This window comes from Argiope bruennichi, chromosome 10, assembly GCF_947563725.1.
Source record: "Argiope bruennichi chromosome 10, qqArgBrue1.1, whole genome shotgun sequence".
Classification (NCBI taxonomy): domain Eukaryota; kingdom Metazoa; phylum Arthropoda; class Arachnida; order Araneae; family Araneidae; genus Argiope; species Argiope bruennichi.
The window spans coordinates 59,558,885-59,619,872 of NC_079160.1; the positions used below are offsets into that span (position 1 = coordinate 59,558,885).

Sequence of the window (60,988 nt, forward strand, 5' to 3'; positions counted from 1 at the left end):
CACTAAATTTGTCCCAGGCAGAGTTATGGCCTATATTTTAAGAAGCTCGACTTCAAAGTATTTTATTTGTAAATTAACAGAAAATTACCGAAAGTTTTTCTTTAAATGTGTTTTTAAAAACTCGAATTTTATATAATGCCTTAATATGTTATTTATTTCATTAGTAAATAAAAGAAAATAAAAACTAATCACATCTTTTATTTGACGCACTACATTAATTTTTTGAGGTCTTTTAAAAATTTTCTAAATTTGCAATTCCTTCAGAAACTTCAAATTTTTCTAGAATTTGTTCTTTATGAAAAATCCCCCAAACCATTCCAACTCTACTGTTATATTTCTTTTAATCGTTTTAAATCAATGTGCATAACCGAGTCCAGGGTTTCTTCCAGCTTGCTTTAAATCCCTTTTCCCCATTGTCATTCAACAACAGAGGTCCATTTTACTTGAACTTACAATTGCCTTTTTAACACAGCTCTAGCAAGCTCTCGGACATTGGCAAGAACCTTTCTCTTGCTGCCATTGTTGAAATGACCATTCCATTCAAGTCACCCTTTCTGAACACCCTCCCACTCAAATCTGTTGTGGATCAGCAATGCCTTTTGATAAAATCACGCAAAGCCCTGTTTCCTTCAACACTTCTTTTATATAAATCTATGGCCACTTCACGCGACAGAGTTTGTCTTGTGAATAGGGTTTTATCAAAACAGGCGAGCCTTTGAGAGGTGTATTTTTCCGGTAAGAGGGTTAAGCCTAATCTTTGCCTGAATTTAAAAGAAATTCAAAATGCAGTTGTATGTTAAACTTGTTTTTCAATAAAAATAACAACCATGTTATTATGTCAAATGGTGGTCCAGACATGTTAAATTATCACTGTTCAAAGCACTCTGGAAATAAACGCCACACACAAAAACAGCAATCTAGGCTATTTGGGCTTAAGGATATAAGTAAATGAAAATAGGAAAACGAAAAGTCTAATAAAATTAAAAGCAGATGCATCAAGGGTTTTTTTTAATCAAATAACTTACAACCAGAGAGGGAAGATTTTTTTTTTTTTTTTTTTTCATTTTTTTAAAATCTTACAATTTTTTCCTTTATTTTATCTTATATTTGCCCATTCAGTTACTATTGCAGCGTTTAATGTTACATTGCACATTGGAATATTAATATTTAGATTATTGTAGAAATTATTCGCCACACCTGCTGCAGTTTTTAGTATATTACAATTCATCTGTACTAGTATAATAAGTGTATGTGTGCGTACGCGCGCGCGTGCATTTGTGTTTTAGCTCTCTACAGGATATATCGTTTGAATGAAGCAATCAAAATTGGCATAGATATACTCCGAAAAGTGGAAATGTGCATCTAGTCAAACCTCTTTTTACAATCTTATTTCATTAAAAACCAAGCGAAATTGCGACGTTTTCAAAGATAACCTCCGAAAAATAATATTGCACGAAATTAATTTTTACATCATCTTAACCCTTCTTTGCATGATGATGGTAATTTCCATCATAACATTTAGTGAATAAAAAATTATATTCAAAACAGGTGTACTGTAAATCGGTTGTTCCTGGCAACTGTTTTTCATGACTATTGCGTAATAAGAAATGTAGTTGTCAAAAAAAAAAAAAAAAATCAAATGCCACAATTATTATAGTGGGTTTGAACTTGTCATTCCTATGTTTGTTGTGGTTGAAAGAAGCGAATTTTAATAACTATTCTGAGATTTTTTTACTAATAAAAGCATTAATGTATGGAGAAATTTAGATGAGAAGGACATAGAAGATTTTGTACTGAGGTTAATAAATAAATTTGCATGATGATGGATATTTCCATCATACTGGTTTTTTAATTATTTTATATTATATATTCATATTAAGATTTTTTAAACATTTTTTCTTTAATCTAGAGAATAAATTATATCACCCCGATTGATTTCACAAAAAAAAAAAAAAAAAAAAAAATCATGCAAAAAAAAAAGATTAGAATTTAAAAAATTATTTTTTTAATGATAGCAATTTAAATGTCGCACGGTTTTTCTCGGATTTTAATAACTTTTAAAATATAGTTTCTGTTTAATTTTTTTCATTGTTGAAATGAAATTCAAACAGTTTACATTGTTACCTCAAACATTGTAATTTTTTCCTATGTAAAAAAAACTATGGAAGAAGGATTCTGTTTACTGTCTTTGTATTTACTTGAGAAATAAGAAAACAAAGTTACATTACATCGAAAATTTGAATCGGAAAATTACACTTCTAATAGTATTCTGTTGTCGTGATACTTAATTGCATTAGGAGGTTCGGATACATAATGAATAGAACAACAGTAAGACTTTTATAATAACACAACTTTGATGCCTGCCACAATTTGATGTTTAAAAATTCTTCGTTGAAAAAATTATAATCATTAAATGATGGGCAAGAGATTTAATTGAAATTTAATATAAACAATATTCCCAACGAACCAGCTGATAGCCACTGGCGGTTAGTAATTAATACGTATCACAATTAAAATTTCTAACATTATTCGACGACGATCGATGTTCAAACTAAGATCTGTTTTCATATTTTCCACTATTATTTGGGGGGTTTTTTTCTGTATTTCTTTTCTGTATGTTCTGAAACAAAATAAAATTCTGTTTAAAATAAAGCTATTTTTCATTTTAATTCTTATTATTAAAAGTGCTGATAAATATTATATGCTTTAATAATTAAAGACAAAGACTCTGTGGCAGTTTTATTCCCCTTCAAACCAAAATGTATTATTTATTCATCTGCAAGAACTAAATAATCTTTTCTACTAGCTTCTAAATGACAAAGGCTGATTTGAGGTTTTAGGAACCATGATCGGTGATAATCTGCAAAACTCTTCTCGAATTAGTTTTGAAAACAGTTGCAGCAGTTAGTATTTTTATAAGACATTTACAAAATTATTTAACTTTCTGTGAATGGAGTGTCATAAAATTGGACTATTTAAACGTTTAACAATATTGTTTAAATAGTTGGGAGTTTTGTCGATACCATAAAATAACAACAATCCATAAAAAATAACATAAATCCATCGAATCCATAAAAATAACAACAAATAGGAAAATCAATGAGTAAAACTGTTCAGAGTATGCAACAATAGGAAAATTGACTTAATTACGAGTTGTAAAAGTGCATTTGAAATTGTTATAACTAGAAACAACGCTGGGTGAAAGAAAGTTGTCTCCATTGTAGAAATAAAAATAAAAGTCATGAGGAAATTAATTTCGATGAAATTCTTCAGAACACGACGATATGATTAAAATAAACAATCTGTAATACATTATAATTCAACATCTATTGAATAATGGCCATGATAATATTATGAATTATTATCGGGATGCACTAGAGACCATATTAAAAATGTTCATAAGTGTCTTCATATAATTAACATATATAAGTTGATGGTAATAATTAAAGGAATCCCAAGGAACAAATTTATTATTTATATCAAATATTTCTTTCCTCTTTAATTTTTCTCATTTTTTTCACATCCTTCGTTTCGTTGTCTATTACTTTTGTGTCTCATATGCAAATCTTTGAATTTGATATTTTGTGACAATTTTTTTATTTTTCTCTTTGTCTTCAGGATTCTGAATAAGAAAGCTTCATTCTAACAACTACGAATTTTCTAAAAGGGTTTCATTGTGGTAGAAACTTTTTGAATGTACTTTTATTTGTGAATCATTTGATAAGATTAAATATATCAATTTTGTATAATTTTACTGTGGAATTTAATTTTGCCCACCTTTCATCAGCTTATAATTCTATTTTCTATTTTATTGATGTTTTGAAATCATTTTAGCAGCAAAGCCTCCTTCTTAAAAAATTTCTCATCACAATGATTAGGATAATAATATTAATTTTTATATTAATATTTTTGATACATTTTTGTTTGTTATTCTGCAAGTTAAATTTTTAAAAAAATGGTGCTTTTAATAGCAAAACAAAATTTTCGTATATGCATAAAAATTTAGTTAAATAATTATATTTCCAGTAAGTATCATCTTAATGAAAGTGCTAAAGCATTTTAGCTTCATACTTTAGGCTAACAACTTTCATCATAAAGTAACACTTAAAATGTTTAATGTTCAGTGCCATTTATATGACTGAGAAAATTTGTTGTTAAAAAGGAATTTTGTTAATTGCCTTTATTACCTAGATAATTCCAATTAAATTGTCTTTATGAATATTAAATCAGATTTTTATTGCGAATATCAGCTAAGTAAATTATAATCCAAGATATTAAATCAAATATTTTCCTTCTATTATAATGAAACTAAAGAATTAAAACAGTCTCCAACAATTACATACTCCTCATTCAAATTCGTTAGTACATCGAGAAGTAGATATTTCTCCTCTAAAATAAGCTTAATGCAAAAATCGACAAGAATGCTTCCTACTGCATTAAATAAGTCATTTATTTAAAGTAAATGTCGATTTCACTTTAAACTTATATGTCTTATCAACTTTTAGGCTTAGTCTAATTATAAGTTTATATGAGACAACAAAATAGTTTCTCTTACAGCGAGCGTGATTTGCATACTAAAGTAAATAAAATGTATGGTAAACAGCATAAAAGGGAAGCAGTATAAGTAAAGAGTGACACCCTATAACCAGTTTCACATCATAGTTTTCCTAAAATGAGCAGTCAGTCTACAAATATTCTGATATGAAGGCCACAGCAGGCCAGTGGTAGAATCTCAACTTCAGTACCGATTGGATTGCAGAATCACAATTCATATGGGTTTGGTGTGCGTTGAATTTGCTATATAAGGTCAAATGTCTTCATGTAGGTGAGGCGATGATGTATAGAGAATGGTGCATCAACTCTAGTGTCATCTTAACCATTGAAATACAAATCATCATTCAGAGATACATCCCTCAAAGAGCATTTTGATTTCGAAATAGGAGGTTAACGAATGTAAATATGAATCTGTTAAGTATGCAACCAGATCTAAGCATATGGCTGTCACTCAGAATTCACTATCATTTTGAGTGTAAACCATCTGCCCATCTAACACAATATCATCTTTCCATACTTAGAAAAATAAACTTTCATAATTACTCAACATATTTTGCAAAAGTCCTGTTACTACTACTATGATGGGAAATCCAACATATATAACACTTCAATACAATACCACTGGGGCAGCTAATTATTAATGCTAAAATATTGCAGACAGATGAAAACCGATGAGATGAATTATGCTTATATATAAATGCAGTAGCAGATTTTCAATTGGGCAGATTAGACAGCTGTCTAGGGCTACTAGGCTGAGCAAAAAACATTATTAGCTAATTACCAAATAAATGTCTTTGTAAAAATGTCTTTGAATTATAAATTATTAGGATTACAATGTGTGTTTACATTGAATGATTAAAATCATTATAAAATAAATTAAAGTATCCCTGTATAGTTTTATAGAAGGATATTCATTTAACTGATTGGGCTAAAATCCTTTGGCCTGTCGCGAAAAACAATTTTTAATGTCTATATGTTCGAAGTTTATTATATCTTTATGAAATATCATAATAGTTAAATGCTTTTTTTGTTAGTAAAGGCACTATTAATTAACAATTGTAGTTAATTTCTCAAGAATCATATTACTTTAGTCATTTTTTTTTCAGACAAAATATTGAAAATGAATTGACTATTTATTATATTCCTGTGTACTCTGAAAAGAATTTAGATTTTTATCCATATGTAATGTAAGGATTCCTTTTAGTGCTTAGATATTTCAGAAATTGTTGTAAGTTTGTTATAACTCCTAAAAATTAACGTGAAAGTTTTAGCTGTTATAAGAATTTTATAATAATCATTATCCAACAAGAATATGAAAATGATGTATCCTGCTCACTGGCCAGTCGGAACAGAAATAGGAATGCAAAGGGTTAAAAGTGGAATTTCAATCGGTATGCACACCTTAAACCAATTAATTCCATTTGGTTTCCTCTCCTAAAAAACACGCATCAGAGTGCAGTCTATTCTTGACTCAGTTCAGAGGTGTTAGTAGTGCAGGCAGGCAAAACACATAGTTTAGGAATCAGCACAAGAGCGCCAAAACTGTTAAGAATTTTAAAAACCTATTGTTTCATTACTTTTTAGTTTCTTAGATAAAAATTCTTTAAAATAACATGTTTATTTCCATTTATTTTTGCACCATTAAAAAATAATAAAAATTTTGCACAGATGTATTACATTTAAAATAAAACAAAAAAAAAATCCATCCCTATTTTTTTAAAATCATAAAAATAAATATAGCAAAGAAATTTTCAGTTAATGATATTTTTTAAGTTTGTGAGGGCAAGGATTTCCTCCTTCATAATTTGTAAATGTGAAAAAATTCTGCTGTGTAGGTTCATTCACATCTTTATAATTGCATCGTTGTTTTTTTAAAAGCTAAAGAAGTAACTTTATCGCAAGTATCCAGTAGCCTGCATATGATTTCGACACCTCAGAGGAATGTGGAGCATCTCACTTCGATATTAGTCTTGAAAGTGAAAAGAACCAACATTATCAGTTAATACAACGTTCATTTAATTTGAAAAAAAAATTGGAATTCTGAATGCTTAGCCATATAGAATTGATAATGATGTAAACATGAAAAACTAAAATATAGAGTAACTTTTCAAATGTTTTCAAGATTTCATATCATGTCAAAGATCATATTTTATTAATTCATTATTATAACTTCACTTTCATCAATATCACAGTGAGATTTATAATTTAAACTAAATATTATGATATTAAAACTTTTGTGTGCATTTAATTGCTTGTTAAAATTAATTAGTGGGGAAGTGATAATCAGCATAGAGACATCTGCATTCAAAGAAAATAGAACCATTTAAATTACTACCTACCACAAGATGCCTGTGTTAGAATCTGACAAAATAATGTTTCAATTCAAAAAGGTTAATTTTTAGATGCAATACATCAGAAACTTCATGAATGACTTCAAAACAGATAACTTATACAATTTTTTGCTAAAAATAAAATTTGAATGCAAATTTATTTCTGACGTGGAAATAGAATTTTTAATGTTTTTCAACAAATCAAATCTTTGGAATCATGTTTCAGCATAGTATTAATAAAAAATAAATGTTGGATACAGTTGCTAACCTGAATCCTACTTACAGTTGAAATCAATGAATGCAAAGCCTGATATATCGGAAATGGTTGTACCAAAACAGGTTCAATTATCACATTAATCCTCATGTTATTTGCTTTTATGCATTATTAAGCGATTATTAACAACTATTTGTAACTCAATGCTTTTAATTTTATTATCAATATATAGTATATTTTTATTTTACTATAATGTAAAAGCTTTATGGATATAACAATAATATAAAATTTAAAATGTTTTATTCTTGAATTATAATTGCAAAATTTAGGGGTGCATTGAGTTTTAATAGAAAAAGCTTTTATTATGGTATATAATTTTGACTGTTACTTTTGTGGCACAAAATTTAAAACGAGTGAAAACCCTTGATCTATGAAATAAGTTAATATACAATAGATTAATCTCAAAACTCAGATTCTGACAAAATTAAGTACTGCCATAAGACCAAGGATACATAAGCGATTAGTAGATGTTATAACGCAAGCATGATGAGTAAATGTCAAAAAATAAAAATAAATATGGAAAATAAAAAGGCACATTCATACTAAAAATTTTATTGCATCAATTTCATACACCATTACTACAAAGCTGTATGACAAGAATAAAATGGCATTTGTAGAAGAGCAACCTTTAAAGCCACAGCAATAAATTTTCCACCAGAAATATAATCTCATAAAAATATATGAACAACAAACTAGAAATCCTGGAGCAAAAACCAAGAGTTGCATTGTTATTGCTTTAGAACATTTTAAAAACAGTATGCAATGCTAAAAATTAAATCAGCATGGAGAAGGGGAAAAAAAAGTTTGAAAAATATATACAGTTAAAACTTTCCATCTATCTCAAATGTGAAGGACTTTTGGCAAGAAAAAAAGAGAGAAAGAGAGAGAGAAAATTATATACAAATAAATATACAAAAAAACTCAGTTTGCAGTGGTACTGAAATTGTATTTCTATGAACCAGTGAAACCGAAGTCAATCTTCTAAAGAAGCTGTTAAAATGTACAAAAAATACAGTACAGTCAAAATATAGGAAATATCAGTTCTTTAGGAAGAGATTTCTTTAAAAATTTTTACTCTAAAGACATACTAAATACAGTTGAGGAATAAAATATTTCATAAATTGACATCTGAGTTCTTAAAAAACTGTTTTTCGAACTTTTGCTTTTTATGCAATCAAAAGAACAGAAAAACATAAAAGACATCTTCAACAAAGGATAAGTTCAATCAATTAAAAAAAAATTGTTTTTTTAGGTCTGGAAAATATATATATGCTGCTAAAACAATATGACATAAGCATAATGCAATGTAGAGCTTGATGAATTCAGTTTGGTTCATCAGGGAATTTAAATGCAAAAAGGTTTAGTAAGGAATATCACCACCATACAAAAAGTCTTCCTTTTCATGAATAAGGCATACATTTTTCAGCATTTTACAAGCACACATTCATCTCCTACCATACAAACAGCCATGTAACTCATTCATTTTCACCTAAGATTGAGACCTTGAAACTATAAAATAAATAGAACACACTGACGCACAACAAACCCTAGTAGAAAAAGACAACATTTAAATATGAACAGGATGATAAACATTTCTTCGACAGAAAGAATTCACAGGATCTACATTTTTCTTCTGCAATACATTAATATCACATTTTCTCAATAGGAGATTTCTTTTTCAAAAGTTTAAAAGAAAAAAATTTAAATTTTCTTCTCACAAATTTTATTTTCCTTCATTCCAAGTTCCGCACCTACATCTGTCAAGCTACTGTTGGAGGAATTAGCTGAAGAAGATAGTGGAGCCTGAGCTGGGCATTCAAAATGCACACAGTGGAATACCTATGTGTTTAAAAAATGTTTTTTTAAATAAAAATTAAGATTCTATTTACAAAGCAAAACATTATCTTTTAGTATTTTTTAAATACTAATAATTCTCTAATACGGAAATAATAAGGTCAACGGGGAAAAAACTGGGCATACTCTATACAAAATACTTAGTTTCTAAATAATGTAATAAATAATTTTGTCATTGAAATGCTCAAGAATTATTCAGGATCTGAAAAATACACATATTATCTGCGCTTCTTTTCGGTTGCCAGAGAAACCTTTACTTTTTTAAGTATTCTCTATTTCTTTAAATCTTTTGTACAACTATTTTATATTTTAACAGAAGGGGGCTCTTGAGATACATGCACTCTCAAATGCTCAATTTCTTTTTTCTTAACTTCTTTAAAGTCAAAATCACAGCTGCCAACCATTCAAACTGAACAACAGTATACAATTAGTAAATGATTTTTAAGTTATGATGATTGGATGATATATTACTATACAAATATTTGAATACATTTTTTTTTTTTCAACATTGAATAATTCTGCATTTCTAAAACTAATATTTTTATCTTAATTTTTGACAAGCCCCTCTAAATTTAGAGCATGTCTGAAAATTTTATAGATAGAAGTATGAAACTGTGTGTGCATAGATAAATGTAAGAGAGACATTTTACAAATTTATATTTTTATACCATGAGTCATGTATAAAAATTTTATCTTTTTATTATCAATTTGAATAGAGGACAAAGTGTTTTTATGCAACTCCCCATGTAATCTGATGAAATTTTGTAATTTGAAATATGTGATAAATAATTGTAACATAGATAGTGCAACTTTTCAGCAGTGGATTTTAAATACTGCATTCAATCAACTTCTACATTCCCAGTCATGTGTTGGTAAGGAGAATTTCTATTTGCATTTACTAAAACAATGCTATTAGTTACAAAAATACATTCTTTTTTAAAAAGGCAAAGAATTATTGTGAAATGTATTTTTAGGTAGAATATTACTATGAAATGTAATACTCTACCTAATAAAATCACAAAAGAAAAAGCAACTCTAGAACTTTTTTTAATTGTTAATTTGTTTAAAGTAAAAAAAAAAAGTTTTTTTTTTTTTTTTTTTTTTTTTTTTTTAATATGAACTTTTCTCCCATGTACTGGAAGTTTAGTAAGTACTTACAGAAATTTTTCAACAGTTCCAACAGACATTTTCTAAGCCTTCATGAAATGTAATACTTGATAGAATAATACCACCCAGAACATATAAAATTTATACATACTTATAACAAAGAAAAAAATTCAAAATTAAAACCACAAACTTACTTCGTTTGCTGTATTGTGAGTGCCTACTATTCGGATAAAGACTACTGGTCGTGGTGGAAATGTAATTAACTGCCAACCACTGAAACAATTAAAAAATTTTAAGTTTTAGATAAGAAATCTTTAATATAGATATTGAGATGTGATGAAATATTTCTAATAAAGAAGTACATATCAAAATATTGTCACTAAATAACTACGTGGTATTAATTCTATAGCAAATATTCTTTGTAATATCAAATTTATATAATTTTAGCAAGCAATATAATTTTAACACCAAATAAGCTAAAATGTCAATGTGACATTGCTTTTTATCATCAATCTGAAGAAGATACTATATATATGTATTAAGAGATTTTTCAAATAATTTTTATCTTAACATTTAAATCACAAAGTATGAAAATTTGTTCATCAAAACAAGGCATGAGCATCACAGCAAGGCATCAGTGATAATCAGCATTAATGTGTCATTAAATTATAAAACAATAAATGAAATATTAAATAGCATATGTTTTCATAATGTCAGAAATAAACAACAGTAAAAAAAATACACATTTGAATATATCATTTAAATTTATATTTAAGCTAAAATAAAATAGTGACTTTCAATGAAATGAAATACAGCAATTTCTATGAAAAATTCATTTTTCTATTGAACTAAAATGATTTTCTAGGGGCATCCAAGTTTCTTATATATTAATTTAATGACAAAAAAAATGGCATCGATTTAAGTAATAGGAAAAACAATAAATACAATTCAGTTTAGAAATACAGAAATTAACCAATTATTTAATTTAGTAATTTTTAGCTTTAATAAATTATATTTTGAAGAGAATAACCCATACCTTTTAACCCTTTAAAGTGCACAAACAAAAAAAATTTCTGAATTTTAAAAAATTATGTATTTAATTTACATGTTTAGGGTCTAAGGAAAGAGAAAATATCTTTAAAAAAATTTATAGTGAACTGCACCACAAGGATGAGGGGGTTCATTGTAGTACCACTGAGCAACTTTGACATGATAATGATACTTTATGATGATGATGATGATAATGATTAATACTTTTTAATTCGTTTTGTAACATAATTATTCATTGTTTATTTATGAAATTACTAAAACATACAATATTATCAATGTAAACTATTTACACAATCTTACAACACGAAAAAAAATTATAAAAGAAAATAAACAATTTTAATAACAAGTAATCCTCAAATAAAGCTAGCAAACGCAAGTTCTTTATGTAGCATTTAGACAACAATACAATCAACACTATATTCAAGTTATGAAGAAACATAATATTTAAATTAGCCATTTAAGAAAATTATGCTATATTGGAAAATATAGTTAACATCTCCAGAATATGGCTGCTTACTACTTCAAGAATAAAGCAACTGAAAAGTAAAAATTTCAACCATCAATTTCTTATAAACCTTATTCAAATGTAAATAAATTCCTCACCCACAAAACACATGGCAAAACCCCCATAAATTATAAGACACTTGACTAAGAGAATCAGGGGAAGAAAAACAGCTCTGTTTTGCTAATGTGTTTCAAGTAGTAGAGAAACTAATGCCTTAGGTCCATGATGGTACGTCTCTGAAACCACCTAAAAGGATGTCAAGAATCAGGGGAAGAAAAACAGCTCTGTTTTGCTAATGTGTTTCAAGTAGTAGAGAAACTAATGCCTTAGGTCCATGATGGTACGTCTCTGAAACCACCTAAAAGGATGTCAAGTAAGAAGAACTTTTCTTTCGCGATTCCATTTGAAAAAAAAATGTGTATGTTGTGGACAGCTTTCATACAACAAATTTATTAGAGCATTTTGATTTTTTTTTTATTTTTTTTTTTTTGCTTAAAATTTGAAAATATTGAGAAAAAGCATCAAAAATGATAAATTTTTTTGCATCTAAGAGGGATATTAACTTGTGTGCTGACATACACAGGTGATTATAAAAGTTAGAACATTATTTTATAGTCTTTGGTTTTGATGAGTAACCACCATGTGTTTAGAAATAATTTTTAGAAAGTGGTGGTTTCATTGTGATACTACAGCACATCAAAGGGTTAACGTGTAATTGAAATATAATCTAAAGAACATTTTGTTCACATAGATTTAAAAATTATGTAAAAAATATAAATTGTTTTGGACCAAAACATTAATAGAAAAAGTTGGTTCAAGTGCTTGGAAGGTTATAGTAGGGAACAAAATAATATATACTATCAAAATAAATATGAATTAACATAGAGAGAATAGGGAAAAAATAAAAGTTCTAAATATACTGAGAATGCAGAAGTGTGTCATAAAAAAAAATAAGAGAACCAAAATATTTTACAATTGCTAGGTATCAATGTATAATTTAATATTTTCGTAAAAAGGGGAAAAAAATCCAAAAAATAAGTAAAATGCATTTGCAAAATTTTATTAATAAGAGGTTTAAAAAGTTTTAAAATAAAAACAATAAGAAACTACAGGTTAAAATAACTCACCGACAAGCTTCTTTCTTTTTGTCCACTACAACATGCCAATTCTGCTGGTCAGTGGAAACTTCTATATAATAACTATAGCTCCTATCATCACAATCCCATAAGAGCATCCTGAAACAGTTTAATAATGTGCTTTATTAGTTTTAAAATCAATAAAAAAGTGGTCATAAAATAACATGAGATCTACAATAGGTAATCTACTGATCAAGATATAATAGGAAACACAATAGGATAAATTCTAACATAACTTTTAAGAGAAAAATGTATTGAATTCTGATGCATATTCCAAAGCATTAAATACATTGGAATATCAGAATACACTGAATTACAATTGTAATTAATGGATGATCTCATGTACTGTGAAGAAATCGTAAGCTAATTGTCACTTTTGATAACTATGAATTAATTGCTTTTTCAGGCAGATTTTGAAATTGTATATTCTACTGTCAATTATATCAAATTTTGTTACATTTTGTCAAACAGATAGCTAAATAGGGTATTCATAATATTTCATAATGCTTTATAGCCACCTTATAAATGAGAATCAAAATGTAACATTAAAATTCCCAAGAATTATAATAATATAATTAGCAGAGAGACACATGTTAGATGAAAACAGTTAAACAGAAATACTTTAGCAATGATACCTCATAGAATCTAATATAAAAGGCTGAGCCAACTGAACAACTATAGCACCACTACCCAGTTGATGGCAAGTGTAACCAGAGTCCCAGTCATAATTTTCTGTGTCACCATTGATAAGCGCATTCCGACTGCGACTCACTCCTTCAGTAACCATCGCACTTGCTGCCACAGTAGCTATATTATGTACAGGGTCTATAAAATACAATAAGATCAACAAAAAGAAATACAATATAACTCTCAATAAAGAAAATGCATAACAAAAAACAATCATAACAATAATTAACAAAAATTATGCCACAGATAGTAGGTAAATTATTCCAAATAATTTTTTATGCATATTATCAATTGCTTAATAGCAATCTAACTAAGCAAATGATAATTCATTATTCAGGGGTGTTTGTGGGACCCCAAAAAATCCCCTGAAACTTTTACGGACTTACTACCGACATTTTGGAGTTTCGAGAGGGGGGGGGGAAATGAAAAATTACAATTATGAAGTATTGAATGACCTAATTATAAAAGTTCAATGAATTACTTTTTTTGCAAAATTAAGACCTTTGAACCCAGGTCACGTGATCGCACATCTGGTCGAACAAAGTCTCTCCTTTTTTTTTCTGCCGCGCCTACTTGCCGAAAAGAATTCAGAAGAGAATGTCCGAGAACCGGGGGAATGAGTCATAACTCGCAATAAGGAAAGAACAAAAAAGAAGTTTTCCCCCCTTTTCACGCATTATCACTGCCTTTGGAGAAAGAAAGGAAAAGTTTTCACCACACACACTGACCTTGCGTTTTCTGCTTTCAAAGCAAACAAAATTACCCAGATCAAAATAAATAATTCATTATTATTCCTACTTCCTTTTGAACGACGATCCCCCCTGATTATTAAACTCTGAATATTAACTGCAGAACTTTAACAAACCGGTTTGTAATATATTACAATTTCCTTCCTCACTTTTTTAACTCAAAGTAATTATTCCAAATTATTATTCAAAGAGAAATCATAATAGTTTATAATTTTAATATGCAATTTTTTAAGAAAAATTATAGATTAAACTTGTGGTGATATCTACCATTAAAGAATAGAATATATGGGGGGAAAGGGCAGCATTAAAAAAAAGTTATATCCTGTGCAAGAATATAAGTTCAAGAATATAATAGCTATGATGTATTGAATTTTTGACAATTAAGCATCAATTGCACATTTTTAAAATTGATTCTTTAAATTAACAACACTTTTTGTTATATATTATTCCATAAATGTTTCCCTACATCAATTTTAAATTAAGTTTATTATTTATTTTTTTTATTTTGTCTGCATGTGTGCACACATTATACATTTGAAATGAAATAGAGAATCCTTGGGAAATGATAATAAGTCTTAAACTACAAAATATTCTTTAAGAAATTTGACTTTAACAATAAATTTAATGAATATAATCATAAGTAGGAATAATAAGCTTGTTATTTTTACAGACAAAACAGCAAAAAATATAACTTTTGATGAAATCAGAATAAAATATTAATAATTTAAATTTAGAGAAAGAATGTCGCAAAATGCAAATAAACTTCAACAGTTTATTGAAATAAAATCATCCAATGACATATGTTGTGCTTAATTTATTTAAGAGATTTAAAGTATCACTCAATTACTAATCTGAAATTCAATATGACATACAACTTAAAGAATGCTTTATTTTATATAAATTCAACAAAATACAATTCTCATTATTTATCAATAATTTATTGATGATTTATGGTATAAAACAAAGAAAACGATTACTAAATATAATTTTTTATACAAGTTAGGATAATAGTGACTACAGATTTACTATCAAAAATAAATATTTCAATTTAGAAATCATATTAAATTCATTAAATTAACAATGATTATAATTAATAATTTTAATCAGTTTGAGAAATTTAGCAGTCATTATTGCAAGAAAAAAAATAAACAAAATAAGAGTAGGATGAGTTCTTAAAAGCACTTACAAAGTAAATCTTTCTCAAGTCTAAAAGGTCTGTTCGTGTACATGCACTCAAATGATACAACGTGAAACACTCGATTCACAGTATTGTGTGTTCCAACAATTCTAATATACCTACAAAGAAAAAATACAACTTTAAACAGTTTTCTAATATATCATTGAATGGACTGGAACATGGAAATGGACTTCTAAAAGGAATGCCAATTTAAGATGCCAATAAGATTATTTTAATCAATAAATAAATCTATTAAAATGCACTAATTCATGTTTTTTTTTCAAACAAAAGGATAAAAAATAATATTTACATAATTAGAAAAAGTTGAATAAACCAGTGTAAAAAAATAATGCAAATATATATAAATTTTTCCAAAAAAATAATTCTAAACAAGAATCAAAATGCAAAAATGATCTAAAACTACTAAAAAAAAGTATCACAAAATATTTAAACAAACAAAATAAATTAACAACATATTTATTAAAACACTGGTAACAAAATGAAATTATTACTTAAGTGGTCAAAAATTACTGAAACTGTAAAACAAAACCCTGGTTCATGCATGTTTATCAACAATTCTCAATGACTTTAATATTCAAATGCCTTCCTTGTCTCTTATTAGTATTATACATCATATAAGAACCAGATGTTTCCTTAGATCTTTTAAACATTAAAAAAAAAATTATATGAATATATTTGAAAAAAAAAAAAAAAAAGAATTTTTCTTGCTTTGAAACTATTACTTAAATCCCGTTTCTTATTTGAAACAAAAGATCCATATAAAAATTGCTAGAATGATTTATAAACACTGATATTGCAAAGACTTTCTAAAAAATACTACAGGTTGAGATGCCTGGAAAGTTCAGATCCTTTAAAATTAGTTTTACAATTCAAGAATTTGATGTAAAAAAAATTATAAATAATAATACATAACATTATATGTATATGTTATTATTAAAAATATATACTCAAAGCTTTCTAGTACAAATGATTTTTTTTTATGATGATTGCATAAAAACATTTGAAACCATTTATAATTCTTACATTCTATATACATCGTTACTTATCCATGATTTAAAATTGCTTACCTTCAGCATTAGGTAAAAAGACTATTTTTACAAACAATCTAGAAAACATAAAAAACTAACTGCAATTAATGTGAAAGATTCCCTCTATCCACCTTAAAGCAAAAAAAAAAAAAAAAAAAAAAAAAAAAATAACTAGATGAATTGGAGTATACCAATTTATTTCCTATACTAAATGATACTTTTTTTTAAAGGCAACTTTATTTCATACAATAACAGTGAAGATTGGTTAAAATTTTAAGAGTTACTCTAAGTCACTTCAGATATCATATTCAATCCTAAAAACCAATCTTTAACAAGTGTGAAAAATATCAATGAATTCATATTTTGAGTTGCATTAGGTTGCTACAATCATTTGTTTCCAACATTTTTTTTAACATTAAATCTTGTTTCCACCTTTAAAATGTGCATAACAAAAAAATATCACTCACCTGACTACACGGGGTTTAAAATATAATTGCTGCCATGAACGACACAAGTATCGAGTATGATCAACTACTTTAACCCAGTCTTTTTGATCTACCGATACCTCCACATAATACGAATATGACCTAAAATAAGAGAAGAAATTTAATGGCTTAGTTACAATTTAAATCAAAATAATAAATTAATCTTTTAAGGATTTCATATGTTAAAAGTACATAAATAAAATTCAAATACCAGTTGTTGTTTTTTTCCCCTCCTTTTCAGAAATACAGACTACTAATTATAATTCATATTTTTCATGCAAATATTGCAACTATGAAGAAAATTTAGAATAAGCTTCGTAATTATTAATTTCCTTTAAAAATTGGAAAGTATATTCTATTTCAGATGCATAATATTGTGCAAGTAAATAACATGACAATGCCCAAGAATTTTTTTGGTGTGCCGATGGCCAAAACAAGAGAAAGAGAATCATATGATTTCTATTAATCTATGTTGCTTTCTATGAAAATTTTTTTGAGATTTTTGAGGATTTAAATATTAATTCAAAATCTGAATACTTGCTTTTAATGACTGAAAGAGGTTTAACTTAACCATTTAAAATGGCTGCCACCAAAATTCAGTGCTACAAATGCATATTTAAAGCCCCTACTCACAATATTAATTACACTTTTTTTAATAACTAATGAAAAGAGTTTTTTTGTTGGAGTTTTTTTTTTTGGGGGGGGGGAGTTACAAGATTTTAAAATTGTTTCAATATTGGTTTAAATTTTATTAAAAATAACACTGCAGATTATAGGAATATTTAATGTTCTATTTTTATCAAGTGCTAATATCATATATAATTTTACATTCTAGTTTAGAACATTCGCACCAAATAGTTTTCAAGAGCTGATTTGATAAGTGATAACTTTAACCCTTGTTATAAATATTAATTACAGCTATTACTATATTATATATACATATATAATTATATCAAATTTTGCTCACAAATAATGAATTACAAGAGAAGTTCTTAATAAAAATTTTGTGACAATTGAAAAAAGAAAATTAGTATTGTTAAAATATCTTTAAAAATAATTTTTTAATCCATTAAAACCAAAGAGAAATGTATATAAATGAAATTGGTACCACTAAAAATTGCTTTTTCTTTCTTTTTTTTTATTTCAAAGTGGTGTAAAAATAGCTTTGACATAATTTGTTTTAAATTTATTCATAAAATATAGTAAATCTGGTTAGTTTTTAATAAAATATTCAATTAAAATGTTGACTTTTTTTAAAGAGCATTTAATATCCACATTGCAACTATGAGTCAAATTTAGCAAATTTAGATCCAACATTCTGTCCAATAGAATAGTTAGAAAGATGTTTTACTCATACATGTCACATCATATAATTTATAGATACTAAGCAAGTATATAATCCTTTAATATACACTAAATGATAATTATACCTCATATCTCTATCCCATAAGAGCATTCTCATGTGATTGATTATACATTGTCTACCCAACATGACCAGAATCCCTTGCCCATTGTTGTCATCAATGGGATGCCTGGTAAAGCCTCGCTCCATATCATACGTATGGACATCTCCATCCAAAAGAGCACTTCGCAGTTCTCCATGTAACACTTGTGCACCATGTTTGGGAGAAGCAACATTCTCTTCTGGCACTGGAAGAAAAGAGACAAATATTCGAGGAAATCAATGCACAACTTTCTTTATTATATTTCTTATATTTTTCTTTTACTTTTATTTTCTTATATTTTTTCAAAAAAAAAAGATATATGTTTTATAATAATTTTTCAAAATAACTTTAACAATTTCTAGTATTATTACTAAAAAAATAAATGAAAAGCCATCTATCTATATCAGAGATGAAACGAAATTATATCTTGTATAGACTGTCTGTTAGCACTTTATTTGTTTTTCTTATTCTTATTTTCAAAAGAAGAAGAAAAAATTATGAATAAGGGCAGAAAATTAAAAATAATATTTAAATGATGCTCATAGATTGCATAGCAATTAGAATGAAAATATGTTATCAATGTATCAGATGTTGGTGACAAATTGAATTCTATGCCCATTTGTAATTTATAAACAAAAAAACTTGAAAAGCTATTCAATACTTGATAACATGTACCGGCCACAAATCTAATTAAATAGCCTACTTTGATGCTATAGAGCCACAACAAGATGAGAAATTAATAATAGTTTTTAAATAATGTAAAATTCAAAACCTATTGAAAAAAAATGATACTTTTCTTTTTTAAAATCCTATATGATCTTTTATGTATCATTTAACAGGTAATAGTAAATAACAAAAAAAAAAAAAAAAAAGAAAGAAAGAAAGAAAGAAATTTGAGCTTTTAGACCAAATATTTTAACATTATATATTTAAGGATTAATTCACCTATTTTTATATTATTTTAAAAATAATTCTTAAATGCTAAAAACAATTTATATACAAAAAATATTTAATATCATTAAAAGATACAAATTATAAAAGCAAGCATTATATTATATACATATATAACGTAAAAACATATTTTTGAGCAGTTTCAAGGCTGAAGAAAGAAAGCACTTTTTAAATATTAAAACTTTCAATTTATTCCATCTTGGGAAGCATAATTTAAATACAAGAAAGAAATGCTGAGATATGTCAGTCCACGCCACAAGAGAAGAGCAAAACAGTGACCGAAATATTTTCCCCCATGTTTTTATGCTATGAGATTCTGATAGGGATTTCTTTGATATGTGCCAATTTTGGTAAGGGAATTTAGGCATCTTTTAAAAGAATTAGCTAAACATGATACATTTTTATTTCTTCACTTGGAGCATGTGAAAGTGCTGATTAGAGCAGTTTTACAAAGCTCATGTAGCATTAATTAAATAAAAAAGTTGTAATTGGATCAAAAATAAGAAAATATTTTAGAATTAAGTTGATATAGATTAAACCAAGACAAATCTTTGGAAATTAATTTAATTAGATTAAGAGATATCATTATACATATATATATATATTCTTAAAAAATATATTCTAAAATATTGAAACATTTATTAAATTTAGAGAAAAAAAATGGTACAGAAATAAAACATATCATGGAAAACTCAATTGAAATCAATATATATTGAAAATGAATTGCGTCTTGAAAATGAATATATATATCACTCACTAAGATATCCTCTGTATTTCAGATCTGTGTCCCGACTCTCTGTTTTGTCCTTGATTGCATCCAAAATTGTGTCTGCACTGACCAGTCCGGTTGGTCTGACCACATTGAGAAGCTCTGATACTGCCATAAGAGGCAAACGGACAGCTGATAATATTTCACCCATGTCAACATCTGGATTTTGCTGAGACCACTCACATACTGCACGAAAGATGTCAACTTCAGATGCACAGAATGAATCCCTGCTGATCATTTCTCTTAAGGCGGACTGGAAAAAAAATGTATAAATAAATTTTTCCCCCCTTTAAAAATTTTCAAGTAAATATAATCAATAAAAGAATATTTTATGAGTATATGCCTTTCACTAGTACAAATAACAACAGTTTAAAAAATCCTACTTTTATTTCCTCCAATTGTAGAAAATAAGTGAAGGTTAATCAAAATAAAATGTTCATTTAATTATCTTTGATTTAATTGAATCAGTGAACATACTGAGCCATAACTTTTGGAAAAATCGTGTACATAAAAACACTACAGACAAGAAATAAAAAAATTATTATTCAAAAAACACATCTAATTATAACTGTATGGTCATTTCCAAGCAGTTTTTTTTAATTATCAAATTCATATTAAATCTTAATTTCAGATTATTTTCAATGTCATTTCTAGTGCCATAAGAAATCCATTCACAAAACCATTTCTTTTGCCTGTGATAAAAGCATTTTCTGACAAATCCAATAGCATAATTCCAAATAAAAAAAATAAAGTAGCACTAAATAAAATAATTCAATTTATATCTGATGCTGCAAAGAGCATATACTAAGGGAAAAGAAAAACCCTAATTTACCACACACACATCAAGTGAATGATTTATAATGGTGTTGTGCATGTGTGAATTCCTTCTTGTAGAAAACAATTGTTACTATAGAATATTCCAAAATAACTTCACGGTTGCAGCTAAGCATATCCCATAAATTAAACATAATAAAAGTAAATAATAAATACAACCATTTCCTTAATATATAATGTCACTCAATTTTCTGGTACGTATTACCATTCATTCAATATTTGTAGCACAACTGCTTTAATAAGGAAAGAATTTTTGATCCATACATACATGCAGTTTTGTAACTTCAAAAGCAGGAAATGATAAATAAATATTAAATGGTAATTAAGGATAATCTACATGTCTCACAAAAACTGTGGGTGTGTTCAGTAAGTAAACACAACCTTCAAAGATAAAATATAAATTCCATGCTGTAACTTTTACAGCTGTAACTTTGCATATATAATTAATCAAAGAATACAATTCACAAGATATAACAGCCGGAAGGATGAGTTAAATTTATATTGGAGGGATTAAAAAAATTGCATTTTCAAATACAAAAAAGTTTACAAGGCAAAACTTTTCATCAAAAGGTCCAATAACCAACAATATGAAATAAATATAAAAATTAGAAGGAAAAAAATTAATAAAACAACACACAATTGTTTTAATACAAATCCAACAAAAAATGCAGCTGCTCTTGTTAAAACAATACTCTTGAAAATGCAAATAAAAAAAACTAAAGAATTATGTGGAATTTTTCTCACATACAGGTTGATAATTAGTTCTTTAGGAGTATAAAATTTAAAATGTCAGATTTGCTCATGCAATTCAGTTTTATTTAAATATAAAAGTGGCACCTAAACAAAATAACTTCTAAGAAAGCCAATAAATCATAAATTAAATTCTATGTCATTTTCATAATAACCTGGATTGCACAAGATATACTGATATAACATGCTTTTGCAATTCCTTGCTCTTATAAGAGATTCACAAAAAATATTTTGATTTATTTTTGAATAAATTAAAAATAGTTTTAAATATTATTACAAATATGAATTAATAAAGTTATATTTTTAAAAAATTAAAGTTTCTACAATCCTAGAGGGCCAGCACATGAGATATACTGTATGCTAATTTCAAATTTCTCTGATAAAGCTCAAACTGATCTTATTATTCAATCTTGATAAAGAATAAATTACTAGGTGGAAAAACAACATAACGATAAAAAATGTCCTTCAGTAGGGAAAAACTTTAACAAATGCAGAGATTTTAATGCTTTCTGCAGCAACTTCACCTCTTAATTGTCCTTTCTGTGTATCATAAAGGCACACAAGAAGGACAATTAAGCTTATAAGTTTGAGAATTATCACTTCACAAACTTTTAAGCTTAAATTAACAAAATGAAATCAATGAAAGACAATATAGTTTAATTCAAAAGCACACATAATTCATTAAAACCTCTATTCTATTTGGGAAGATAATCTTAAAACAGAAGTTATCATTTATTTAGATTATGAAAAAAGCAAAACTATTAAAAGATTAAGCATCTAAAGAAAATAATTGTCCCTCCCCCCGAATGTGAAGATATATAAAATAAATACAAAATATAAAATATATATATAAATTGTAAACTTTTTAAATCAGTCTCAATAGTAAGCACAATTATATACAAATATGAAATTCCTTATCCCAAAATAGTCAACAATAGATTATTTCATAAGACGAAATACGAATAAAAAATCTCTACTTACAGCAGATAAAGAAAGGAATGATTCATGATGTATTATATCAAGTGCATTACGATCGACAAAACTGCAACACACTTCAGCAAGTGAAGAGAGGTTAAATAAACTAGCCATGTCATAAATCATACAGACATTACGAATATTTAAAATAGCTTTCAGGTAATCAGAAATTGCTGTTTCAAGTTCAACGAAATTGTACTGATGAGCCAAGCCAAGAACTTCAAGAACCATTTCCTCCTAGGAATTAAAAGATAAATATTTAAATAACTACTAAAACACTTTTCACAATTATCATGTATCTAAATAATATATAAGTAAAATACACATTTTATCCAATTTTTCTCCCCTTGATTACTGTTAAAAGAAATTTAATAATACAGACTTTATGATAATTTTTTTAAATTTAAAAATTCTTGAGCATCTGCAGAAAATATTAATAAATACATTTTGACTAGTAAATGAAATATTCATTTAATAGCAACTTTCAAAAGTTGATTGGAAATAATTATGATAATAAAAGATGCCAATTAGAATATTAAAGGATAATAAATAATAGTATAGAAAGAGTAATTGGTTCCTGCAGCATGGCATGATTGTTTCACATCTAATAGTCATCAGCAATTTAGCTAAAGTAAATGACGTCAGCAATATGGTTTCATTTACCCCCCCCCCTCCTTATCAAAATTGGCCTTAAAAAGTGCCATAAGCGCACCAAGGTTTTGTCTCCATATTCTAAGATTGATGTCTAGAGTATTTACTCTGCTTGTTAAAATCCAGCAAATTTGAGGAAATAAAAACTTAATGTATTATTTAAAACAATATTATAAATGGCAATACTTCTTTTAAATTAAAAGTTTCCAACAAATTGATTTTAATCTGAAATTGGCAAGTTAAATAAAATACCCTTAAAAAAGAATAAAAGATTTTTAAGAATAAATTCTATAAACCATTTAAAATGTCAAAAGCGAACAGAAAACTGAAATAAAATCTTGATTTCAATTAATGAATAATCCATAACCCTCTTCTGTCAGTATTCAGAATCATAATGATATAAGAAACACTGTGAGGAGAAAAGCAATTCATGATCTTTAAATACACAGAGTATTCTAAAGAAATTCAACTACATATACTACAGAATTTATCATCAAAGGTGAGATAATTCCATAAACTTTCAAATCATATAAAATTTGTTCTTATATGACATTTCTTTCATAAATTATAAGGAAAATAATATACGAAAGAATCAAATTTTATATATATATGTAATCAATTAAAATTTCATTAACTTATATATTTTGAAACACTGACAATTTTCTTTGTTTTAAAAAGAGCACATGCACCAAATTTCATGAAAATCAGAAAAATTCTATGTATGCTTCCTTAGTATAAATCTACAAACACTGATTTATATAGATTTTAAAGTCTGATTTGATATATTTAAATACTTAAACTTTTAAGTCAATAGTAGTAGCAAAAAGTTTGAATATCCACTTCAAGTAAGGCTCCAAATTCTAAATGGTGGGAAAGCCAAAGTATTAAAATCTATTTGTCGAATTAGGAAACAAAAGTTGATGAATCAATTACTTATCAATAGTTATTCCGAATACATTACTTTCTAATACTATTCTAGCATTTAATTAAAGAACATTGCATGATTTCAATAAAAATATTACAATGAAAACTTATATCAAATAAATTGTCAATGCCTCTTTATTTTCTTGTATGCAAAGCGTAGAGAAAATACTGTAACCATCAAAAAATTCTCACTCATAAAAAAATCTCTAAAAACTAATTTTGACAAATCTCTCCAATTCAGACCTCTCCAAGTTTGAAAAACATAATTTTGTCATTATATTGGCACATAATTTAGAATATGAATTTAAAGCCTAATTTATAGATTTCTATCAAATCTTCAAAACATTCACAAGAAGTCCACCAGTTTGGGTGTTTAAATACATATGAACTCAATAACATTAAAACATAAATAACTAGATAGATAAAGTTTAGTATGCAAGTATAGCAATTAAAATGTAGATTCTTATCAAACTTTGAACTAAATCTCTCAAAGAATTGACAATTGGTTTATCTGTAGTTTCGCATGCATGCAAGTGGAATAATTTATAAAATATAATGATTTAAATAAAAGAAATTCAATCAGTAATCTTGTGATTACAGCTGTAGCTTCATGTCAAATTTCGATTTCAATCGGTTGGTTTATTGCGATTTAGTGGTTCAAGAACCAGGGATTGGCTAAACTGCACCAGCAAATGGTTATAATCGGTTGGAGAGGGTGTATCAAAATACATATTTGCATAAAAAATTTAATAAAAATGCAAGATTCATGCCAATGATCTATATTTCATAACTATTGTTCATGTCATGCAAGACTTACATGACCTTACCCAAGGTCCATAATTTTATGTGAGAGGAAAGGGATAAACCTCTACTAGAAATTATGCAAGGCAGTTTTAGGGACACTATTTCCACCTAAAATTATGGACTACTATTTCTCAATTTAATTTTTATCTAATTTATTATATGTAGGAGGAAAGTCAAAAGTTATACAATATGGCTATCAAAAATTTGTTATTACTCATCAGATAAAGAATATAATATTAAATGAAATAATAAAACTGACCTTAAGGGAGGCTAAGGTCATATGACCAGTATATATATATTTCAAAAGAACTTTGAATGCAGGAAGAGAAGTTCCTTTCAGTTCAACTTCTGTAAGATTTGTTTCTAACAAGCCATTGTAAAGCAAAGCACTATAAAAGATATTTATAAATAATTAAATTAGTTATGACAGTAATATAAATAAATGTATCATTGTTAAAATAATAGATTCAGAAATGATTAGTGAACAATACAGCCCAAGTAAATATAGGAATTTCATTTACATATTTTAAAATATTATTTCTTATTTAATACATTTAAACAACAATTTATATTTAATAAAACAAGCTAATTATAGATGTGGTGGGGAAGGTGAAATGAAATGACACATAAATAATATAAAATGAAAACTTTTTTAAAGGTCAATCAATTATTGCACTATGATGATTCCTTTGTTACATTATGAGAATGAATTGTTTTTAAAAAAAATGTTACACTCACAATGAAATAAATAATTGATTTTGTTTCACAAAAGAGAGTAACCACAGGCTCATAAACTTTATTCCTTGCAAAATGAATAATGCTCAAAGATAACTTCAGAGATAAGATAACTATTATCAAGCAAGGTTTCAACAAAGCAGCTGATAAAAATGGTAATATCAGAAATAAATATATAAAAGTAGTAGATTTATTCCCACTTATCACAATAAAAAAAGGATAATCATGAAATATCACACTCAAGAAGAAGCTTGAATGAATCATAAATCATTTGCTCTGATTGCATAACAACTTCTTCAAATAGATAAAACAACAAAATCTTACTACAATGAAATTGATAAGTCGGTAATTTCTTTGGCCTTTTAATGAAAAAACAGAAAGTTCTCTTTCACTCTATATATATTAATAAATCACTATAAGATAGAAAATTCAATAATTTTTAAGCTAATGAATTGAATATTTTTATTTACTAAATATAAAATCAAAACATTCATAAACTTATATAAAAAAAATGTAAGTTAGTATAGTTTCTATATTTCTGAGAAATCAAGTAAGACAGAAACAACAGTGTAAAAATTATTTTGAAACAATTAAATTTGGTCAAATTATATATAAGTTGTATATTCATTATTTGAATGCATTTTTGAATAACATAACTTCCATACTATGAATTTTTTTCCGTACAAGATCAAATATTTGTCATTATGATTTAATATAAAAAGTCATATTATAATTTCTTTGACATGATATTTTAAAATGTGCTGTAAATTTGGAAGATAATAAAAACAGTAAATAAAAGAAAACATTTAAATCAAATCTTTAAAAAAAGTAAACTAGTCTCTACATACAACGTGAATAAATATGTTCCATTCAGAAAAAAAACTAGCCACTTTTAATGACCAGCTGTATTACCATATTTTAATATAGTCATATCAAACAATTTTCAGAATTGCATCTCATCACAAGCAAAGAAAGAACTATTTTAAATTATACCTGCACAATTAACAAACATCATTAGGACAGATTAGCTATATTAATAAAATAGTAAAATTAATTGCCAAAATTGGTTGAGTTTCTGTGACTGGTTTATTTTGAGATATCGCATGAAAATGAAGAACGATGGGAAGTGTCATTGATTGGGTTGGGAACTTCCATATGAAATAAAAATTAGCAAAACCATATTTGTGGCTATGACTGGAGAATTGGTTCATTGAATTTAATTATTATTTTAAACATATGAATTAGCCAGCATTCATTTTTACATTCATCCACTGCAGCGGGAAACATCCAAAAGTACAGAATGATTGAAACAAACACACAGAATAGAAATGCAAGCTCCTATATTTAACAACAATTATATCATTCAGAATTTTTAGAGAGGAACACAATAAGATCAGACCTAGTAAAAAAATTAAAGAAAAGGAAAAAGCAATACTAAGCTTCAAAACAATCTCAAAAAATGTATCATATATAGGAATAGAATATATATGATAAAATGTAAAAATTCAATGGAAAATTAAAAAATTACAATTAAAGAACATTTTTATTTAATGATCTTGCTTTGGATATGTATTTTTCTTTTGTATCTGCAGTAAATCTAATCTTTATTTATAATAAAGATTTAATGTATGTTTGTGTATGTATGTATTTATTGGTGTTTTATAGACTAGATTGTTTGACAATATCCATCAAATTTAATACCTGCACACTTTAAAAGGTGGAAATAAACATCTCAGAACTTTTTTTTTAAAATTTTGATTAGAATTTTAATTAAAAATTAAAGAAAATTTGGGCATCTTTCCGTGATAACTTAAAAAATTATTAAAATACAAAAAGGATTTTTACAGCATCTTAATCTTTGCAATAGTGGAAAAATTTTAAACTACCTCCAATTAAAGACATTGCCGCTTTTTCTGGTAATATAATTGGATACATAAAAATACATCCAGTATATTAGGGAAATGCAAAGCACAATGAATAGAACTGTGTAAGGTTTTTGAAATAATGTAAGTTATGACTATCAAAATTTAAATTTTAAAATATTTTGCTGAGGAAACAATTGAAATTTTCAGCAACCAATAGTCCCAGAGAATCAACAAGAGGCCAAATGCAGCCAATATTATATATATATATATATATATATATATATAAGCATTAATTTATGTGAAGCAGAATGCAGTTTCGAAGACAGTGAAGAGACTTTTGATTTCGTGACGTCGTTTTATTTCATATAGGAGAAGCACGAATTATGTACAAGCGATGAGCACACATACAACACAGAAAGGGTTGAGGGAAAAGCTCTTGAACATTTTATCCCTGGTCTTATATAACCTGAGATTGATAGAGAAAATATTTCTTTACAGTGCTAATATATATTGAGATTTTGATAGGGATTTTCGTTACACACGCCGAAGAGGCAGGGGAAACACAGGGATCTTTTAAAAAAGAATGTGTTTATTGGACATTTTTCTAGCCCTTCATGCGGAGTGTAGGAAAGTTAGGCTTTTAGCCGATTCAGCAATTTTACAAAGCTCTTTTGGAAAAGTGGAATAGGATCAGGAAATAAGAGAACATTTTAGAATGAAGTTACTATGGGCTAAATTAAGATAAAATCTAGGAAATTAATAAAATTGAAATTTGAGTTTAAAATATCATTACATATACTAATTACATATATTATATTACATATAATAATACTTTATCTAAGTTTTTTCAAGAACTAAAAATATTCATTTTAAATATTTTTATAATAAAAGATACATTTTTACATTATAACATAGTCAATGTAATTGCATAATTTTGCACTTCTTCAAAACTTGCTATTTTAGAAAAAATTTCTCATTACAGATTTTTTTGATATAGTAATTTGATACCTTGAAAAGAATAATATATTCTTGCCACATTTTTAAATCTGTTTTACATTCAACTGAATTGAATTTGTAAAAGGATAGATTCAATATTAAAATAATATAACAATCACTTCACTTGTTGAGTGAATGAGAAATTGTTACATGGACAGAAGGGATATGTGAGTAGCAGTCTTATATTAATCATTAATGCAAACTTATTATAGAAAAAATACATTAAAATAATAAAGTCATTGGAATTTCTTTTCAAAATTATATTTTTAGAGGAATTTGCAGAAATCAAGTATTATCAACAGTAAAATATAATGCAATTAATCAGACACACATTTAAAAAAATATATAAATGAACTTCTGCTAGGCCAAATTTCTTAATAAGTTTAATAAAATAAAAAAGAGAGAGAGAAACAACAACCAAACTTACCGAAAGTATTCACTCCGAGATGCAAGAATAACTTTGTGGCCAGGGATTCGTAAGCCATCAACAACCAAAGTGATATCACTGTAATTTTCATTACAGAAGAGGGAACCAATATTTTCAGAAAGATGGGAGATGTGCTCAATTTCCCCCAATGACGGAGCAGTACCAAGATGATGACTGTCGCTCATCCTATCATCCAAGTGCAATGATTCATAGCAAGGCCAATTTATTTTGATACTATGATAAAAAATAAAAAAATTCAAGCATTAAATATATATTTCCAACAAAGTTTAAATAACAATGCAAATTTAATAAAGTAATGCCCTATTAAATACTTCAAAGCATTATTTTCACACGAATTCTTAAATTGTACTTTCCAAATCCAAAAAAAATTACTCTTTCTAATCCTCCATAAAAACCTTTTTAAATGTGTTGCTTTTAAAACAAAATATCTATGATCATCAGTATTTATATATTAAAATACAAAAAAGTATGACAGTAATATGGTTAAAATTAAATGTCATTTTGAAATGTACCCCAAAAAAGAAAACTGATCACTTCAACAAAATATAGATAAAAATTAAACACTTTTGTTTCTTAAATTTGTATCTATAAAATATAACCATACACTTGGGACAACTCCAGTTTTTGTTAACATAAGAAATATAAAGGAATGATATAACTTATTGTAATGCATAAAATTATGAAAACTACATTTTCAGAGTAAAGCTGTATAATATATCACACTTCAATTTCTAATAGTTTAATAAGCTTCAATATTTAAAATTTCACTATTTATTAATGAACAAATGATAACATGAAACATTACTGCGACAAATAAATTGATAAAATAGCAAAACTTTTATTCCTGATAATATACTTACACAAAAGATTTCAGGTAATTTTTCAAAATTATGTTTTAAATTGATATTATTGGCTATTGGATATTATCATAAAAAAATTGTCATATTTTATTCTAGTTGTACATAAATTATTAAGAACCCATCAAATAAATATTGATTACATAATATAAATATTGAAACATAAATTATGATTTCATTCTATATGTTATTTATATTACTACAGAAATTTAAAATTAAACTTTTAATAATTTGTTTATTTAAATATTTCACTCAATCATAAACTACATAACAAAAAATTATGTGGGGAAAACAACAATTCTAAGAAGTTTAAACATGTTTAAAATAATTATAAACTAAATATTTATTAAATATCTAATCTTCATATGTTAAAACTGCAACTGTTAAATAGCTTTTTAATCATCAGCTCAAAGTTTACTCTTCGTTAAGAAATACCTCATTATAAAAATAAAATGCTCATTGAATGAAATTATTTTGTTCAAAAATATTAAAATACAACAATTCTTTAAAATTATTTTATAAATAAAGATAAAATTATACTATCAATTAATAAGTTCCCTTTTATTACTGACGGGATTATATCTATTATGCCCTTAACCGCCTAAAATTTGTTACAAATTCCTTTAATGCTATAAATTATTCATTATCTACTAATAAAATTTCTTAAGGAATGAAAATAATACTCAAAATGTTCTACACCTAAAAAGTTTACACGTTTATCGCCAATTTTGATGAAATATTATATATTTCACATAAATATTTGTATCAATAATATAAATAAAAATTTTGATTAAATTTATAATCGTTTGAAATATTAGTGGTACACATCATGCCTTTGAAAAAAGTTCATAAAACTGAGTTTGACATTTGTTTAATAAGAACTACCCAATAAAACATTTGTGTACTGTTACGTATTTTGTAAACGGAAAAAAAAATAATAGAAAGAAACCTATAATATCAAAGAGCATTCAACAGAAAAAATCTTTATAATCAATTTCACTTTAATATATTTTTAAAAATATTTTGTTTAAAAAGTTTATAATGACATTTTACCCTGTTTTTCAGCTAAAATTATAGACACGCAAAATTTTCGTCTTCAAAACAAAACAAGAGAAAAAAAAAACTTAATAGCCACATTTACATCTCGATGACGATTACAATGGAATGCAACTTATAAATTATAGTTATTTCTATTCAAACAAATTCACACATCTGAAATTTCACATTTCAGAAAATATTTTGAATATTTAGCTTTATTTTGACTGTGAACTAATGAAATCTTCATAAAAATAAAGGAAACCCTGATTTTGATTGCTGGTAGCAGACCTCGTTATCAGAAATAATACGAATTGCCAGATTAAAAAGTTCAACATCGCAAACTTTATTTGTTTATTTACTTTCACTGTTAGTATTCGTTTGACAAGCACAAGAGGTGGTTGGTTGTTCAACTGGTTAGTGGTTATCATGTGTGAAATTTAATCATTCTTTTGTCAAAGCTTGACAATCAGACTTTGCACTCCGCATTTTTACAACTTGTGTAAAAGCTTTGTTGAAGTATTAGTCACTGGATATGGAATTACGATGGAGTTTTTTGGCTGGGATATTTTCGTACTTTTAATTTCCTTGATTTCAGCCACAATAGTTGGAATTTATATTTTTCTTACAACTTTCCTTTGTTTCAGACTTGATTGCGTAGGTCTAACCTTTGAATATATTTTCCTTTAAATGATTTTTTCCTCTTATATTTAATAAATATTTAAAACCGAAATTCTATAAGTATAAAGTACGAGATAAAATAATGTAAAATTTTCATTCAAACTATTAATTTTATTAATAATAAAATAATTGTATTAATTTTTAATAAATATCCATAGATTTTATATTGATTACTATAATACCAAAATTTTCACCAGAAGTCTTTAAAATGAAATATATTTAAACAATGGATTAAAGCATACTGAACATGGAGATAACCTTTGGCTCGAATTTATGCTTTAGTAAAAATTTATTATTTATTATGCTGTTGAATTTTGAATGATCTTTGTAAGTCTATCCTTCAAAATTTTAAATTTTGTCTATATTAAATTTTACATTCTGTGGTATTTCCTTTAAAATTGAAGTAATTTTTTTATATCATTGATAATTTGCAAATAGCTAGTTACAAGCAATGCTTTCAGAATATTATTAAAATATTAAATAAGAGTGCAAGGTTTTGTAATTTTTTTTATATACAGATTTTGTATACAGATTATAAAAAAAATCTTTAAATAGCTACTCTTTTATAAAATATAATTAAATCAATAATATATTGTGATACAATAATTTTATAACTTTTACAGAATATAAAAAATGGTTATTAACACTTGATAGTTATTTTTTCTTGTGCTTTTTTTTTCTCACCCATTTCTTTTTTTTTTAAATTTTAGTGAAATATTCATATTATTTTTTAAAATATAGTATACAACTATAACTTTTTTCATTTTGTCTATTACTATTAAAGTAATTTTCTAAAATAACATAATTCAAAGCAAAATTATATATTTTCAAAAGTTTGTTCCAAGTTGAATTTTTATTGTTAAATTTTAAAACTAGAATTATATTACAATTATTTTACAATTTGGAAACTGAAATTATGTTATTAGATACATTCATATTTTAATTAATATTTTATAAGTTATTTATTTTATAGATTACCTTCTATGGTGTGTGTTTTTCTTTTTCAATTGATATTTGTAGTAATACTCTTTAATGTATTGGTTGCCATGTTTATATACCAAAATATCATGATCACGTCTTTTTTTTATTGAGTACATGAAAAAAAAATGAGATCAAATGTATGATTTTAATATACATTTTTCATCTATTTAATTACATTTCAGATTGAAGCTGTTGCTGTTCATGATATCATTAAAGTTTTAAAAAGGGTATGTTCTTTTATATATGTTTGTTTGTGTGAGCAGGTGGATGTGGGTATTTTAAATTCTTTGCTTTCAAATTGCAAGTCAATTCAAGTTTTAAGGAACGTTATATTCTGTTAAATCAGTGTTTTCATATCTTGTATTTCAATAAAATCTGATTTTTTAATATTTTATTTATTTTTTTAATTAAAATTTTCTGGTGTTTATTTAAAAATCTTTACTTTCTAATTAATAAATTAATTTGTGAGAAATTAAATTATTAAATCTTTTAATCATATGCAATATTATTTTAAAGGTGTGAAAGTGAGATTTAATAGCTTGTATGAATATATTTTTTTAAAATTATACAGGGGTAAGTATAACATTTTTTGTTGATGTATTTATTTCAAAAGGAGCACAAAAACATTTTACATTTGATATATTTTCCCGACATGTGCTCTCCTTCCTCATCTGCTTTTTTTTTATATATATACCAGCCTGGTAGAATTAGTAGTCATTCACAGTTACTTACTGTGGTATACTATATTCATAATGTGAAATCAGGACTGGGTTATACTGGGTAGTAGGCTATTGCTGAGGGACTTTACTAATTTAAAGATCCCTGAACCCTGACGATTCCTTTGTGGTATTTTAAAACTTATTTAATTTTATGCTTTCATTTAATTTTAAATACTGTGTAATAAACAAATTTGAATTAAAATCAAATATTGTTAAAATTTATTTGAAATATTTTAATATTTGAAATATTTTAAATTAATTACTATTCTCTTTATGCTGCTTTATAATTAAAAAAAATGTGGTACTTCATAATTTCAAAATATGTGTAAGCCTATCATGAAATATTATTTAGATTCTAATTTTAAAGAATTCTGTTTCATTTAAAATTGCTTTTAAATTTCGGCTGTGCATCTTTTATACCTAATAATATTTAAGCAATCTTACCAAATTTTTAGAAAACGATCCACAAGTAAGAATTTGTTTCAGTTTATCAAAATTTGCTACTTAAAACTAGCATCCAAAGATTCACTTAAAATTGATAGAAAGTATTTGGTAATTTATTAAATATGTTTGAAGGTCAAAGGACCTGTGAGACTTGCAGTGCCTCCGAGACCCTAGAAGGTGTAACCCAATCTTGCATGATAGCAAATGAAATAAATCAATGAACTTTTTGTTGTAATTTTTTATGCATCAAACTGAAAAAATTATCTGACGTAGATGCCTAGTCTTACATGCCTGTTGTGATGAATTTCAATTGAACTGATAGCCAAAGTATAAATAAATGCAAGCTTAGAATATTTTCTGGAGAGTTAATGAATTTTATAACCTAAAAGAACTTTTAAAAAAATATGTCAAAAATGTTCCAGGTCTCTATAAGTGAACAAAATTTTTATGGCTATTCTATCCATTTAAAAGCAACTTTTTTTTTTTCATTGTTGTAATTTAGCATGTTTCTATTCATAATTGGAAAGGAGTGTATATTTTGGTCACATTATGTGTTTTAATTCCTTTATAATTACTAACTTTTTAATATCAGACAATAGTAAATTGTTTTATGTTAGCATTTTCCTTTAAATATAGGTTTGTCCAGTTGATTTTGGAAACAAATGGAAACTACTTCCTCTCAATGCAGGCTCATCTCGCTGTTGGACCAAAAAGGCTCAGTTTCCTGGTTTCCAGAATAATGTTACATTGTATGGTACTGCCTGTGCTGCTGCTTGTTCATCTGTGGTAAGCACACTTCTGTGTACAATATTATTATATTGTTGATTCCTCATGCAACTGATTTCTATTAATCTTTTCTACTATAAAAGATAAGGAAACATTGCTTTATGTGATTGAAAAAATTAGAATGGGATAATAAACCAGCCCTAAATTTTTATGAGTAAAGAATTTTAAGTATTTTTTACATTTACTTAAAAAAAAAAAAAAATTACTTAGCTAAATATCATGTATAAAAGCACAGGATAATATACAAGAAAAAGTTACTTGATGTAACTTCTTGCCTTGTATCCCTTTTTAAGTCGAATCTGTGAAATAATCTACAAGTACATTCACTGCTGTATTAAAAAAAGATTTTTCATAATGCTTTGTTTTGAAAACAGTAAAGCAACATTTACTAGTTTCCTATTCTGAATAAAGTCATGTTGTTAAAATTAACATGAGTTAGATACTTCTTACTTAGCAGCTAATATACTTGATATTTTTTAAATTATTTTTTATATTCTTAAGAAATGTTATAATTAATTAGATTTAAAGTCAATATTTGCACATATAAGGTATGATTAAAAAAATATTTGAGCTGAATTTTTATTTTAATGAAAGCAGACTTGTGCGATCTTTAGTCCTTGTCATCTTCAGAATACTATATAAAGATTTTTTTTAGTTAGAATAATTTTTTTGTATTTGTGAAAATTTCTTTGATTTTTTTGATAGAAATATGTGGTGTAACTGGGAATGAATTTTGCTGGCATTATTTTTTTCTCCCTATTTAAAATGAGATTAGGACTCATATGAGTGTGTAGTCATGTTCTGTAGAACACCTTTCTGCTTCAGATTAATTTATTAATTAACTAACCTCTATTGTAAAGACATTTAAAGTTATTCCAGAGACTACAATGTAATTTGGAACATATGTTTTATCTTCTGATCACAGTTCTAAGCTGGTATGAAGAGGATATGTTTAAAATGATATTACAATACTTCATATTGCCTCATTATTCATTTTATTTTCTGTTACCAATTACACCATTATTGTTGTTGTTGTTACTTCATTTTTGTAAAAATAATTCTGTTTATTGAAATATTGCATATAAATTCTCATATTTAATTTTGATTTATTTATAATCTTTGTTTTTCCTCAGGAAATGAGTCTATAAAAACAGAAATGAGTGAATATTATAGCACCTGGTCAAAAATTATGTAAAATTTATAAATGCACATTAAAATTATTGAAAACTTATGGTTTAGTTTAGCATAAGAAAATGCTGTTTTCACATTAAGTAAAAAATTTAATCTACTAGTCATCTCTCTCTCTCTCCATTATTATTATTATTATTTTGGCATTTACTATCTGGAAAAAAAAGCTTTTTTTTTTTTTTTCTATCATCTACTTTAATTATCTGGCTTTCAAACAGCTAATTATTTGCCTCAGGCTAGTTGTTAGCCTTAGCCAAATCAATGCTTCTGAAATCTGTCACATCAGGTTTATGACTGTCTGCTTTATTTGTCCTGCAGATATAAAAATTTTATTCTGGAACCTTCAACATAATCAATCAAAATACACATATTTGTTGAAAAATCAATCCTGAATAATTCAAGATACGTTATTTCCTCCATCTTCGCAACCTCTGTTTCTTGTTGAAAAGAGTTAAAATTGCTGTCTCCTGTCTACTCCATCATCACCTTTTTTCTTCCTTTTTGGCACTTTTTTTTTTTTTTTTTTTTGCTTTCTACTATGCTTGATGTTGAATAAGTGTAAATTCTTATTAATTCCTATTTCCGTAGTGACATATGTATATATGCAAATCGCATGGTAAATTCTTTTCAAAAGTCTGTTTTTAATTACATTATAAACTTTATTGAAGTACTGCATTCCTAAATTTAATTCTTCTAGTTGCATTATAAATTATTGTAAATATATGAATATTATAGATTTTTATTACATTAATGCCTATTGTCAATCACTCTGCAATTGGAAATCATCAGGGTCTACCAATTTATACCAATACCAATAAAATACCAATTTATCTCTCAGGAGAAAATCCAAAAATAAAAATTGTATTTTACTTGTAATCTTTATTTCCTAGGGTTTCAAAAACTATATAATAAATTACTTGCATATAATTGATGTAGAGAATAAATAATGACACTTAGGAAATTTTCGTAATTTTTTTTATCACACTTTGAGTGTATTTTTGGTAGCTGTAACACTTTTTTTATTGTTATTGTACATAGTATGCCTTTTCTTTGATTGCGGACGTTACCAAATGGGGTGAATGGGAGCCTCTTCCATCAGCACAGTGCCTTCTTTTGAAGCCTTTCTGTGATAGCAAGCTCCAAAAAGATGCTTTGATGCAAGCAGATCAAGTAGTAGGCATTCAAAAGGGAGCAGATATACAATCCTACATAGCTATGTACAGGTAATTGTTATGTACTTATGTTTGATGGGAATTTACACTTTTACTTAGAAGGATGTTTTTGGTAGTAGTAAAATCTAATCATGACCTAAAAGCTAATTTCTAAACGATTAAAGATGAGCATATACTTTTTATTATATATTTATATTTAAAGCATTTTTTCCATGTAGAAAAATACTCTAAATGATGTAAAGAATTACGTATTATGTTATTTCTGCAATATATATATGTGTGTGTGTGTGTGTGATAATATCTCTAAATATAAATTAAATCCTAATTAATTTCCTAATTTTTATCTTAATTTTACCCATATGAACTTAATTCTAAAATGGTCTCTTATTTCCTGATCCAATTCCATCTTTTTTATTTAATTAATGCTACACAAATTTTGTAAAACTGCTTTAATCAGAACTTTCACATGCTCTAAGTGAAGGGATAAAAATCTGTCAAGCTATGTGAATTCTTTTTAAAAGATACCTATAATTATCTTTCCTAAATCTACATCTCTAAAGAATCCCTATCAAAATCTCACTGTAGAAACTACAGATACACAAAATTTCGCTCTCTTCTGCTCTTGTATAGCTTGTGAACAGTTACGTCCTTGATTCTTGTACATAAATTATGCTTCCTGGGATGGAATAAATTGAAAGTTTTAAAATTTCAAAATGTCCCTTGTCTTCAGCTATGAAACTGCTCAAAAGTATATGTTATATATTTCTAGTCACTTCTAATGACTAGTTAATTTGCAGGAAATATTGATTGTATTTATTTTCTGATAAAGCATTTATATGCAACTTTATGTCCATGATTTCATCAAACTCAGAGACATTAAAGTCTTGTTATTTTATTTGTTTTACTTATTTTTTTTTATTGTGTAAATGAACCTTTCTAATGGAAACCAGCCCCATGACACCATCCTGCTATTAAGAATCAAAAATGTTTGGTTCATCCATTTTAATTGTGTTGTACTGTAGCTTCACCTTTTTATTCATCTTATAAATTATTCATATATTAAACAGAATCCTTCTTTGTTAACTTTTAACAATGAAAGAAAATAACAACTAAATATTTGATGAAGACAGTATGAATTACAATGTAAAGAACAGTATGAATTCAATGTTGTTAGAAATTAAATAAAAAAATATTTTTAAAAATTGACAAAATTCAGAAAAACAATTGCATGACTGTTGGTATTTTTAAAAAAATATTTTTGAAATTTTGCAATCTTGTTAAATTTATTTTGTGCAGTTATATTTTTGGAAGTTAATGCTGAAAAAATGCCAAAATTTGTCTTAATTTTTAATTAGTTAAAATTAAAAAAAAAAATGCTCCCAGTTGTACATTTTTATATTCCAAGATATAAATATGCCAGCTGTAAATCAAACAGTCTTACTGTAGAGTACCAACACACACTCATATATTCATCTTTAGAGATACAATCCTCTAACTTTATTAGTCATATTTATTAAAATATTTTCAACATACCAACATTTTAAATAAAATCAGTTTCACATTTTTGCGACTAAAGCTGACCGAGATTTAAATATCATCATTTTAACTGATTTTAAAGCATTTCAAGAATGTATAACATTTTCTCAAGGGACCACTGATTGCCCTAAAATATTAAACTTCATATTTCAATCAGTTTTGGTTGCAAAATAATGAGGCATCATTTAAAACTCTCTTTTTTTTAATGCTGAAAACATATACTTATCCCTTATGGTTTAAGAACTATATATTAAACCACAATTATAGTGGATATCCAGTATATAAATAATATTGTTGGTATATTTCAGGTGTATTAAATTTTTAACAGTGCTAAACAAGACATAAAAAATCAAAAATTATTACTCTTGTCTCATTATTAAGGTATTAAAGCACAAGTATGTATAATATCATCATATGTTGTATAGAAAACATTGCGTATGCATAATTATAGTAATCTTATAACTGATCTATTAAAATTAAATTGTTAACTCAAGTTAATGTATTAAAATTAAATTGTTGCTGCACATTAAGCTAAATTTTTTTAAAAAGAACTTTTATAAAGTATAAGTAACTTATTTTATTAATTTTAGTTATAAAGTACTTTTATTTTCACAAATTTAATATAGCTTTAAAATAAATATTTTTTCAGTTGAGTAGAGCAATTTAGTAGGATTTATTTCAATAATAATATTCTATTAATGCTGCTCAGTTTCCTTGTGCACAGTGCAAATTTATGTTAAAATAACTATTTTTGTTTCAAAATTCATTGAAATTTAAATTTAATCTCTGCAAGAATTTGAGCAACTTATTATCAAAATACAAATTCTATGAATTAACTGACAAATCTTAATTTAAATTAATAGTAAGATTAATGAAATTCAAAAGAAAATTTTTTGACTGGATTATTTTATGTGTCTTAGAACCAGATCATTTTTTTTTTCTGATTTTTATATACTGTTTATTCATTTTTAGTATCAAGTTCTTTTTATGAAATGGTCTATAACTTTTTAAAAGTGAAACTACAAGGTGCTTGCACTTTGCATCTTTTCAGATTTATGAGTTTCACTGAAAAAACTGTGAAGTGGATTTTATTTTGGAATGCCAAAAAATTAGAATTCATGTTTTTCTTAATTCAGCCTGCTGTCAGTAAAACTGGTATGTTTGTAACATCTGTTCAATTAATCATTATTATTATTTTGTCACCATAAACTCTTTTAAAGAAACTTCAATAATTAATGTTAAATCATTTAACATCTAAACTCACTTCATTTTAATTGTTGATTATTGTGCTTTTAATTCTCTTCTGTAGATTAAGTTAAAAGGTACAGAATTAAATATCTGGCAAAGCTTTAACATATATATATATATATGGAATTTGAAACTAAATAATTACTACTAGCTACTTTAAGATTTAGAATTGGAACTTTTCTGTTGTAGTGATGGTAGTCTTCATATATATATATATACTTTCTTTTATGAAAACTTGTATTATTATTTCACTTTTATGATTATGCACTTGAAGTGTAATTGCATAGTCATAAAAATGAAATAATAAGAAATTTTCATGGAATTTATTGATTATAAAAAGTAAAATTTATATTTTCTAAAAGTAAAATTTATATTTTTAAACTAATATGCTTTCAAAGATTAGTATGAAATATTTGTTGTTATGTTCCAATTGTTTAAGGAGTACTCACTCAGGGCATTTACATTTATTTCACGCATCATACCGCACTTTCTTTCCAAAATTTAATTCGTGCTCATGTATTGATTTTCTTTCCAATTATTTTGATCTCAGAGTTCATATTTGATGCATCCTTGACTCTACCAAAATATATTTTTATACTGAACACAACAAGATTCAACATTAAAATTCCACATCTCGTGTTAATATCTTTAAAGTTAAAATCATTGATTCAGATGTTTATTTTTTAATATGATGTTGCTTATTTAAAGTACCATCTTCCTTTATATTGAATTTATAACTTCATTTCTCTCAAAATGATCTTGAAATTTTTATTTAGGACGATACGCTGCTAGTTGTGCCATTATGGATTATATTATTCTTAAATAGTCCTAAAATTCTGTTCCTTCAGTTCCAATTTGAAAATTAAAGATAGGGGAAGTTAAATTGAATTTGGGGAATAACATGAATGGATAACCCATATAAATTCTTCGCAGCATTGAATTCTGGGAGCTTTTTGTTATCCAGTCAATGATTAGGCAATTAGATACAAAGCTTCCTTTTTCCCCAATTCTCTATCATCATAGATTGTTTTGCAGTTGATTTACATAACATTCTTTATCATGCGAATAAACACATCATAGTTTAACATAGTCATAGTCTAACATCACAAAAATAGTCTGTAATCTCCTCTTAATTTTGGGTTGCTAGACTTTCTCACATTGGAACATCATAAACATATTTTTTTCTGTCATGTCATTCAGATATTAAATTACAAAATAGTCTCTTCACATAGTGAACAGTTTTGACTATTTAAAAATCTTTGTTATCGATTTCCTTAAATAATAATTTAAAAAAAAACCCTTAGATATTCATTCTCTATTCCATGTGGTAATCTATGACAATAAAAAATGTATGCATGTGAGACTGATGTTTAGAAAAACTCATATTCTGTTTTAATCTATTATGATCTGCATTTTTATATTCCTAACAATTACATAGTACCAGCATCAATTTTAGGACTTTACTGGTTTTATTTTGATTTTGTTGTATAAATTCGTTGACCTAATGATATTTTTCCATTTTAGTTGACAATCAGTGTGTTATAACTCATATTTTTGGTACAAAACCATCATCTTATCATCTGGCTACAACAATTGCTCAAAGAATGAGAAACATTAAAGATTTTCTACATTTGTCTCAAATTCACATTGTATCTTCAAAGTATACATCAGCAATTCCTGCCATTTCTACACGTTCTGTTAGTGGCAAACTTGGCCTGGAGTCCCAACCTTACAAAGTACCTGCAAAGACCACTGCTGAAGAGTTGCAATATGTTTTTATGCTAGTCCCAGTTATATATAATCTAAAAGGTATCTACAGCAGATTAAAAGGCTTTAAATTAATTGTTAAGGAAATAGATGATGAATTAGTTTCAAAGAAGGAAAAGAAAAAGGTATAAAGTCATTCAGTTATCCTAAATTATTTATGTGAAAAGTAGATAAATTTTGAGATCTATTGAAGATTATTTATTATTAATTAATTAATATTGGATATAATTATTAATATATTATTTGTTATTAATTAATATCAGAACTCAAAAAATTGTATAATCATGTCTAACAAAAAATAGAAATGAAGTATATCTTGAATTATATGGCTGCAGAAGTTTGTGAATTACTAAGAATCCAAAATAAATTATACTTTCTGGTAGTGTAGCTTCATATTGGAGAAGAAACATTTTTTATTTAATTTAACAATTTGAATAAAAATACAAACAAGAAGGGCCTATTTCCTGTTCATAATTTTATGACAGAAAAATATTAGTTCAAAGTGATTATTTCTATACGAATTCATTTCTTTTCAGTTTCAAATTTTAAAAATTTATTGCTTTTGTTTCATCATATATATTCTAAGTGTTCAGTTGATAGATAAAATTTCTTTGCTTCATGACTTTTTTCTAATAATTAAATATCAAAAATATTTGATAAATGAACTTTATATGCTTTCAACTTTATAAACCACTTTATACTTCTAAAAATAGTATGCATTAATTTATTTTAATATTTTTTACGTTTCTTATTAAGGGTCCTGTTGTCGCAGCCCACCCAGTACCAGCAGTTGAAGCAGAAGCACCCACAGAAACATTGAAACGGTCTGTTTCTGATGCTTGCATTAAATCCAAGAAGCATGCAGATTTTAGCAGTAGTTTGAATCTGAATAAACTTTCATTTAAAGAAAAAAGTAGTATCATTGCCAAAGCAGCTGATCCACGAATAAACTCCGTCATAGTTGAAGAAAAGTTTAAAATTGATTTGAATTCTAATGAAGAAACTGAAATTACAAATGCATCAACTGATAACAAAAAGGTCCGCAGTTATTCTGAACCAGCTAGCTCAAATATTGAGAAGAGCAAAACTTCGTCTGACACTGATACTCATACAGATGAAGATGTGTATGTAAACTTACATATAATACATGAGAGTGTTTCTCAAGAAAATGTTTCTTCTATGGAAAGTTGCAGTAGAAGTGATTATTTCTGCTCTTCTACATCAGACTTCGAATTGGTTGATTCTAAACAGCAGTTTTTAGGTATGTATTCTTTTTATATCAGTTTATTATTTCGTCTTAAATATAAGCTAATAAAAGAAATCAGAAATCAATTTGCATTTGTATATTGAATATTAAATTTTCTATAAATCATAATTGTAATAACTATTTTTACAAATTTATTTCAAAAATAATTTGTTCATTCATTTCATTTGTTTATTTAGATGTTAATTTTTTAAAAGTATAAAAATATAGTCAAACCTCAATTTTTTAAGTTGATTCGAGTTATATTCACCTCATATAATTGAAAATTTTAATAGAGACTAAATTTTATATCATTACTTCTTATCTTTCAACTAGATTTTCGAAAATTACTTATTTGAGATTTTACCCACCATTATCATCTAGTACTCATTTTACTCATTCAAAAATCAATCAGCAATTAGAGGATTTGTAAATGACATTGAAGATACCTTAGATTGAAAATGGTGGTCATGTTAGCTAAACCTGTAATAAAACTCTTATTGCTATGTCTTTTTTTTTTTTTTTCAGTCAGTAAACGAGAATTCTTATAAAATTGTAATATTAGGGAGTATTGAGGCAATTATGTATTACATTTAAAATTACTGAATTACTTTGTTGTGAAAATTGCAATTTTACTTCAAAGGATAAAAATGGTATTAAATATAGTTTATATTGATTTGCAGAATCTAATATTAAAGATATCAGACATTATTAGTTGACCATATTTATTTTACCAATATATTTATTTTACCATTCCAAAATTAATATCAGAAATTATTTTTAATTAATGCAAATTAGTTAAGAACAAAGGAATTTTAATAAATGAAAATAAAATTAATAATACTGAAATGCACTTTTATTTATTATTAATACTTTTTTATACAGATTGCAGACTTGCAGATTTTTTAACTCAAGGCAATTATGCAGCATCAGAATTACAATTTGAGGTTAGATCCTTTTATTTATATATATATATATATATATATATATATATATATATATATATATATATATTTGCCTATTATGGTATCAAGATGTATGAAAATTGTAGTGAATTTCTAAATAAAAAATTAATTATATTTTTTTTCAGTACATTTTTATACCTTTTAAAAAGTTTTGAATTACACTTTTATATACATTTTTTTTCAATTAAGAGTATAAAGCAGTCTTTTATAAATTATCTCTTTAAATGTAATCATGAAGTAGCAAATCAGCCCCATAGAAATACTTTTAAATAAGGTATTTTCATAAAGCAGCAAAAAAATTATTCTAATGCTGCATTTTTCTGATAAGAAATTATTACTTTTTGAATTCCAAATTCTTCAAATATATTTTCTTTAATAACAGTGTGTTTCATAAGTTCTTATAAAAGCTTCTCCTCTTGGAGTCTTCTATTAAATTTAAGTTAAACTTACTATTAAAATAAAAAGAATGACTGCATAATTGACGTTAAATACAAATTGCTCTTTTTTTCTATCTATATCAATCTATCTATATCTTTATAAATATTGCAATATTATATCATAAAAATGTTTCTTAAAGATTTTTGAATTGTTTAGAAAGATTTATACAAAAATTTGCTTAATTTCTTCAGGATATACTTGATATGTTTAAACTTTAAAACATTGAAGAAAAATGAGCTTAAATGAGAAATTCGGATAGTTATTTGTGTAAAAATTTTGATATATTAAAAAAAATATATAATGAATATGCCAAATGAATCATCAGCCAAATAAGTTTGTTAAGAACTTCTGACCCTGATGTTCTCGAGGGCCCTCTGGACTAATCACATATAATATATATTTCGATATGTCAATCAGTATATTCAAAAATATAATTTCTAATTCTTTTATATGTTTTAACTATATTTTTGTATTTAATTGCATTTATAAAGATTGCATTATCCTATTTTCATAAACAGTTTAATTAATCTGTTTGAATAATCAAGATGTACTAATTGGATATTACATCATGTTAGTTAAAAAATGTTTTAAATATAGTTATTTAGATTTAAATTCAATTTTTTCTCCCCTGACTCAGTGTTTTGTTAGAGAGGGGTTTGAAAATGAGGATTGTAGTTTAGAAAAAGGGAGGAGTGGACATCATTTTATATAGATAGTCTCTGATCATAATCAGCAATATACTGGATGCCCAGGTTAAAAGTATTCAAAAATGAAATTTATACTCAGAGACTATTTGCACATGGTTTATTATAAAAGCATTGCACATTCAATATAAAACTATATATAAACTGCTATTTAAATATTTTATCAAAACTATACATGTCTAATATCAGCAATTGCTTTGCTTTTTTTTTTTTTTTTTAGTAATCATATACTGACTGTCAATTATTATTAGATATCATTCTCTGGCATCCTAACTCACCATATATGCTTTTTTGGCACATATGCCTAAATGCCACATTGGATTTTTTTTTTTACTTGGGAATGTGAACCTGTGAATTATGAATATGTATCTGCAAAAGTTTGCAGTTTGAATTTTTTGAAGCTGAATAAGTCTACCGCATAGTTTAGAACATCAGGAACACTACTGAAGACTTGTTTGGACATATATAAAACTCCTAATTTATCTCGCATCTCATTAATTTAATAAAAAGTATAAGGGATTGTCTTTTTTAATGCAATTGAAATTTACAATAAATCTTGTGTTGTTTTAGTATTAGCTGTTACTTTTAGTTACCTATATTTGTATATTAACTGCAAATTAATTAATTACAATGAAATATGTTTATTAAAACCAGCATTTAATTGCAAAAAAAAAAAATACCAAAGGTGCCATGTTAGCCTATTGACTATATTTGTCAATAACATGCAATTAAATTTAAAATGTGTTAGTGGCACATTTTTAAACAAAAAATATCAACTACATGAGGTTAATACATAAGTACCTGTTACTTTTGCTGCACACTATGAATTTTTATACTAATTTTTATCCCTAGAATGAACTATTGACTTAATTGCAATAGAATTTATTTTAATATGATAATATTTATAGATACTTTTTTTAAATTACTTGATCAAAAATCAATCAACAAGCTCTACAGGGTAGATCGTTGAGCATAGAGCTACCATATTTGGCAGATAGATATTTCTTGAGTTGTATATATTCACTAAAAAAGAATTTTTCAAAATTTTTCTTGGATTTTTAATTAAAAATTTATCAAATGTTTAAAAAAATTTCACAATTGTTTCAAAACATATTATTAACCCCAAATTCATTTTTATGTCACTTCAAAATTAAAAGATTACCTTTCCATTAACAATTTTTCTGAAATTTTTTTTAAAAATTTAAAGTATGTTTTAGAACATTTTTTAACAGCTTATTTTCTTTTAATTCCTGCATATGTACACATGCACAATGTAACAATATTGATTACAAATTCTGTGTACACATTATCATAACTATATAATGAATAGTAAATTGTTATAAATAATATGGATAAATCAAGTCAAAAATATTATTATGCCATGATATTTCAGTTAAGAAGTTCAAGTCTCTCTCTCTTAGAAATTTGTGTTTAGTTTTAATTATGCATGTTTTACTCTTTTAAATGGCTTTTTATTATTATTTTTATGAAAAAGATATAAAGATGGAACTTTTATTCTTTCCCACACTTTTAATTTTTGCACGGATTTGCTGAGGGAAACAATAAAATACATCATTTAATATTGATATCTGTTGAATTGTTAATTATTGTGCTTCTAATATTTAATGTAAAATAGTGATATTCATTCTCTCCATGTATGAATGAAAGAAAATATATTTTATTTCAGATGATGCAGGCATCACATTTTGATAAATCCACTCCTGAGCAGCGTGGTTGTTGGGGGTAAATTATCACTTTTTGTACATGTTTTAATACTTTGAATTATAGTTCCCGATGAAGTGTTTTAATTACATAAAAATTTTTGCATACTTTGAACTTGAAAGTATCTAAAATTTATATTTAAAATTGTTTTTGATTAGCTCAAGTGCTACCACATGGAGAAAGCATAGCATATCTATAATTATCTGAATAAACTGATTTGTAATTGCCTCTTTATTCAAAATTTGTTGAATATTGTCTAAATTTTAAATCATTACTTTCTTTCTTTCAACAAAATTTTCAAAAATTCTTTATTTTAAATTATAAAAATAAGTCTACAGCATTACTCTCTGACCGTTGGCATAAGCAATTTTTTCTTGGAACTTGAGAACAAAAGAAATAAACATGGCAGATTAGAAAGGCCATTTGTAAATCTATTCCTTAATAAGAAACATTAATAATTGAAAAAGGGATTGGGGAAATATATTGATTTTTTTTGTTTCCTTTGCATTTTTGCAATGAATTTTTAAGAAAAAGAATACTTTCCCTTGCTAGATAATAAGAAAGGCTCAATTATAGTGCCATTTTTATTATAAAATTAATTAGTATTTAATCACATCGCTATGAAGTGCTTAAAGATGGAAACTATGTATTTATTTCATTTGTTTATTTTCTCTCAAAATAACATATGAAAGACTAACCATAATGACCTTGTACAAGCCCTTGTATCATGTAAACCATTTCCAATTCCAACTTCAGCACCCTTTACGGAATTACTTGATTTTATTAAAAAATGGAAAACAGTATTTGAATTTCTGGTATCAACTTGACTGAAAAGGCTTATATGATCGAAGTTCTACTGATAGAAACTATATGCAGTGAAATATACAGTCTTTAAAACAACCACCATTTTGAGAATTATTTTCATGATCTGATTCTGGAATTTTGAAATATTTGCACTTTTTTATAGACGATATTTTTTTTGTGTAAATTTGGGCAATTTATTTACATTTTGCAGTTATCACTCAACATACAAAGGCATCACTGTGCTTTCAAAAACAACTGCTGGTCAGTTCATGAAAGTTGAAAGGTAAGGTTCCTAACTTACTAAACATGCAGTGAATAGTTATTTGTATTAAATAGTTATTTTACAAAATTTAATAATTTACTTTGATATTAGATTTGTTGTAATAATATTTCCTTGCAAGCATTTTTTTTTTAGTGTGAAAGAGAAAGTTTGTACTGTTTCCAATAAAATCAACTGATTTAGCAAATTTTAATTATTTTACAACAAAAAATTATTTTATTGTAAGCAGAGAAATTTTTGAAAAGTACATTTTGAGATTTTTATATTTGTTTACAAATAATTTAAATATTTAAATTTTATGCTTTTTTTTTTTTTTTACTTATTCATTTTTATGTCATTAGGAAAGATGCTGACATATACTATTGACATTGCCTTGATGAAAATATATCAATATCATTGTATTTTCAATCTGAAAATAAAGTTTTTTTGTTTTGTTTTTTTCAAAAATTTTGAAAAACCCTTTTTTAATGAATGCCTACGTGTAAAATTTGGTATTCATAGGTTCTAAGGTATTCATAGGTTCTCTTTCATGCAGAACATGTTTAAGGCTTTTTTTCACCATGCTTATATCACATCTCATATATCACTTAGCATGCCAACATATAAACATTATTATATGTAAACAAATCTCTTAAAAAAGTGGGTTTAAAAAAATCTCTTTCTTAAATCATTAATCCTTTAATCATTGTGCTTCTGCTTCATATGAGCATCAAATTATTTCTCCTCAAAACTATAGGCTGAGATTAAATCATTTGTAGGTGCTATAATTCAGTCAAAATTTATATATAAACCACAAAGACTTCAAATATTTTATGGATTCTTAAATGAATCAGTAAGAACAGCACATTTCTGAAACACAAAGGACAATCTAATCAGATTATGATAAAAGCCTGATGATTAAATATTATAATACATCAACTGTTTAAAATTTTCTATCACTTTCTGTATTATCAGTATTCAATACTTGTAAACCTAAAAGTTGACATTGCAATTAATTATTATTTTGAATTTTTGTTCTAATAAGTGAATGTCAAGTGTCATATGTATACATTTTAAATTTTAAAAAGTCTTAAAGGTCTTGTCTATTTATTTTGGATTGTTCTGAATTTATTTTATTTCTGATTGATACATTCTAGTGGATATTTTATGATTTTTAACTTTTTAAAATTTCATATAATTTTCTTGTGTTAGAATATACATCTATGGTTATCATAAATATCTCATTTTTCATTAAAAATTTATCTATAACTATTTGATCTATGATTATTTTAATGGTTTTTTTAAATATAATTTATAGTTATTTATGCCAAGTTGAATTCCCCTATAATGCCGAAGATATTTGGAAATGTGTGAAAAATCCTAGATTTCGTTTTATTTATGATGAAACTGTGAAGGTAAAGTTGTATTTATTTCGTTTATAATTTTAATTTAATTTTATCTTTATTTTAACTTGTTATTTGTTATTTCACTTTAAAATATTTGTGTTGTTAGTGTTTTATGACATATTTGTTCTGTCATCTAGACTGTGAAAATTGTTGAAAGAATTTCAGAGTCTCAAAAGCTGAGTAAGTTTTATTATTTTCTTTTCAAATTTTTATTAAATGACTCTTATATTTTTATTTTAAAAAATGTTATTCTATATATAACTAGTTCGTTTTAATAAATATTATGTGTTTTTTGATGATCTTAAATCTGTTTCCAGATCATCACAAAGTTACCGATTGTCTAACTTTACTGTATAATTATACAAATGAACCCTAACATTCTGTTATCTGTTATTTTTCCATTTTAAGCTATGGAGCTTTAATATTTATTTATTTGAGAAGTGATTTTTTTTCTCACCATTAAAAGTGAAGGAGCTGAAAAGATGTTACCACTTTTTTCTTTTCTTGCTTCTCATAGACAGCCATTGGTTGCTTAGCAACTAATTAAATAAGTGATGCACTAAAATCCCTGACATATCTGTTTGTCAGTATTTAGCCATTTGAGTGATTAGTCTTCTTGAAATCAGATGACGAAGTCATTCTTTTGAGCTTGGTAATAAGGATGGTCACTGTCAGTGGAGATGACTTCAAGTATACAGGTTCCAACTAGTGCTAATATTGTACTGAGCCTAAGAATTTCCAGAATCAATGGCTGCCATGAATTGTTGGGCTCCATGATGAGCAGTGTCATTCCTAACTATGTCACTTGGGTAAATGAAAAACATGCTCTGTTCAGTGAGCAACAAATAGTTTATAATTTCTCAACAGTACTTATAAAGTCTCTGACTTTTCACATCCAGAAATAATTTACTACATAGTTGTGACACTATTCAAGTTCCACAGCTTTCAACTTTATTGTAATAGCATCACTTCTAATAGCTGATCCTTAGTTAATTTTGCCTATTTGTATTGCTATTTTGCCTATTGTAGTTTTTATAAATAACTACACAAATTCAGTTTCAAACTACTTTTGGTGTTTGTGATGCAATTTCAACTAATATGGCAATCCTTCATTCGCTGCATCTCTCCAATTTTAAAACTGTGGGAGGAAAACAGTAAAATAATTCGAATTCTGAAACAAAGAACAGAAATTAAAAACATCCAGCCATACTTTCCAAATTTTGAATTACTTCTCCCTAACAAATATCAAATTCTGCTTCAATAAAAATTGCTGAATCTCATCTTTCTACAGAGATAGTAAAAATTGCCTTATTGCATGAAAATTCTGTTGAACTATCTTCTATAAGCTTTAACCTTGAATCAGTAGTAAATGGCCATCTCTTAATTAAAAGTATTGCTAAAGAAACTGAATTACCTAAAATTGAAGAAACACTGTATTACAATCCTCACAAATGCTATTGTTAAACAGCAACTACAATTCTCTACCACTTCTATCTGCCCTGATAGAGCACCCATAAACAACGCTTGGAAATAAGCTCATTTAGAGAAGGGAATTTTAAAACTTTTTATCCAATTATTTTATGTGATCATGTCCATCATAAGTACTTAACTTAAAAGAATTTCAATATTAGTTATGGAAACTCAATTTTTATTTTTGTCATCATAATGATTAAAATATTATTTTAATCTTATTATTGTTTTAATTTGCCTGTGGTATTCTAAAGTTTGAATTTTATATTATTGTGAATTTTTAATCTTTAATTTATAATTTTTTTAATGTATTCCAACTTCACCATTTGATTGATGAAGCTAAGCCAAATCTTGCTCTTGCACCTTTAAACTCCAAACAACCATGCATATTTGAAATGTTTTTCATTGCACTGAATACGATTTTATAAGTATATATTACATCATGATATAAATTCTTATACCAGAAAAATCATATTGAAACTTATACCAGACTTAATAATTTTTAAGCTTTGCGTCAGAAATCTTTTAATTTTTTGCGATATTCTTTTCATTTCCAACCTCCAAAAATTCATAAGATTTAAGAATTAATAAGATTTATAAAATGGTTGAATTAATTTTGATAATAATGGAAAATATTCAACTATTTCGTTAACTAGAATCTGGCATGTAAGTTTAGGATTTATCAAAATATCTAACATTTAAATTTTATTTACAGTTCATATTTATCATGAAGCTAATGCTTTTATAAAAAAGGAAGGCACAGATTTCTGTCTACTGCAAACAGAACGTAAAGAAGCAAATCTTTTTTATTCTTCATTTCATTCTATAGAATATGAAAAATGCCCATTCATGGATGGTGTACTTAGAGGGACCGTAAGTATATAATTTATTTTATACACTTATTTTATTTTAAATTTTATTGCAGGCTTTCTTTCATTAAAATATAAAACTCAAATATGAAAATTGTTTCTTTAAAATACTCAAATTGCCACTACTATTATTTTTGTGGAATTCTTCATTATAGTGTTTTTGTCCCCTCTTCTCTCAATTAAATGTTTACTAACTTAAAATGAAAAAAATTTTCCACTTTTAATGTATGAAAAATTTGTCAGTTATTTGTAATTTAAAATATTTCTTTGAAATATAAACTAATTTTAAAGCAAATTTATAATTTTTTGTATGTTTTATTCATATATTATTGAATTTTTTAATATTCAGTTTTTTAGTATCTAGTTTTCCCACTTTTAACATATGAAAATTTCTTCATTTATTTGTAATTTAAAAATATTTGTTTGAAATATAGGCTAATTTTGAAGCAAATGTATAATTTTGAGATATTTTATTCATATATTATTTAATTTTTTAGTATTCAATATTCATTATATGCTTTATAGCTTAAACCAAGTGGATGGGTTGTAGAAAATTTGGGATCTCATCAGTGTAAAGTTACTCATTTGATGCAGGTAGTAAAAATTTTTATCTATATTTTGATAGCTTTATATTGATTATTCTTATTTTTTAATTGTGTTCTGTACAATGATATTGAAAACTTTTAATTAAATAAGAAAAAACAGAAATAAATAAATTAAAAAGAAATTAAACAATCTACCATTCAAGAAACAATTTGTAACTTTTTATATTTTCATTCCTTCCAGAAAATTCTTGTGAAAGAAAATGAAAATTTAAATTTGTTTCCAAAATATTCAATTACTCATATGCTTTCTAGTAGAAGATAAAATTTATAATCTATTTATATAGTAATTGAATGTATGCAATTATTAACCAATTTAGAGCAGACTTATTCTAATAATGCTTATGAATTGAATAATGCACATCCATTTTACTGTACCTGGATACTATTTTTACTATTAGATTTTATGACTGTAGTTATTGTCTTTCAAAACTTAAGAAAATGAAAAAAAAAAAAAAAAAAAAGGGCATCAATGGACATCTCATGTGAAGAAATAAGATTGTCTAAATAAATGTTATTTCTTGATTAATTGTATAAGGATCTTTATAATTAGAGTCTCATAAATTCAATATTTATTCAAATGTCAATTTAACTTTTTTTTTTTTTTTCAAAAATGTAAAATACTATAATTTGCCATGTTTTGCATTTCAGATAATAGTGAGCAGCTCAGACAACGTGTATATTAATCAACTAAGTTCTGTTGTTCCTTTGGCCATACATAACTTAAAAAACTACCTTGCTTCAAAACCATGCCGGAAATGAAAGTCATTTTATTTGTATTGTTATACAGTATTTGTTGAGTAGTATTATTGCTTTTGTACTTTTGTAACTATTTTTATAGCTGTCTGTTGACTTTGATTAAAATATTTTTATAAGTAGCTTGTTGAAGTGCAATTGTTATATATGTATTGAATTAATAAAAAAACTTTTTTTTTTTTGTTGTTATTGTATTCTTGGTAACAGTTTTCATATTTTTTGATATTTGAAAAAAAAATTAAAAACTTATTATTGGAAATATAAATTTTTATTTAAACTTGAACAAAAATGGAAACATGGTTCAAAATCTTTTTTTTTTTCCATATTTTTTACTATGAAATAATAGAAGATATTATACATTAATCTCGGTTTAGCTTCATTTTTCCTTTCCTCAGTTTATTAGTTCCTTTACTTTTAGAGCATTTTTATTTTTATCATTCAATAAATCAATTGATTTTTTTTTTTTTTTTTTTTTTTCAATTTCGCCCTCTTTATGTCTCTTTTCATCTTTTTACCATGCAAATTAAAATTTATTGGAATAGAATAATTCTGATTTATTTGTATTTACTAAACAATTAACATTTTAGATTTCATTTGTTGTTTTTTGCAAGTGGAATCTATCTATATTCCCTTATCTATTCAATTCTTTTTCATCGCCTGTTTAAGCCATCTAGAACAATGATTTAGAGATTTGGAAGGTTGGGAGTTGCCAGCAGCAAGTTTCGATCATGAAACTTCTCGCTATGCCATGGGCTACATGTAAAAAATAAAATCCACATTTGTTTATATAATAAGACATAAAAAGCGCATAAACACTTACGAATTTTTAAAAATCGATTTCCCCAAAATTGCCAGCAAAGATCACCTTGCGAATTATAGCTGTTGAAGTCCTAATCATTTTCTACAGAAACGATGAAAATAATTCCTGTTGAATCCGACTGTAAATAGATGTATTCTCCTTGTTAAAGTCAATTCATTGAGCACTATAGTTTCATGGTCAAGACAATAATCCAATTAACTGGTTTTGTCGAGTATACTCGTCATGGAAAAAGTACAACATTTTGCGTTATGACGAGTTTATTCATCAGGAGTAATAAGTAGTGACAATTTTGCAGTTTGAATTACAGTTTTAGTAAAAACTCAAGCATATTCATAAATTTCAAGATGTTTAAAATATTTTGAAGCTAAGTCGAAATCAAAGGAACAAATAAAAGATTATTAATAATTATTATCAAAAAAAACTTCATAGAATATGAATTGTTTTTCTTAAATGTATTGCTTTGTTGCATTAGTCATCTATTTTTTTTTTTTTTGGTATGCAAAAAATGTATTATTAATTTAAATAAATAAATGTGATTATTGAAATAAAAAAATTCATTACAACATAATTTCATATTACATATAATCTATATTTGACGAGTATACTCGTCATCGATAAATTTTTGCGACACAATGTGGATATACATTTTCCAAAAAGGTTGAAACGGTTAACTAGTTATACATGATATCTAACTATACTGAAGACATTATAATAGCTTTTTCCTTCTCTAAGAAAAGTGTTAGACTCAAAAATTAAAAAATCGGCAGACCACTCCATCGATTTTCTCACATACTTAAACAATCTTGTAACCCTTTTCTTTTTTTCTATCCTCTTCATGTCCCATTGGGAATGCAAAACTTCAGCAAGGTGGGTGGTACCTAGTGGATACAGAAACGTTACCTCGTACCAATGTGGTGGGGCGTGTCTCCTAAGGGTGATGGTCCTTAGGATGCAACCATAACCCACCCGCCCATGTTGTCGCGGCGTTCCGTCTGTACAATTTTTTTCCGTATGTTTTCGGGGGTATTGGAGCAGTCACTTTTGGTTTCAACTTTCTGCATTCACTGAACTTTTAGCTAGGGTATAATTATGTAAAAGGGAAAGCTCTAAAATCTCGAAGGTTACGGTAGTTCTTAAATGCACGTTCCCCAATTTTCCTCCTATAATGACACTTTTTGTAAGTAAAATAATGAAGAAAACTGAGCACGCATTTTAAATGCCTTCCATTCTACCTATTTTAGTCAAATTTTAATATAGGTTTACAATTTTCTCCATAGAATCGCTAACAAATTTGATTTATCTAAGTCGTTGTGTTTTTGAGCTAACGTGTTTACATACTGTTGAAGACAAACAAATGTTTCTTCCTTTAACAAAGTTGGTTGAAAATTTGATATGCATCGACAATTCTGATTATTACTCTATATGCCAATTTTAATCTTTATAGATCTCTTCTTTTTTGAATAATCGTGTTCACATGCATACTGATAGACAGACGGATTTTGTCCAAAATTTGATAGAAATCTACAAATATGGCGTAGAGATTACAAAACGAATTTCATCTTTCTCATTTCATGTATTTTTTATTTATCATTTTCACAAACAGACATAATTCCAAAATTGTATTTTTACTGGGAGAGATATGAAACGTGGAGATTCATTAAAATCTCACGGCGAATTTTTTTGTTGTTTTTGTATACGAGAAAATAATAAACCGAATTGGTCTCCTTGAAACTTTTACTCATATTCCCTAATAAATGCATAAAAAAAAAGTGTGTGCTTTGGGAAAGACCCTGAAGGCCAAGATTGTTCAGATTTTTATTTTCAGTCGTCTGTACATGAGCGTTTTGTATTTCTTAGTACTTTTGTGTTTGGGCTTGTTACAGAGAAGAAAACCGAGTTTGGATTTTGGAACTTTTTTTTCAATCGGAAGAAATTAAATTCGACTCTGGAGTATAATTTTTGCAACAAAGTTGGGTGCTAAATTTAATTTATCTAAGTCATTTCGTTTTTTATTTAGCGTATTTACATGAATGGGGATTACAGTTCGACAGGCTGTCAACTTTTGGATGAATTTTATTAAAATTTGATGCATATCTTCACTTTAGATGTTAAAACTGTGAACCAAATTTCATCCATCTTGCTTTTGACGTTTCGTAGTTATCGATCAAAATTTCCTAAGAATGGATCCCTTTTAAAATTTGCACAAATCTACAAATCTGAAGAAAAGAACACATACCAATTTTCATTTGTGAATTATGTTGACAGTTAGGCAAACATTTCAAAAAATTGTGTTTTTCGAACTTGAAACTATGCGTGAAGATTTGTCAATATCTCGAGATTCTTTTTTAACGATTCCAATACTTTCTGTTCTTATACTGCAAATATGAGAAAGTAAAAGTGGTGTTCTCACAATCAGGAAATTCTGAAACATGGAGACACATGAAAATTTCGAATTTTAATTTCTGCCATAGAATTTGCCATAAGCTCGACAGTGACAACGAAGATTCTTGCAACAATACTATTTCTTTCTACCCATTTTACACAAATTGTCACTAAAACTGGTAAAACTCGTTAAGTTCACTTGAGAGTTTACCAAGAAAAGATTCATCCCCGTGAATGACTATAACGCAATCCTCTGCTTCTGTGGATAATGTATCTACCGTTGGAAGCTCTGATCCAACCGAATAAGCCAATTGTTTCTATGGACGAGGTTGTTGAGTTTGCTAGTAAAATTGGAAGCAAGTACAGCAAAAAATTGACTTGAAAGTTTGGACGAATAAACGACATTCTTTGTTCAAATGTTGTTGCTTGTTTTCTGCCATCGATTCGTGATTAATTTCAATGGTGTACACTCTTTCGTCACGATGGAAATGTCGATGCGATATTTTTCTCGAATCTCGAGAGCAGTGTTTTTTTTTTTTTTTTTTTTTTTTTTTTTTGGACGTGTCTAATGAAAATGAACTTGCTATAATCACATTAAAGTATTTCACAAGGGAGATAATCTTTTTCATTTGGATTTTCTTATAGGTTCAATCTTTAAATTTTGAAATTTTTACATGTTTCTCATCGTAAAGTTGAAAATATACGATGATCTTTCAATCTACATTCCCAATCGATGTCAATGAGATTCAGAATTCTTGTTCGTGAAGCAATCTCTCCCAATTTGCTTTTCAGTAATTCATTATCCAAAATGCCTTCCACTAGTGAAGAGTAGTCAACCCTTTATTATAAGAGTTAAGTAGCCACAATTTTTGTCGTTTATCGGTAAGCCTTCAAAAGCGCATGTCGTCGATGGCGCGTTAATGTTCCCCGAGAAAGTCTTGTAGTTTATAGATGAAATAGGAGAGAACGTTAAGATGCTTGCAGGTGGGGAGATGAATGTTGAATAAGCTATCTGGCTTAAGTCGAGTCCTTTTATATCTCACGCAACTTATTTAAAAAAAAAATTTTTTTCAATAAATCCAAATATTTTCAACAAAACTCCTTTTGTTTTCCGTGTCAATCGGACATGTCATATCTAGTCTTGCTTTAACTAGTGCATTTACAATTTTTTTAGATATCTCCAACAGTACCATATCTTTTCAATCAACGCCAGTGTAGGGTCTCTTGAATTCGAACGTCGTACCTGTAATTCATGTTTTCGCTCCCTTTATCGTCGACTCCTACCAGAAAAATATCACAATCATATATGATGTGAATAGAGATGACGAATATTTTAAGAGTGGTTATTACGCAACCAATATCAAAAAATCACAAATACCAATGATCAATACTTTTCAAAAAAGGGTGTGATTCAAATCTTTAATTAATAATTTTTAATTAATATGATTGAAATAATAGATATTTGGAACGAATATTTAAAAATAACAATAGCAAAATTATTTGTTTTTCAAAAAATCGTGGAAATTATGCATTTCTAGATGCTTTACAAAACCTATAACATGCCTCGGAATTCATTCGTCTTCTCCGAAACTCATAAAATTATATTGCATTTCAACAACCGTAAAAAGTATTAAAAAAAAAAAAATTACAAGCATTTCGAGTTTCGGTTGATCGTGAAAAATGTTGCATTTGAATTTCCCAAGCGATTCGTCCATATCGAAAACACAAATTGCGACTGGATTCATATACTTTTCTTTTAAAAATAACAAGTTAATTGTTCGCAAAGATAGTCATATCGTTTCGGTTCGCGCCAAATAAATCAATTAAATCAATAAGTCGTCTCATTGGCAGCGTTTCAATGCCGGTTTCCTTTCAATAAACCGTGTTTTATAATTAATAAACACTTTCAATTGCGAACGATTTCACTACTTGTACGCCAATCAATCCGTCGTGTCGAAAACCATTTCGATCAACTTGTCCTAGGACATCCCAAAACATTTTTAGGACTTGCAGAAATTCAGCGAATTGATCGGAAACGAGTAATTTTCCTTCTGTCTGGAAATTTTCAAGAATCTTCAGGGCACACGGTGGTAGAAATTAAAAAGTTCACTTTAAAAGTTAAAAAACTTAAGTGTCTTTTTTTATTTTAATGGGTAAAGTAGGATATAAAAGGTCTACACAATCTGACGAGCTCAATAAAGAGAAATCCGCGTTACACTAAAAATAAAATTAATATTATAATAAAAACTTAGAAATTTTAATAAACGAACATGTTTTCTTTTACCACACTGCTAAACATATTATCACTTTTATTTTTAAAAGGACTTAAAAATAAGTCTTGCATATGTTTAAAAAAAACTAATTTTTTGCGCCTACGGAATTTTTACTCTAACGGACACAGACAGTTTAATTAACAGTTGTGAATATCAAATCGTCCAGTCATGGAAAAATATTAAATATATGACAGTAATTATGGCTTTATATCCATTTAAAGGATATCATATACAGAATTTGTTTGTAGCATTGAATGTCTGCAGAAACCTCTTTAAGAAAATATGAATAAATATTTTATTGTGGAAGCTTAAGCGCGAAAGAAATCTGGTTTATGCACAATGAGATAAGTAGCCTATTGCTTCCTGGGAATGTCTTTATCAGATATGTAGGGATGACGAATATTTACGAGTGGTTATTACGTAACCAATATCAAAAAGTCACAAATACAAGTGATCAATACTTTTCAAAGAGGGGTGTGATTCAAATCCTTGATACGATCTTACTGGTGATATTTCGATTACAGGTTTTGGATCACGATAGAAACTAACAATCGATACGATATCACTGAAATTTAATGGAGCGGTGACTTCACTGGAAAGTAACAATCGATACGATCTGTCCAATGGAATCTCTCGAACATAACAGAAAAGGAGAAATCTGTGAACGAATTGAAAAGTGAACGGACTGGTTATTGGAATCATCGTATCACTGAATTGCATATCACTGAAATTTATCGGAGAGGGGAATTCACTGGAAAGTGTGAAGTCGCCGCTGCACTTCATGAGAGTAACCGGTCTTACTGGTATGCGTATGTGTTGATGCCCTGTTTCATACAAATCGTTCTTAATTGCTTGTGATTTGAGTTTGCATATATTCCATTTACTGCTGGCGCCATCTATTGGTCTAATATAGAACTAAAGTAAACAATTTAAAGAAATGACATTTATATTTAATTCAACTTTTTCAGAAAATGGTTTACTCCAATACAGAAATTAAATAAATAGTTTTGAAAAAAATCAAATTTAAGAAGTAAGCTCAAATAGATAAATTAATTCAATCACACGTTACTTAAATTAGTAAATTAAGTATTAATTACAATTAATAAATTTTATATTTATTATTAAATAATAATTTTAAATTAATAATATGATTGAAATAACAGATATTTGGCATAAATATTTAAAAATAACAATAGCAAAATTATTTGTTATTCGAAAAATCGTGGATTATGCATCTCTACAGATATGGTGCCAGGAGAGCTTCGGTCTAAGTCTTACGAATACGAAATTCTCTGCATGTGACCAGTAAGTTCTGCAACAACAGTTGGGAGGGGGGGGGGGGTTCATGGAGCATGCGTCGGTGTGTAAAAGGCATCCTTATGCTTGACTGAATTTCTTAATTCTTGTTCATTAGCTCTTTGTTATTTTCTTACGTAATTCATGACCTGTAATCTAAATATTACCAGTAAAAATCATATTAAAATTTTGAATCACACCTCTCTTGAAAAAGTATTGATAACTGGTTTTTGTGACTTTTTGATGTTGGTTACATAATAACAGTTTATAAAATATTCGTCATTCCTTGATTGAATTTGAAATATAACCGGTGTACTGTCTGTCCACGACAAGAATACTGCTAGACATTCGTCTATGTTTACGGCGGGCGTTATAGAAACAGGTTACTGTAGGAAGAGTTCATTTCGCAGAGGTAGAAATTCATTCAAGTTTCTTACATTGGCACGTTTAGCGCCAAAGTGGCGATATTTGGTATTATTGCATTCAATTCTTTAAAACAAATTTTAAAAAATAATTTACTCAGCTGAAAATCATTTGCATACTCGGAATATTGAAAATATCCGGCATTCCTGTCATATGTATACAAAGAACAAAACAAATCAAATAGAAAAACTGAATAAATATTTGTATGTCTAACGACTACACAAGAAGAAAAAAAAATTAAGAAGTAAAATCATGCATGACAAAACATTAATCGTCTTCATTTCATTTGCTCTAAATTTATATAAGTTATTAATATCAAATTCTCCGCAGCAAACGCGAGGTAATCTAATTTAACATAATTAATCGTAATTTAACATAATTAATCGTACTTATTTCATAAATTTTATAAAAGTGCTTTTATTTTGTTTTAAAGTAAAATGCTCATTGTTAAATAGGTTTGAAACCTTTCCAAATTTATATTTATTTTTCTGATGTATATACTATTTCCCAAAACACAAAATTAACGATTACCACACTATGAATTTTCAGATTTTTAAAAATCAAACTGTGATTTGTAACTTATTTTCAATATGCACAAGCTTTTTACAGCATAATTAATTTCGCAAAGTTTATATGTAAAAGTATTCTGAATTTGAAGATAATTCAAGTGTTCATTCATGCACGTGCCAGATGTCCCAGATTTAAAGGAACCCAACTAAATAAGCCCAATATCGCTTCACATTATTCTACTGAAAACGCGGTAAAAGTTTGTTTTTGTATTCCAGATTACCATTTATTCATTTCCCCCGGCTTGAAAAAGAAATACAATTATTTCAAAGAAAAAATTTTCTCACGAGCTGTCAATTCAAATAAGAGTGATAAATGAGCTTTTCCTTTCAATGTATCCTCGAAGCAATAAAGGATCCAAATTCCTGCATGCATTTTATCATTTCGGGTTTGAAAATTCTTCACTCCTAATGTTCTTCACATTTCTATTCAAAGCCTATCAATACCGCTTGAGAATACATATCTGCTACC

The 60,988-nt window shown here is 26.7% G+C and overlaps 2 protein-coding genes across 2 annotated transcripts; one reads left to right on the forward strand and one right to left on the reverse strand.

Annotated features, from left to right (window-relative positions):
• Positions 1-7,694: 7,694 nt before the first annotated feature.
• On the reverse strand, positions 7,695-31,128 carry LOC129988735 (BTB/POZ domain-containing protein 9-like). Its single transcript, XM_056097007.1, has 12 exons — positions 31,015-31,128; positions 29,084-29,317; positions 25,320-25,449; positions 22,688-22,918; positions 20,111-20,375; positions 18,388-18,607; positions 16,940-17,059; positions 15,433-15,542; positions 13,446-13,635; positions 12,802-12,909; positions 10,314-10,392; positions 7,695-8,997 (listed from the first exon to the last, which is right to left on the reverse strand). The coding sequence occupies exons 2-12, from the start codon at positions 29,266-29,268 to the stop codon at positions 8,860-8,862; spliced, it is 1,776 nt and encodes a 591-aa protein (XP_055952982.1). The 5' UTR covers positions 29,269-29,317; positions 31,015-31,128; the 3' UTR covers positions 7,695-8,859.
• A 249-nt stretch (positions 31,129-31,377) lies between these two features.
• Positions 31,378-52,936, forward strand: LOC129989147 (uncharacterized). The gene is made up of 15 exons (XM_056097484.1): positions 31,378-31,653; positions 32,841-32,885; positions 34,458-34,607; positions 36,834-37,018; positions 39,555-39,658; positions 41,276-41,643; positions 42,275-42,779; positions 43,647-43,708; positions 46,556-46,611; positions 47,606-47,677; positions 48,972-49,068; positions 49,197-49,239; positions 51,245-51,402; positions 51,924-51,992; positions 52,652-52,936. Exons 1-15 carry the CDS (start codon positions 31,543-31,545, stop codon positions 52,760-52,762), a joined length of 2,136 nt encoding a protein of 711 aa, XP_055953459.1. The 5' UTR covers positions 31,378-31,542; the 3' UTR covers positions 52,763-52,936.
• The last annotated feature ends 8,052 nt before the right edge of the window (positions 52,937-60,988 follow it).

Excerpts from the sequence above, each read along its gene's own strand:
- LOC129989147 (XM_056097484.1), top strand. The coding sequence starts at position 31,543 with ATGGAGTTTTTTGGCTGGGATATTTTCGTACTTTTAATTTCCTTGATT. Across the intron at positions 46,612-47,605 it reads GAGCAGCGTGGTTGTTGGGG|TTATCACTCAACATACAAAG; the intron begins GTAAATTATCAC and ends TACATTTTGCAG. Across the intron at positions 51,403-51,923 it reads ATGGTGTACTTAGAGGGACC|CTTAAACCAAGTGGATGGGT; the intron begins GTAAGTATATAA and ends TATGCTTTATAG.
- LOC129988735 (XM_056097007.1), bottom strand. The coding sequence starts at position 29,268 with ATGAGCGACAGTCATCATCTTGGTACTGCTCCGTCATTGGGGGAAATT. Across the intron at positions 22,919-25,319 it reads TGACCTTAGCCTCCCTTAAG|GAGGAAATGGTTCTTGAAGT; the intron begins GTCAGTTTTATT and ends TTTAATTCCTAG. Across the intron at positions 12,910-13,445 it reads TTTATATTAGATTCTATGAG|GATGCTCTTATGGGATTGTG; the intron begins GTATCATTGCTA and ends AAACTGTTTCAG.